Genomic DNA, 72089 nt, shown 5'->3' with positions numbered 1-72089 from the left:
ATTATTGTAAACATGTCGTTAAAATGAAATTAACGTATGTGTAGTTCAACTTAAAGGTTTTAAGTATACTTCCCACTTATTTGTAGAACGAAATTTGAACCGAATGTTAAGAAGGACTTAACGATAATACTCTGAATTGTCTATTTAAAAAGTATGTTTTTGTAAATTTGTATTGTTATTTTTATGTTTTGTATTTGACAATTAATTTTATCAATTGCATTATTATTCCAGCAATTGTATTATTATGTATCAAACAAATTTATATGTCGTAAAATGATTGTAAAACTTGATTTTAATAAAAATTGCAAATTCGAGGTTGTCACCTACAATGTATTTTCAGTCAATAAAGTCGTCACACATTCAAAATATAATCCCAAAGAGACTCCTTTACAAATCAATATTCTATTGTGTCAATTTTTGATTTTAATAAAAAACACACCCAACAAATCGCATTAAAGGGAAACTACATTGTGAAGGTTTCGAATTTTTCGCACAGAAAAAGGCTATAAGTCCACTTCAAGCATTCGTCTTTACCTAACCCCGAACTAAACGCATGATTGACGACAGCTTTGGTAAATTAAATATCAATGAGATGTCTCGACATATCGAGATCTTTGTTGTAGGCAACTGTATCGGTAAACATGGTTCGTGAGACAAAATGTAATAAAATTACAGAACGGACGAATAATGTAAATGACATTTTGTAAAAGTATTACTTGTTCGTGGACATTATCTTGTATAATAGTGCTAAAATTCGCCTATACTTCATGATCGTGTTAAATCAAATAATATAACGCTAACAATATAACTATAACAAGTGGATAATGAAAACAATATATTTCAACAATAAAACAATTTTGGTGTTGAATTTCAATTCGGTTCAAACGCATGTGATGAAGGAAATCCACAGGTTGACCACAAATGATAATCTTATATGTCGCGATTCGGAATTAAAACCCAGCGCATAATTGAGTAGCGTTGACAGGACAAACTAGTACATGTAGATGCCTTATTGCATTTTAACGTATGACTCACAATTTGGGTTGAAAGTTAGGTTATATATTTCAAAGTACGCCGACAGCCACATTTTTTATATACATAAATTTTATGCCTACATACATAACGTTTATGCCTACATGTATATAGTTTATGCCTATATAAATAAAGTTGATGCCTACATACATATTGTTTATGCCTACAGGCATACAGTTTATGCCTACAGGCATATAGTTTATTTCTACAGACATGTGGTTTTTGCCTACATAAATATAGTTTATGCCTACAGCATAGTGTTTATGCCTGCATTCATATAGTTTATGCCTACATACATATAGTTTATGTCTACATACATATAGTTTATGCCTACAGACATATAGTTTATGCCTACAGACATATAGTTTATGTCTACATACATATAGTTTATGCCTACAGACATATAGTTTATGTCTACATACATATAGTTTATGCCTACAGACATATAGTTTATGCCTACAGGCATATAGTTTATGCATACAGGCAAATAGTTTATGCCTACAGACATATACTTAAAGCATACAGACATATATGTAGGTCAACACGAATATCTGATCAGCTCAAACTATTTTAGTCACACCCGAGTTTAGTGGAATATTTTTCACTGTTGCTTACGTCTATTCTGAGCATAACTAAATTTTCACTTGTTATGGATTTTCTTACAAAACAAAAAAGCGATCTTTTATTTCACTGACACTATATATTTTCATATGACTACGATCAATATATATATAAATATGTTTGCTGCTCTACAACAATATACTTTTAACATGACGGACTAAGACAAGAAACAAATCAAATGAGGATCAGATTCGTTACGTAACCAATTCCAGCACATTGAATCCGTAAGTAAGCAGTCAATCTGCCGTGGTTGCGAATGGCCGTAATGAAAAGCAAGTGCTGTCACGCAATCTTGATCACAATTAGATTCTGATGGAAGGCGAATATAAAGAGGCAAACACATATGTTTATGCATTGAAATGTCACGAATAGTTCTGAGCAAGATAGGTTTGAAATTGTTCGATTCTGCTGTTTAAAGACAAACCGTGCAACGATCATACACGCTTGTTTAAAATAATAGGTATTTAAAACGCTCTTTTTGAATAGTAGATCTATCACAAATCAATATGCACTGTTCATAATCATGATTTTATTCCAAAATAAGAGTGTATTATATTCCGTTAAAATCAGTGAAGAGTTAAATGGGATTTAAAGCGAAACAAGAGGCTCGTCCAATATGTTATGCCAACTGAGTTATCCTTCAATTTCATCGTCGCTTTGTAAACCACGCTTTTAAGGATGTTTGATTGCTTTAGGCATTTTGTTTTAAAATAAACATAATTTTGTATAGTTTATGCCTACAGACATATAGTTTATACCTACAGACATATAGTTTATGCCTACATGCATGTACGTGTAGTTTATGCCTACATGCATATACTTTATGCCAACAAGCATATAATTTATGCCTATAGACCTATAGTTTATACCCACTGGCAAATTGTTTATGCCTACAGACATATGGTTTATGCCTACATGCAAATAGTTTATGCCTTCAGGCATATAGTTTATGTCTACTATCATATAGTTTATCCCTGCATACATATAGTCTATGCCTTCATGTATAAACTTTATGCCTACATGCATATAGTTTATGCCTACAAGCATATAATTTATGTCTACAGACATATATTTTTATGTCTACATAAATAAAGTGTATGACTGCAGACATATAATTTATGCCTACAGGCAAATAGTTTATTCCTACAGACATAGTTTAAGCCTATAGGCATATATTTTGGTCAACACGAATATCTGATCAGCTCAATCTTTTTTAGTCACACACATGTAGCACAACCAGTCAACAACGGCACAAATTTAGTTATGCATACATTTGAACATATGTAAACATTTTAGGGAAGACTAGTTTAAGAACGATGCAAACGGCACCTTGAATGTTGTGTTGACTGTCAGTTCTGGTTCATCTAAGTGTACGAGTGTTATTTTGCCCCTGCCACATTTCTGCAAAATTGACACCATGCTCCTCGGGATCCGAGTTTTCGTGGGTTTGTGGAATATTTCTCTCTGCTGCTTACGTCTATTTTGAGCATAACTAAATTTTAACTTGTCATAGATTTTCTAACAAAACAAAAAAACGAGATCTTTTATTTCACTGAGACTATATATTTTCATATTCCCACGATCAATATATCACTAAATATTTTTGCTGCTCTACAACAAAGTACTTTTAACATGACGGACTAAGACAAGATACAAATCAAATGTGAGGATCAGATTTGTTATGTAACCAATTCCAGCGCATTGAATCCGTAAGTAAGCAGTCAATCTGCCGTGGCTGCGAAAGGCCGTAATGAAATGCATGTGCTGACATTCAATCTTGATCTCAATTAGATTCTGATGGAAGGCGAATATAAAGAAGCAAAGACATACGTTTATGCATTGAAATGTCACGAATTGTTCTGAGCAAGATTTGGTTCTCATTTTTTTGTCAGATTTGAAATTGCTCGATGCCGCTTTTTAAAGAAATTTGTGCAACGATCATACACGTTAGTCTTAAATAATAGGTATTTATAACGCTCGTTATGAATAGTAGATCAATCACAAATCAATATGCAATGTTCATGATCATGATTGTTATTTCAAAATAAGAGGGTGCTATGTTCCGTCAAAATCAGTGAGTTGTCTTATTTCCGGAAATATGATTGTCAATTTTTTATTTATCAGAAATATTAATAAACATGAAGGGGTCACCGTGAATTATGTTTAGATACTCAAGCTGTTTTCAATATAATATTTTTTTATTCATCACAATTTTTGCAATTTATGCAACGTAGGTGTTGTTAAACATGTAAAAACACAAATATTGAACATGGCACCTGATGAGATTACGCCAAAATAGTATTCATAATATTACATTAAACTAATTAAAAAAGAACACGTATGCGCATAATGAATGTTCAGGTATATAACGAGTTGACAAATATTTGTTTGTTCATTTGTTGTCATCGACGTTTTTTGACATCAAGTTAGAGATAAAAAAAGCCCCTATAATTTTAATATAGTTCAATGAAGCACAATAGCATGAAATGTAGATAAAGAAATCGAAAGGTTATCGTAAATCATTTTTTTGCAAGAAAATAATTAATAGTTAATATCATCTTACATAATGTTCAAACAAAATACAATCTCATAGTGGATGAGAATAAATGAAATTGTGTTTATCATTAATTTGATATATTTTAAAATTTTAACAAGAAAAATGAATTAATACTAATGCCCTATACATCGTTTAACGAATACCGTAGTTGTCGAGTAATGTCTCTTGAATATTTTACAATTATACACTACTTAGACGTTATCACATGTGAGCACGTCTTTATCTCATCAAGGATCTCCAAATTAATAGCATGTCATTTACATATGATGTGCATGTTCTAAACACACACACACTACCAAAATACATGTTTACCGACGCCCTATCCTTACCATACTAGATCAAACAAATTAAACACTGCCATGACACGAAAAACGGCTCATTTCGTTGAAACAGTAGATATCAAACTGACCCTTTATTGTTCTGTAATGTCAAAAAAGACCGTGAACGATTGATGTTTCTAAAATGTAAAAGTCACGTTGATGATATGAATCATTGTATGTTAGCCTGATTGTCTTAACTGTCTTTTGTTATAGCAACAAATGTATCGTTCAATCAGTGCATTAAATGAAAAATAGTATTGAAATGTCTTGAATTGAATTGTCTTCCAGCAATGTTGACATTTCGTTTTGCGTTTGATAGTTCACGTTTTGAGCCTGATTACTTTGTCTCGAACTGCTGATGTTTCACTAAACAGATCTGACCGATGATTGAACTTCAGATCCCCATTGATATTAATGTTATCTGCATCGATAAACATCGATCGATGGTATTGTAAGTAACATGTTTATCTAAAATGCTCATAATTTCATTCGGGTTTAGTCCTTTGAGGAACGCATTATTACTTACATTTCTGTTGATCGCAATTTTTACGAATCACCGGTTATCAAATCGACAGAAAAGTTTATAGTTGAATCGTGAATTATCAAAATGGATTTCCTTTTGCAGGCAAATGGCTTGATTAAACCAATATGTCTTTGGGCGTTTTATGACAAATGGTTAATGTGCAGCTTGATTGTCATTACCTCTAGGGATAATTTCTAAACAAAATCAAGAATTTGCTCACCGTGGGAATTATAAATACTCACCAACCCAAACGTTGATTCTTAATAATTATGTCTTTGTTGTTTACTCTCCAATTCAAACTTAGAATCTCTTACATCCGGAAAAAAATGTTCATTGCATGTGTTTTCTTGACTTATCCCTTGACAGAAAATTTTGGAATTATCAGTATCAGGGGAAACAGTCGAAAATAGTTATTTAAATCATTACATTTCTGCACAATAGCCCGGACCCGTTCTCCGAATATAAAGATTTTATTTGCGCGAGTCATGTTTGTTTGTTTTCTCCTAGCAGCAAGAGTGTAAAAAAGTGTCCTTTACCCTGAACTAAATTGACAAAACTACAGAAACATATTGAAATAACATATGGTAGTTCACTTCATTGATATACATATATTTTGCCATATTATGATTTGATAATTGGTAAGCAGTTTTCATTTAGTCGAATTCCTTCAAACGAATCTTGCTACAAAATACCAGACAACATACATTATTTGAAATAATGTATTAACAACACACAAATATGTAGAGATATACTTTAGTGAAGCTTGAGAGCATTAAGATACTGTTATAATATCAGGTGATTTAAGTTGCTCAACTATGTTAATCTTTTGTTCAGTCGTATTCTTTTAAACACTTCTATGTTCTTGAGAACAACATACACATGAGCGAAACAATGTGTTAACGATACAAACTAGCTCATTGAAACTATGAAAAGGTTGTTAGCCTATTAAGCCAATTAATTACAGGATTTTTATAAGCGGTACCTTCGTGACAACGATTCCGCCATCCATAACGATACAGCCGCCCAGCAGGCCCACTCAACTTTTATGGCACAGAGCACTTTTACTTCCCTGCGTCAAAAGAAGATGTGGTTTTTCATCTACACATGTTTGTAATAAGCATACCATTGTTTAACATGAGACACGACTGTAAGCACATGATTTCCTCAATGTTAAAGCAGCATTATTAATATTCAGTAGTTATAAGAATAATATTTTTTTGAAATAAACACTTCAGCAAAAAGTGTTTTCGAGCCTCTCAACCACAAACCTTCTAAATTTGCATGACGCTTAATAAAATCATTCTCGTACATTCATAAATCAGCCAGCAAATAAAAATAATTATGTTATTGAATAAACTGGCTGGAAACATTGCCTTAGATAATCAAAGTTGAATGCATCGTACTGACGTAAGGGCCATCCGTCATTCATTTGTGAAATTAATTGTCCAATGTTTAGTTGTGTTCAATCATTATTAAAAGTCTTTTTACGGGATGTTTTGTATGGGTATTAACAAATAATTATGATTGTACGACAACGTCTTGCCTAGTTATCGTTGGGGAAACGAATGGTCCGATATATCAACTTTTTCCGACTGAACAACCGACGGACGGATACGCAACCAAATATACTCCGCTTCTTCGAAGGAGGGGGACATATGAGTGCATAATTAAAAAAGTTAAACTTCGGAAGCTCCTGCATCACAGAACTCTTATCCTCAAAAAGATATATTTTTGATTAACTCACACCCATATTCTTAAATTTAATATTGTTTTACATGTACGTTCACAAACTTATAAACAAATGGAAACTCCAAACAGTTAATAAAAGCTAAATGTATGAAACAGAATAATACAGAATGACAAAATGTTTTTTTTAATTTAAAAGTAAAAGAATGTAAGCCTAAAGGCTGAAAGGCTAAAAATATAAACATTATCATTTCCTACTTTAGCATATATAAAAGTCATGAAGATATTTAGGTCATATGTTAAACACAGGTGAAACAATAAAACACAAAAGCTTTGCATGTAGAGTTGCACATGATCTGATATTCATACAAAATATGTATAACGCACTATGGTCAATAATACTAATTACAGCAAAATTTAGAGATAAAATAAAACATTAGCAAAATGTAGAGGTGAAACAAAGCATTAGCAAAATGTAGAGGTGAAACAAAGCATTAACGCAATATTTTGCTATTCAGGCGAATAGCCGTGTTCAAGTTACCTTCAAAGAGACACGTATTGTCAGCCCGACAACGCCTGAGGGAACAGAGTGGATATCAATTTAAAGTTTAATGGTGTTTTCGGCAAATGTAACGACATCGAAGCTTTTTCACTAGAATCCGAAAAACCGAGACACGTCTTTGGTCTTAGTCAATTTTGATGACACGTATTAAATTGGGAATGTTTCTACACAATCTGAATAAAATAAAGAGATAGATGTTTACTATCAGCATACTAAAACATCTGAAGAAGAAACTATAACATGACGTTGTGAAGTATATATTTTCATTTTGAAGAATTCCATATATACTTCTATACTTCTATACTTTTGTGCAAGGGTTACATTACATTCTTTGAATACCAACGAATTATAGAAATGATGCCATCATAAATGTGTATACTTGAAAATAGTATTTTTGTGAATGGCAACGGAACTTTAAAGTTTACACTTGTGAAAAACATCCTCTACCTCAACGAAAAAAGCCGTTATGGCGTCACTAAATGATTTACTTTCTAGACAAATATGAAACTCATTTCTCTTGGAAATATAATTTTCTGTGAAAAAAATGTTCAATTAGTTTTTTTTGCGACATTTGTAAGATTAATGTATCGGTGGCAACAACTGTGAGAGTGACATTACTAACAATCTTTGAGTATGAAGAAATAGTAGTTGGACAAATCATTCATCTGACCTACTTCCTTTATCAATGTCATAATCATAATATCACTACACCACTATATTACATTACTTCTTGAATATTATAAGCACAATACGAATAGCTCAAGTCCTTTATATTTTGTTTCGATGCTGTGGCAACTCTTGGATGATTCTGGCTTATATAAATATAAGACAGACGACGCTTTCTAGATTAGGGCTCATTATACATTTCAAACGGACACATTTATAGCAGTTACCGCCAAACAAAATCAATAAACATTTTACCGGTATCCATTATGAAGGATATTATTTGGTAAAAGAAAAAAAACGGAAAATCAACACGAAAAAATAAAAATAATAAGTAAAAATATGTATGGGGTGACCTAACATATATCATCCGCTTACTATTTAAACAGTTATAAATGAACTTAGAATTCAGATGTTATGCGAATAACTGGTATGACAAATCCTGCACTGACCATTCCATCGGTTTATATTTTTTTTGTTTTGTATGTATTCTCTGATAGTGTTAAGGCAATAAGTCACTACAGGAGGATAACACCAATTGCTTACCTGATTATGAATCTTGAGTTTAAGCTTTCATTTATGTATGCTTCATCTACAACGTACATTATTGATTGAATTAAAATGATAAATCCGAACGATGTCAAACATGAGAGGCCCTAAACATGTCATTCAGTTGTATATAAAAAAATAAACATATACATATAAATGGACGAATAAATGCTGATGATTACTAGCGAACGAGTTAACAACTTGACGTTTTTATTTGAAACATTTCTCTTGACCTCGATTATCTATTTGCGAATTTAGCGTACTGCCATCCCCATCGCTGTTGTATTTTGCAACGCACGTGAACAGCTGCCGGAACTCGATAGGAGACGAACGACATCTAGCTCTACATCCTGCATTCAATATATGTCAGACATTTAATTTAAAATATTATTTTTTAAAGTATTAAAGATAATACAACTTTTTATCTGAACAACACCTTAACAAATAACAAACATGATATTTGGTCCTGTCTCATTTCAGATGGCAAAAGATTGGTGTTTTATTTTGAACAATCATCAAGTACTAAACACTTTAACTGTAAATAGGATCTTTTTATCTGAAGTGTTACTGAATTTTCGCATAAAACATCAAAATCATGCGCAATTTTGATGGATGAAAACATTGTCCACGAATACTTAATTATCTTAAATAAAAATCTTCATCGCATCACCAGAAACGTAAAGGAATTAATGTGCACACTAGATATTAAGTAATAACATTTGCACTAACAATCAATATAAAGACGTAAAAAACAATTCAAACTTAAGAAATGAATGTAAAGTTCCCGATACGATAGGTTTCATTGACCTGACAATCGCTAACAAGCATGGTTATGAACATGGTGGATTACCGTCAGTTATAAAAATGTGAAACCTTTTTCCTGCCGAACAATCTTGTACTATATCATATATAACAAATGAACAAACGATTTGTATTTCAAACACACAAAGTTAATATTAATAAAAGCATATCACTTAAAAATGTTCACATATCTATTTTCCTAAAGCATAACCTGATATGTATCAAACTTAATGTTGACGAAACACAAATTCAACAACATACTAAGTGTTCACGTTTGTTTTGAGAATAAAGGTTATGTATCACCCTTCACGGAGGTGGCGAAATCTCAAAAAACTATAGGAAAGGAAAAGGAAATTTAACTTGTCAGTTGCTGAACTACACTTGTTTGTTAATGTTTATAAATTATAAACGCATGTATTGGTTAATGTAAATTAATGTGGAATAAATCAAAATGAGTATACTTTGCTTGTTTTAGTTATAGTTGAATTTCCAAGGTATATTCATTATAGAAGTTTATTATAAACAATATAAAGACTTTCTCAAACTTTTAATCTTGCAAAGCTAGTGTTATTAAAACATGTGTTACACATTAGTACATCGTAATCTTAACAAATTAAACTAGTCCAATATGTAAAAAACATTAGACTGAGGTTCTGCACCGCTACTGGTAGGCTGAGCTGACCTTGGCTTGTGAACTAGGTGTCTTCCACTTTTGCTGCTGTTCAACCAATGCAGAACACTATCAGAAACATCAGAGTCCTGCAGACTGGACCCTGACAGCACTATCCGCATCTGATGATGTAGATTGGCTTGGCTTAGGTTTGATCTGGTAGGGGTTTTAATCAAATTCATGGAGGAAAACGACCTCTCACAGGCTGCAGTTGAAGGTGAAATTGTAAGAACCAACTCCACAAGCTGCTCATATGAACAAACAGTTTCTCATCTAGCTTCAAAATTTGAGACAGGGCAGCTTGTGATGGCATGCCCTTCATTGCAGACATTCGCACTTTGAATTGCTGCCACTCCTCAGGAATTTTTGCTTGATCTTCAGTGGTGAGCAAGTCCTTATAGTACTCATATAAGGAACTAATTGATTCATTACCATAGACAGACATATCCTGAAGTGACGTAGGCCAAAGCCAGTGATCATAAACTTTAAAGTAGACAATAGGAGCATCGGACAGGTTACTGAACCTGTTTAGTACATCCTGCAAGATATTCTTGATAAAATTAATAACTCGGCAAAAGGCCATTCAGCTTCACACCCTTATACTGTCGTGTGTCTGCATCAAACATGTCATAGAAAGTTTGATGACACTCGTCAGGACTTACACTCATGGCATGAAGCTTCATGTACAAAGCATCGACTGCTTCTTGAACTTCGTACATAAGCCAGTCGAAGGCAAGAACAAGACAACTGACAGCTGTTACATGATTTAGAATGCCCACCATCAAATGAAGGTATTTGACAAACTTGACCTGTGTGATGTCACTTATTTTTTGGCCTGTACCTTTTCATCAGTTTTCTTTGATGTCCCCAGCACTTGCTCCAGGTGAGTAACAGTGGCTTCATAGTCCCTTATAACGGCCTTGGCAGCCCGTTCCTTGCTGGAAACTCATCTATTATACTTTATATCTGAAAACATTATCAGATCTTGGTCTAGAATTTCACCTATAGACTGGAGATGTGAGCGCCTTTATGGAGTAAAAGAGTTAAACTTGTAGATCCGCTTGATAGTTTGTTCAAAATGATCAAGATATGAGAGCTTTTTAGTGGCATCAACAACTCCAAGTTCTAAGCGGTGTGCAACACAGTGTGGGATAACAACTGGGTGGGATACACAATCAGATAATTTTCGAGCCACACCATTTTATGCCCCCCTGTTCACACTTGCACCGTCCATGTTGACACATATGAGTGCAGGTACACTGTTCACTTCAGTGTTGTCCAAATCAATGTTTATTTTCTGAAGTCCTGGTAAACGATTGCTGAATCTGAAAACAATAAAATTTCAAGTAATGGAAATTTTAGAATGCTTAAACTTTACATGATAGATTTGGACACAAGTAAGCAGGTGAAAGAATTTTGTAGCCAAATGAACACCAATTAATTAAAAATGGCGAAAAAAATGACAGAATTTACAATTATCAAGGATTAGAATTATTGACGTGCACACAATTTGCACCTATGGTACAACTGTGTTAAAAGGGTATTTGTTGTACAAACATTTTGATTTCGTAATAAAAGCTTAAATATTGAAATAATATTTTAAAAAGTAATTACTCAAATGAGAATTAAACTGAGCTAGAAATTTGCATATTAAGAATATATAGGTATTTTCGCAATTCAAAATCTGGCTAATTGTGATTATTTACCGTAGAAACAACAGTGTTAAAAATGAAATGACTGTTTTAAAACAGAGCAAACCTGTACTTGAGTCTGATAGCACCGCATAGAATCTGGATTCTTTCATTTTTGCTGTCAACTCAGTATGCAATGTTTGTGAAATAGACTGCACAAAGTCAGTACAGGCCTTTCTCTTGATGTGATCATTTCCCAGATCAATGTCATTTTTCTTTTGTACTTCACATAACATTTCGTAGTCAGTAAATGGCTTACGATGCTTTGCAACTGCATAAGCTGTATTAAACAGAAGCTTAAACCTGTCAGTCTGATCTTCATTAAACTTGTGAATTGTTTTGTCAAGAGCACCCACATACTTGATATTACTTAATTTCAATTTTTCTCGATCACTTTTTAGTTGATAAGACATGCGTTTGGCACTTTTTTCATAAGCAGACAATGTGTACTTACGATTAACAGTCATTCCAGTGTAAAGTCCAGACTTGGTATCGGCCAAAAGGGGGAACTACTTACATATTTTACATGTAGCAATTTGATCATCATCAACTCGTAACCAGTGGACAATCTTTAAGCCAAGTTTCTTGAAAATTTCTGGTGCGTTTATTAAGATCATATGTTTTTTTTTTTATTTTTTTTTTTTGGGGGGGGGGGGGGGTTGGACTGCTCGAAAGCTTCGAGTTTCTGCTCCATTGATGAATATTTAAAAAAAAAACGTTCCATCTTTACCGTTAAAGTCGTCTAAAATAACAAGATAGAACGTGTTTTAATTATCTTAGTTCGATACTTTTATTTCCGTCTGATAGTAAAAATAACGAAACCAGTCCGTACACTGTCTAGCAGTCGGGCCGAATGTTGAAAATGCGGCATGCTCCCGGTCTCTTATAGAATAACGGAGATCATTGCGCATGAGAGTGTCCGTAGTTTAGCTTGATTGCTCCGCAAAAAGCACTGACAATGTAATTGCGTGGCAACATCCGGTTTTTTAAAACTTAATAACGGCTTTAATACAATGAATTTTTTTGTATTCCTCGACCCGAATTAAAAAAAAACTGGTTCTCCACGGACAACTTAATTGAAAAAAAAAATCAAATGCCCAGACAAGCAAATGTATGACTCGGGCAACTCGGACATTTTATTTCGTCACCCCTGCTTCATAGAAATGTTTGGAGATGCCGAAATACTTGGTCAAATACCAATCGATACTAAAAGAATTACATATTGAGGCACATTCTTAATATTCCTTTAAATAAAATGCGATTTTAATTCTGCAAGTCAACAGCTGCCATCTATGCAATACTCTACGATATTATGGTAATAAATTGTCACCACATTACAAGAAAACCATTAGCACGATTTAAGAGCGAAACTGATATAAGGTCATTAACACAATAAAAGCAAAAACGGTCACCAAAGAATTATAAAAACAAGTCACAAAGCGCAGAACTTCAATGTTAAACGTCAACATGAATACAGGTAGACAATAATCATGAATCTGTTTACACATAGGGCATTACAAAGGCATCAATATGAGCATTACATGAAATGCCAAACTTAAGAAATCTGAATTCACGTCACCATAAATACAGCTTGGTAGTGCATGCAGCGCCAATTTTTAAACATATTTTCAACATATTTGACGAAAATATGATTTGTTGTCTGATATCACAAGAAGCGCCCAGGCTTAATAATGTGATAACATTTAAACTGTTATACACAGTGCTGGTGGGTTGTAAAAAATGTGACATAGAGTCTGTAAACTATTAACAGCCGTAAAGACTGGTTAAACTCCAATGTAAATGCAAACCTCACGAACTATATGTTTTCGAATGACTTTTATATTATTTTTTGTAAGTTTGATAGACAAAATAAATGATTGTATATTAAAGTCATTTGGTAATTTTGATTAAAATCATCGTAGTTAACAATGACATAAATATTTTGACTATATTATATTATACAAGGCATACAATTATTAAACATATAATAATATACGGTACTTATTGCATGAGGTTCATGTGGGATATACTTTTGAAAGTTGTTTATTTAAGTTGTTTACCTTGCACTAAAACAAAGAAATATTTGAATATCAGTCTGCAATCTGCAATATAAGTTCATCTTGAAAGAATATTGTTTGGTAAAAGATGTCAGATGCAATAATTTCCATAACTTCTTTTTTTGACTCATGGTCCAAAAATGACATCCGCTATAAAATACTTAATACATATCCAATTTATTCGACAATTACACTAGTTTATGTATAAACGGATGTTATCTACATTTCTCTTTTACAACATATCGTGTAAGGGTTAATATTGTACCACGTAAACACTGTCTCAAAAATGGATTGATCATTACTGTGTTGTTGATCTAGAAACAATTATCCGTATGTAACATACACTAAAACGCTTGATCACGAGATTATCGCAAATGTTTCCTAAGATTTACCACGCGGTTTAATTGCAGAATCACTGTTAAATATAAGAGATGCCCACATACACTGGTAGGATAAAGTATAAAGATAATTCGCAAATACCTGACATATGTTGCATTATAATTAGTACAGATCTATGAGTCTCGATTCAGCTATATCACTTACGTTAGCTGGGGTACATGTTTCCTCTTGGATACCACATGGCGGATTATCCATTTGGGTTCGCCGTCTCGCTATTGTATGAACCGTCCACCGCAGGAACGGTAAGTCGGATTAAAAACACTTATAAATGAACAAATCTTTTGAAAGCGGTATAAGCCAACTATTTCGAGTATACAGACTGGATAGAAATAAGCATAACGTTTCGCTCTGGAAAGATTGCTAATAATACAGATGCTCATAGTTTCTGCTATATTCATAACTGTCGAGACCATCTCCACAGTTTTATTGAAGGAGAAAGGAGGATATGTCATAAAATAGATTTTTTTTCTTAAAAAAATATCGAAAAAGCACTTTCATTATTTAGCATGAGTAACTGTGGTGTTTAAAAAATTATGGTTGTAATTTAGTTTTTGCCTTACAAAGTATAAATCCATAAATATTCGTTAACGGATATATAGCTCGACAATATTAACCCAGCACTCGCCTACTCCGTTAGCATAAAGTAGATGCATGGATTGTTTCCTTAATTTGCATTCGATTTTTTCATGAACGTTTTGCAAAAAGATTATTAACGCCTTTTCAGCGTGCTAAGTGCGGTACTCTGCATCCGTTAAAAATAGCCTTCTTTGCGGAAATAATATATTAATCGAAACAGAACTTAAATACATTAATGCATAATGGTTAATGCCACGTTATTCGGCTTGCTACGCAGGTTTAAAAATCTTGTGGAAAGCATTTCTATGTTTTGGTATAGAAAAGGAATTGTTTTCCGATAAAGGAGAACGTTTGAATGGTTGTGCTGCTCTTAATATAGACGCGTCCGCAAATGTCAATTGAATCATAATATCATCTTGACCTATTATCTAGTCATCACACTTTGACATTACGTGTTCGGCTTGAACGTTTAAAAGCAAGTACATCCTGTTGTGGTTTTCAACCTGGTACTGTTTGTTAGTCTAGATAAATAGACATGCATCCTTAACAACAGACGGACAGGTGTTAAATCTTTCTGTGGCAGATCCCGGACCCTTCCTTTAATTTAAGCCAAAGGCAAATTTACTTTAATTTAATCATTGATACCATTTTATCGCAAAGACCGGCGTTATATGTCATTACTTTTTTCATGGTCATATTTGATAGTTGTCATTTGTAATCAGAAATAAAATAGATATAAATAAATAACTTATTAACTCGGTTTATATTCCTATAATCTAACTACTCACACCCATTTTTATATAAAAAGTTGCTGCCGTAAATGTTAATCATATATACTAACCAATATTATTTTAACCAATCAGCGCCTCTAGAAATCATGTAGTCACCTATAAAACCTTTAAAAAGTAGGTGCATTTTGTTGCGATTCTCCAAATCCTTTATTTGTCATGTGTTCAGAATTAATATTTATAATCTGTCATCAGAATTCAAATGTACACTAATAAATTTGCTATGAATATGACTAACGTACCGTCATAAAATACATCTATTGGCATACGGTTAAAAAAACGGTTCCCAAACAGTTTCAATTAACATATATGACAAAGTAAGTCAACATCGTTATGGTAACTGTCACAGAAACTACAGAAAAAAAGTTTAACCGTATGCGGTCTTAAGTTACATACATCTGCTACCTTACACAGACAATGTAAAAGCAATTTCAAAATCCGCAGTGTTGAAATGTTGCAGTACGTTGTTAAAAAAGTAATAAAGAACTAACAACTCCTTCTGAAGAATTATATAAAGTGTTTAGTGCTTTGTAAAGTGATACAAAACCTTAGTAATTGATACAAATCATAGGAAATGTAAGCGAGAATACAGAAAGAATGGAGAAATTGCATAGTCCGAAGAAGCCTATACATATTCCATATTGAGCTGTGCTCTGCGTCAAGGCAATACGCGTGGTGTCCTATAACAAAACGTGCTCGGGAATCAAAGAAAAGTTGCCTTCAGCGTCGAGTTGGGTAATGCGCAAAATGTAACCCAGTGTAAATGCAGAACAAAAACGGGTATGTATCTGTTTTTCTCAAGTCTAATGTAAGCAAATAGACAATTCAACATAAGTTTAAAATAAGAAAACTAAGACCGGTGCGATGTTCATGTCAAATAACGCATTTCATAGACATAAACAACATATCTGATTATTGTTAAGATTATTTGATCTTGTTGCACTTCAATACATTTTCAAAATATGTGTTGTGTTATGTTTCCCTTAAACTATATTTTAAGCTTCTTTCTTGACAATCTCAACAGAAACTGCTTTTTAAATATCTCCACATTTACTAGATGGGAACAATGTCTTTCTAATGGGAGAATGGGGTCATTTCTGCCTCTCAGATTATTGATAGAACATAATTATTCTAATGATCAGCCTTTTGCGAGAAAATTGTTCTAGGTCATGAACAAACTGCATTTAGTTTTGAATGCATTTTCTTTGAAAACAAATAGTGTGAACATCAGTCAAAGTTTTCGCAGTATTGAAACTTAGTTACGAATCACATGTCAAAGCTTAATAACTTGTTCATCAATAACAAATACTGCATTAATTACGAAAATTATCAAGAAGAAGCAAAGACATACTTTGTTTGACTTTCCCTTTAATCTAGCTTTAGTCCAGTCATCCATCGGTTAAGTTCAGACCCTTGATAAAGCGCTCATTCAAAGCATTATAATACGCAATACATGTATACAAATGATGAAGAAATTGATATAATCGAATACCGTACAGATAGCTGTGAGTGAGACATCTATTCGATCTTATATGATTTAGACATCACCGTGTTCGAAATATTTTAAGGCATTTTCACATTCGCATACGATTCCGAGATGTACACGTTCGTATCCACTTCAGAAATATATACGGTCGTGTACGATTAAGACATGCAAGTACATTTTAGTAACGGATGTATACATTAGAATTTTCAAATCAATTTCAGATTCAAACATATACCTGTTCGTATACGATGTAGAAATCTATGCGGTCAAATACGATTTAGACATCTTTATGTTAGTATGAAATTCAACCTGTTACCACAACAATTATATTATATATTTATTTTGTGTGTGTGTTTGTGAGTGTGTGTGTGTGTGACCTATGAACATAAATGCTTTACTTCGTTAATCACCATTTTATATATGTTGTAACATTTTCCCATCAACCATTTTTTATTACGCAGGCAATGTAGCGACGTTCTTATCGCAAATGAAGCTGAGACCTAGCAATTTACAGAAGATTAATCTGTTCCTCATTCAATAACTGCGATCACATAATTTATAAACGGCAATAACATTGAGACCTCCCTAGATAATACGCGCTGCAACTGTCATTTTCATCGACTTAATATAATTCCTAATAATGTAAGTCAGCTGTTGAGTTGTCAGCAATTTCATTACAAATGCATTATTATGATGTGTCAAGGATCGAGCCATGTGTATCCCTTTATACATTATTCCTTACATAAACACGCTTCTTCGTTACGTGTATAAACTTATAAACCTCAAATGTTGTTTATAGATTATTTTCCAAATATCATTTCAGCGGGACGATAAAACATATGATTTTTGTACGATCGTAATTTATGCATAGATATTTTTTGTGTAAACGTTTACTCCGTAGTGCAGTGTAAATATAATACCTTTGATTGTCGTAACATCGTGACACACTAAAAATAAATAGAAAACGTTATTGAAGCGGCCAGTTTAATGTTAACAGCTGAAGTAATCTGTTAACAACAAGGTCGTACATACAAAAAATATTTTAGATGATCCTGCGGTGTGTTGTGTGTATGCTCTACATATTTTATTTTATGAAACGAACTATGTAATATTATATATCGTACACATAACATCGCACGAGCTTCGATTTAGTCGATAAGAATAATTATTTCTCTCCTTATCTCAATGTTGGAGTTTTATTGTTTGCTTTATTAAATACTGCAACAGTTTTATTTATGCTGTGTGGATGCAGTAGAACGTATCCCAGTAAATACTTTCAATTTTGTCATATTTCATACTTCAAATGCTGTTAATGCAGAGCTATGTTTGGTATGTGGATAAAAGATCAATCTTTCTTACGCCTATTTTGTTTGACAAATTTCTGAAGACACATTGATAGTTTGATATCTTTTCTAGATGGACCATATTTCTTTGTATAAGCCTTAAAACATAGCCCTAATTGTTTTACACGATTTCTGATACTAACGACAGTAGTAGACTTAAAGTATGAGTATCGTATTCGTTTAGCGCGCCACCTTTGGCATTACTATTTTCATTATAATGTCTGCATCTGTATTTTTGTTGTGTTTTGACTTGAGTTTGGGTTTTAGGTAATTCTGAAGTACGTTTAAGGTTTGACTAGCCCTTACAGCTGTTTAAACCCCTTGTTATTTGAATTGACCAATCCAAGGCGTTTATCCCAGATTTAATAATGTGTATAGTATGTTGTCAATAAAAACAGTGGTGGATAAGAACACATATTTCTCTCTTGAAATAACTTATGTATGTTTATTGCGCGCAAAATAAACACATACGCAATTTTTATAAACAATAATGAACTTGAATGGCGGCAACTCTATGTAGCGGTCCTCTATTATTTTTTTCTGTATCGTATTCCGGATTTAAAAAATAATTTGATGTGTTACTTAATTTGCATGTAGTCGCTCTGATTGCATGATCGTCATTTTGACCTCAGATTGGCCGTGCATAAAAATAATCCAAGAAAGGCCAACGTAAAGCTGCTCCGAATTAGTAATGTGATAACATATATTTGGTAAACATCATGACGCCCGACATTTATTTCAGATTACGTATATCGTTAATATCACAAGAACCAAATCGAAAAGGACATTCGCAAATAAAACAGGATGGCAAATTTGGGCAAAGGTAATTTTAAGGCAACAAATCGCATTTTCACAAGACAGAAATAGCATGTCAACAGAGTAAGATTTGTTACTTATAAAGTTGCATGATACAATAAACTGATACTTTTGATATTGGAAACAAGGAACACGCCGATCAATAAAACCTTAATAAATAAAATACCTTTGACATACATTTATTTAAGGCTAAAATGACACTACTACTACAATTGTATATACGTTGATAGCGACGCACATTTTTCGTTGCCTGTTTTATCGGGAATAATACTCACTAAAGAAAAATACTCTTTCTAATGTAAGTGTTTGGGTGTTAATCAAGTCAAACACACATATATGTGTGGTATAACATATTACCATATAGGTAATGCTCCTTAAACAAATGCGACTTTTTAAAAGTTAGCAACGCCATGCAAATTTGTATAATGTTATTCATTTCTGTTAGTCTAGTTTCAAAATGAACGGCGAACATTCTTTATTTATCTACAGTTTAAGCAAGACAAAGCTTACAAGAGCCTGCACGTTTGCGCATACAAACGTACCAATTTAGTTTGGTTGACGACAGCACGAGAATTTAAGAAGTGGTATTTATCAGCTCAACGGAACTGAAAGAGACTTCCAATCTGGTATTTTTAATCAAGTCCTGAATCTGACATAGGCAAAGCAACGCAACGTTTGTATCAATTTAGTACGTTCAAAAGGAATTATCTTTGCTTTATGATTCTCAATGGAGAGGGAGGGGGGGGGGGTATGCACACTAGGGGATAAGATATTTATATTGCAATTTAAGAATTGCCAGCATAAGGTGATAATATTTGTAAGTAAGGCCACAACGTTGGTGTTTTATAAGAAAATATATTGTTCATTTTCTGTGACTTCATGGTTAACAAATGAGCGTTTAAATCTTTTTCTTATGCCTCTTTTGACACGATTTGACACACGCGTCAATTTCAAATAATACTATCAAGTCTTTTAACATACTTGCTTTTACTGTTTATTCGTATTCCAGAATAATATGGTGTGTATATATCTGTCCAATTAATTGAACTTACAGTTTTGTTTGTGATCTACTCGTACTGCGGAGTGCGATGTAATTAAACATGTGTCTGACAATGAACGCTTATCACGGTGACATCCAGAATTGTTACAGACAGTAACTAGTCGTAATGTTGTTTAGCGGTTCATTCATTACATGAAAGACACATATCTAACTAATGTAAATAAACAAACAAACAAGTAATATAACAGGTCTGCTTCCGCATGTCCACATTAAACATTTTTCTGCGCACAAACTATTCTTCAATGATACCGACTGCAAATGTATAACGGATTAAGTCGACAATAAATTCAATAGAACACAGAAACTGTTGCATCGTCGATGAGTGTTTCACGGGGCGCCTTTTTAGCACATTTTAAAATGGAAATGACAATTAAAACATACCCGTGTTATTCAAATTAATATATAGTTTAAGGAGGTTCCAGAATGTCTGTGTCGATTCCGCATCATAATTGACAGTTACTTATCGGTTACGTTAAAGGGATCTTTTCACGCTTTGGTAAATTGACAAAATTGAAAAAAGTTGTTTCAGATTCGCAAATTTTCGTTTTAGTTATGATATTTGTGAGGAAACAGTAATACTGAACATTTACCATGTTCTAATATAGCCATTATATGCATCTTTTGACGATTATAAAACCTAAAAATTATAAAGCGTTGCAACGCGAAACGATTGAATAATTTGGAGAGTTCTGTTTTTGTCGTTAAATTTTGTGAAACTACGAAGATTGCTTATATAGGGTATAAAATACGTTAAGTATGTGTACTCGGCGGAATGGCTCAGTAGGCTAAAGCGTTTTTACTTCAGGACTCTGGCAGGACTCCAGGGCTCACTGGTTCGAAACCTGCTCCGGGCAATGTTCTTTTCCTTTTTTAAATTTTATTCTTGATTTTTTACTGGAGCTTTTACGATCCAATGTTTACATTTATCAATATAAAGCATTTAATGAATAAGTTAAAAAATGCCAAAATCTGTGAAAAGGCCCCTTTAAGTTGCTTTGAAGTTAGCAAATCTTAATTGCAATCTAAACCAATGTGCGAATTAATACCGGATTATACAATTCGAAAACGGATTTGGTTTTACATGATATAATGTAATGTTTTTACAACATTGTTTAAAATCTTACTCACGTATATCAATTTAAATTTTGTTATAAATAAGTCGCTGACGAGAATATTAAAATTTATTTTAGGAGGTTTGATTGCATGCATCATATGACCATGCACAACAAAGCCCTGCAATATAACTGTTTAGAATCATAACATCAAAGTCTATAAAGGTTTTTCTTTTATCAAACAAGAGATAGAGTTAAAATTTGTTTTGTGCCATCGTGCTACAGGAAGTTATAATTATGTTGCCTGTTGTTTGCATCTCGCAATTGTGTGGTTGAATGGTAATCAAATTGTACTATTTCTCTTTATTTGCCTATTAATTTTCCTTAATTATATTATTCTAGATGCTATGATGTTAGTTTTATTGACACCTATATGTTTGTTTAAAGTCTCGGCCGAGTTTGAGGTTTAGGGCTCGATAAAGCTTTGCTTTAATCCAAACGTCTTTTCACTAATCATTTCAGGTTGGTGGCCCTAGTACTATAATAGCCGTTTTTGTTTTTGCTTGTTTTATACGATTTGAGCTGCGTCTTGTGGTTCTGTGCGTCAGAATGTCCGACAGACTATTAATAATAACCCTAACAGGAAATTGTTAAGATTAACTAGGATACTAATGGTAATTTCATTGAAGATATAGATGATGTTGTTGTTGATGTCGAGGGGAAGATTTAACTATATTTTGAGAATAGATAATACTAAATTTACGGATAACTATTATCAAGATTTTGATGTTCACGCACGTTTCCTCTGCGGTGTTCAATTTGTAAAATGTAATCAAAATAACTATATTAAATGCGTTAAGGCCACATACAATTTTTTTAATGTCGAAATATATACATTCGCTGTTTGCTTTAGCAACGTCTTATCCCAATTAAAACTTGTACGAATGCTAACACTTCACCGTTCAAAAATATTAAAATTACGCCGTCATACAACTAATTAATATTGACCAAACAGAAGTGCTTACATGCATGAAAGGAAACGTGCCTTAATTCCCTCCGGAATTTAAAGGATAGTCGGCTGACATAGTAATGTGCTTTTCAGACATGCATTTAGCAGGTGATAGATTGGTCACCATCGAAAGTGACTTGTCCAAGATTGCGTCTAAACGGACATTTGACCATATATTTTTGTTAATGGCCCAAACGTGTGACACACGTTGATAAAATGTAAATAAAGCTGAGGTAACATATAACTGTGGTATTGATTGCGCATGCTCATACGTTCATATAACACACGAACGATGTTTAAACACTGTACTTAATTATGAAAGTGATCTGTAAAACTGATGTTGAATGTGCTAGTCGGTAACGTAAGTTTGGGATATTTGAATACCTTATATTGTACATATTGAGGAAATATGAGTTCACGAAAATCTGCAAAAATATGTAATCTGAGCCCTAATGTACACATATACATATAACGATTACCGTTGTGTTGCTGTACTTAACCTGAAACAAGATTACAATTAATAAATAAATGTAAAATTATGTCTGCTTTGGTAAAAGCAGGATTGAGATGAAATTAATATTCACAATGTTTTTCGGCAATAAATACTTTGGTGCATTATTAGCAGTTCGTTTAACTCTCTTCTTAAGCTTAAATTGACATATGATCCCAAAATCACCAGGCTAAACCTTAAAATGCATATCGTCTACCACCGTTTCTCGCAGTTTTGTAATATCAGTGTTACAAGACTAAGTGGGCGGAAGGATAACTAGGCGAGTGGTCAATCGTAATTTTATGCTATCCATCACACCGGTTTAAGCCCCCAATGCTTCGAATTGATCGACCCAGGGCGATTACTCCAGCTTTAATCATTTAACGAATGTTCGATGTGTTTCCTGTCAAGTATTATCTAAGCTGACTTCTACAAGAGTAACTGTCTTTATTATGTTTCTGGAGTTTCAGTTTTAAATTATTTAGTACTGATCCTGTTTTGTTTGGAAACGGACGGACAGAATACATTCAATTTATTAACATTTACCATTTTGGGACTTGATATACTATCTTGAATGAATAAATTAAGTCAGAAAACACAACAAAACTAATCTGATTATTAAAGTATTTATTGCATATATCAGGCTTTATTGTACAATAGCAATTACATATTTAATGATACATTTTTTTCCTAATGGTAGCCTTTAAAATTCTAAAGTTATGTGTAGTATTTCATATCAAATAGATTATTTTTACAACTAAATGTCAAAATATATACACGTTTTCAAACATAGAAAGATTGTGTAGTTATCCCAATTTTTTTGTATAAAAGCAAAAATAAATGGCAAAATAGCTGTTTTAATACTATTTCGGAAAAATAACCAAGTGGGCCACAGTTCTGGTACGCTCACCTGAGACCTAAATAATAGGTATTGATCTGATCAACTTGCGTGAGATTTGTGTCATAAAGCTGACTTTTTACCAAGCCGTTATTTAACCACTACGACACATATATTATGTGTGAAGTGAAATTATTAGAATAGCTGTTCTGCCAAAGTTTGATAATTAGGAAATGAAGAAGGCTTCTGTGTGAATGACAATTTGACGGCCATGTTTTTCAACGGACCGGAAACCTTTTCGAACTCAGTCCAAATGTTCTGGCCAGGTTAAATGAAGAGTGTACTAAAAATGTGACTTCTTAAGAGTAAACAAGGTTTTCTTACAGCCATACAAGGAAACCTTCTCCGACCCCTGGCGACAATGTTTTTCAACGCACCGAAACCATATTTTATAACTCAAGATCGCATGCGAACAAAGGTGTTTACACATTTTCACAAATATGGCCTCTACATTGTTAATGACGCAAAATTCACCACCAACGAAGGACAAAAGGCAATCCCAAAAGCTCACCATGAGCACAAAGTATGCTCATGTGAGGTAAACTTCGAAAGGTTTTCACAAAGAAAGCCAACATTTGACTACAACCGAGATGTTAACATTTTGTACTGTGAATTAAAGCAGTTTAAAGAAAGTAATTTAACTCCGATTGACATGAATCGACACATAACCATATGTTAATTTGACATTTATCAAATATTTAGTAATAATCTATAACGCATAATAACCACTATAGCCATGCTATGCAATTAGCCATATTAGTGTTAATGTACATCAGTTGTTAAAAAAACACTCGTCATTCGTATTTAGGATGGTGTCCGTCTGTTGGTCCTAGTGCGCGTCTGTCCAATATTCTTTGTCCAATATACAACTGTCGGTTCTGAAGTAGGATCATAATTCTAAGATCAGCGTTAGATTTAGATGTCAAAATAAACAATGCGATGGGGTTTTCGTGTCAGGTCAAGAAATTAACTGGAATTAAACTGTTCATAATCACTCGAAAATGTAACACACGGATAATTTAGCTGCATGGCACGGTAAGGGCGACACTTAAATGTTAAGGCAAATTGAAACGAGTGTGATATTTCGTGTTTGGTCAAAAAAGCTTCTTTAACCTCACATGGTCAATGCAATACACAGTTTATGACTTAAAAAAAATATTGTTCAAGTATGAAAATTTACGTTTCGAAGATAAAAGTGCGGACAGCAAACGCGCAAATGTCTGCGCTCATCGATGTGCAAGTCTTTGAAGCAGCATTGTCTGTTTATGCCTATCACATCTGGTAAACTAATAATCAAATCATGTCTACATTAATAAAAGAAACACAGAACACATAGACAACAAATATCACCTTGTGAACACGTACGTATTTATGGTCTGCAACAGTCGCATAACAAATACACACAAGCCTCACACACGGCTTTGTATTTATTTTTTATGTCAGTCAAATTCGAGTAGAGGTTAACACATTAAATTAATATTATACACTTTATTATTTGATACTTTTTCTGATTATTATTGTCAAAATAAATGAAAACCAAACCATTATTTAAAATTGCGTATCAAAATCACACAAAGTCACACTTGCTGAAATAAAATAAGATAATATAATAAATAAGACTCACTAAAATAATATAACTAAGAATTATGATAATAACAATACTTACAATCAGTACTACAACATAAACACTTAACTTTTTTCAATGTTTTGATACAAATAATTATAGGATTTATTTCCAAATACATCGGGGCAGAAATGCCCATGAGTACACAAAAGTATACAAAAGATGTTCTACACATATCAAAGTCAAGGTCATAATAAAACATGCATATTGTTACACAATGTTATGAAGTACAATATATTCTCTATGAAAATACAAAGGCATATGAACAAGTGAAATGTTTTACAATCCAATAATAAAGCATTTGTTATATAATACGTAGTACAGTATAATACATGTACTGAGGAAAATATAACATAATGTAGATATTTATTCAGGAAAAGAGGCAATATGCCCATCATTCCGCATGTAACACATGACACATTAGATATATGCTGATGCATCAGCATGTAGTTTTGATTGTGAAAATACAATAAAAGATAAATAGATAAGTAAACGTTTGGAAGCAATCGGAGGAAAAAGTATTAACAAATAAATAAATAATATAACGTGTATTTGTCTTAGGCCAGGGTGATTGGGTCATTTCGGAGAAAAATGTAATTTCTATTCTAATGAAATGTAACTAGAGTTTATATATTAAAAAGTGTAGATTTAGATATGAACGTTATATTTAGTATATATTTGAGACACAAAGGTGAGTTAACAAAAAATGGATATTAGATCTAGGTAGCCTTTTTTTGGTGTGGGGGGGGATGAAATTGTATATTCCTTGTTAGAAAGCCAAAAATATAGAAAAACTCACGTAGGCGTGCTAAAGTGTTTGATTTCAGGTACATGTACATATCAGGTGCATTTATCAGTAAAAGTTATTTACGTATATATTCACATACATGTTTAACAGTTTACAAAATAACATTTGTTACACACACACACGCACGCACGCACGCACGCAGCCGCACGCACGCACGCACAGCACAGCAGCACAAACACACACACACACACACACACACACACACACACCACACACACACACACACCACACACACACACACACCACACACACACACACACACACACCACACACACATAAATATATGTATACAAATATTTGGTATCATATAACATTTTTACAACCTTGGTAATGTAATTGGTGCATGTGTATTTTGCAATTGATGTTGGTGTTGTGTAGCCTTTCATATTCAAGCTCATAACGATTTTACTATCAAATATATTAACGCGTGCTTCCGTTACACAATCGATTTAAAAGTGGAGCAATGTGTCTGGAAATAATCGGATTAACTACCGTCGTGAATACAGTTAAATGGATTTTATCATGGTAAGTCAACGTTGTAAGTGTGGTACTGTTTTACAAGCTTGACAGCCTAACCCGAAATCAAAACGTTAGGTTGAGGCGCATGTGTAAAGTTGACCAACTTTTATTTAATAAGTGTGTAATTCTGCTCATGACTCATGTTAGTCGAGTAACCTAATTCAAGCAATTAGGTTACTACACATGATAGAACTCTATCTATTGAGTGGCTTGATATGTGATGGCCAATTCATCATGCTAAATTTTTTTTTTTAAGATTTAAAAGTTACACATTTGGACAATTAGAGCACACATTTATCGAATGTTATGTGGTAAACAAATGCATTGTATTTGCGTTCACAAAATAAGTAAACCTTACAATTTTTGCACATTTTGTAAGTTTTAGTAACAACATAGAATAAAATAGCATGGTATATGATGGACAACTGTTATAAACTTAGATACATACATGTACATGTACATAAAAATGAGCAATATACATATACTGGCTTACATGTTAATAAAATATGACGTTTATATATATATATATATATATATATATATATATATATATATATATATATATATATATATATATATATATATATAAATATATAAATATATAATATATATATATATATATATATATATATATATATATATATATATATATATATATATTTCCTTAATGATAATAAACATTACATTTTGTTTATAACCTTATATCTGAACAAACCCAATGTTATCAGTAACTAGATTAACATAATAATCAATGCAATATGAGTATAACAAACGACATCATTATCTATAACAAACGACATTATTATCTTAGTTTTAGTTCAGTAACTTAATACGTACGCTTACAGGCACAACGGACTGTTAATTACTAAACATTAACAAACAATTGTTTGTTTGTTTAATTGGATTGTGTGAATTTATCAACTCATACGTCAGCTTATTAACCAGTACTAAGTGCACATACGTATTACACTATCTAACTACTGCCCTACTTGAACAGAGGTAGGGGGGACGCCTATTGACATTACCAATCACCGACAAACGGTAATGTTCACAATATTGTATAATTACACACGCTTTTGTAAATATCGGACTTAAAACGTTAAATTAGGACATACATTCTGTGTAAAAAATATTCATAATAACGCACTCAGTTTTACCCATAAGTGATCAAATAATTATTTCTTACTATTAAATGTATCAATGTGAGTGATAATTAAGTTATATGAACAAAAAAGCGATTACAAATAACCTTAACTAAATTAAAATTTCAACAATCAAATTTTGACTAAATAAAAAGCACATACATTCGAAATAAAAACAATCGAAGTTTTATTTTGATCACATAGTTTTCTTTTTACCAGGTATCACGTGTCATGAAGCAAACACACACTTCTGACAACGACGTAGTAAATCTGTTATATGACGGACTTATACTGTTATGTTTTACAAAAATACAGTTTCTGTGGCAAACAAGTATAGTTTTCCCCTTTTCATCACGCACATACACATTCATGGCTTAAATTGTTTTGTTTAAATTCATTGAACTAAAATGAATGTGTAGATGCTTTGCTGGTATGACTTAGTGCACGTTTCATTACCAATACATAAACCGATTGACCGAAGTTTATCACATTTACGATCACGGATATTAAAATATTACCCCAGCAAGCATTTAAACATTACGCATTAATGTCAGTATCAACCATAAACAAACACACCTGTGAAAGTCTAACTTAACATGAAAACAACAACAACTTAAAGTTTCGAGTGTCAATCAATTTGCATTAATCATGAAGTTATTTGTCATAAAAACCCAATTCTTAACTGTAATTATCGCAAATTGAAATAAAAAAGGCCTCTTAATTAACTTAAGTTTTAAAGTTCATTTTGAATACATTTCCAGAGCTCCAGATAAGGTTTGGTGAAATTCTTAAATTACTACCAGATTTTCAAAAAGAATTCTTAACTCTGAAATTTTATTCTTAACGTTACTACTAAGTTTTGGAAAACAATTCTTATTTTTTCTGAATGACCTAAAAATAAATAATAATGATTATTTTCATGCAAAAAAAATCAAAATAAACATACTAGCAACTTTATTTATACGAGTTCAACAGTGTCTTTTCAGTATTATACAATTTTATTTTTCCAATACCTTCATATGCCCAAACTGTGTTTAGATTGCATGCCTTAGATGAATTTTTACATATTTCACATTTAAAACGGGTCTCCCCTTCAATCTTTTCAACGATTAGCCACGGGACTTGTCCCTTCCACTCGTTCAATGTTTTCTTGTGTGTTTAAGTTTGGACCCGTCGTGTCGCGTTTTTGTTTAGCTTTTCCGACTGTGTCGGCAACTGAACATACAACATCGTATAAGATATTTTCTATAATGTCTTTCTAAACATTTAACTTCGGCTCACTTTGCGTACAATATGTTAAAAGCGTGTTTTGGACGCTTTGCAGTTTTTTTAGGACGCTTTCTGGGCGCCGCCATTGTTTTTTGACAGATAGACTGTATACGCCGCTTTTATTGAAAAAAATGCGCTTTGTTAAACAAACCCGATAACCATTCTATATAAGCACCGCAAAGATCTTTAATACGCGAAAAGAACTCAATAAAAATCGATACGAACCGATGTAAAAATAATATTCGTAACTTGATTTTGTAATTCTTAATGGTACGACAAGATTTTAAAATAAATACGTAACGGACTTGAAAATAATTCGTAATTACGAAAATACGACCCTTATCTGGAGCTCTGATTTCTTCTTATGACACAAAATGTGCTATTAAGTAAGTCGTCCGCCTGAATCTTTCATCACGTTTGAATTAAAAGTATAAAAGGGATAAACTAATCACATCGTAAAACAATACATCATTATTGTTGAAGATCAATTGAGAAATTTCCTCACAAAAACAGCAATACTATGCTTTTAAAAATTTACAGATACAATAGTATACCATTAACTACGTATTTTACGAACCGTATGTTACGTAAAACAATGCGATCGTCATTCTATATTCGCCGAGCTGTAGACATTTAATGCAGGTATTTATTTAGGTGTGTGGCTTTTTGAACAGGACAGTCGTGCAGCATTTATGGCTCTATTAAGAAATTGCAATGTTGATTTCTCTCCAGCGGTATTCCGCCATTTTACCAAATATTTGTAAACGAATGTACAATGATCTCTTCTACATTCTGGGGCTTCATATAACTGGTTCATTTGAAACTCTTTCAAACCAATTTCAATGCCCAGCATCCAGAATTCATTACAAACAGATTTAGCAACGTTTAATAGATCACTGTCTTGCACTGGTCTATTTAAATTATCATCTTTCTTGTCTGTTTGTTCTAATTCATGTTTGAACCAATATTGCAAAGCCTCTGCTCGTTCCACTGTATGGCGTTTAGGACATGATTTGCAGTTTAATTCATTTTCATACATGAATTCTTTCACTCGCAGCATGCCCTTATTGGGTAAAAACTCTTGCATGGATGGACACTGAATGTACTCCTCAAATGCAGCAGCAGCCCCAGGATTCTCTTCTGAGTGGCCAACAAAATTTAGCAAACTAATTTGGAGAGTGTGCCTTACGTCTTCACATAATGTAACGTCAAAATCTGCCACGCTTTTCCTTGAAAAAGAAGATATTCTTGCATAAATGATGTGGTCCTTGTACCAGATTGTCAAAGTGTATGCTGGACGCAGGTCAAACACAGCAAGCCCATTGTACAACTGGTTTTTGTTGTCTTCTTGGCTGATAGGCCAAGTGCGAATACACACAGCAACAAGTCTGTGGAAGAACGACGGAGGCATAAATTTTTCACAAAAAACAAAGCATAAGATTTGTGTTTTTTTGTGGGATTCGGGCGGTGAAGTGAAATTGGATATCGGAGGTGGTGGTTTCTTTAGTCGACATGGAACAATATGGAAGTCAAGATATTTGGTATGTCCATGCACAACTGGTTCCGTTTTATCTTCTTCTGTTTGGTGATCGGCAGCCGTACATTCGGCTTCTTTGACTTCCTCTAATTTTAGTGGCTTTGCCATCACATCAAGATGCTCCATATACTTAATGACATCCTCTCTGTTGTCACTTATAGTTTTATCACTGTTGTCCATTATTTCAGTGAAAACCTCATGTTTAAGAATAGCAAGGTCCATATAATCATTCCATTCATTAAAATTCTTTGGGTTTTTATGCATTATATGCGTTATAAAGCACTTGAATGCTTGAATTATCCACTGCGGAGCAAGAACAATCAGATTCTTGAGTTTATCTGTGTTGAAATATAGTATGTTCCCATGCCTGTGCTGAATCTCCAAAAACAATTTTAGTTCATCCCCACCCAGTGGGTGTGCATTTGATTCATTTGCGTGTTCTATGTCTTCCATTTTAAGAAGCTGTTTTCGTTCATCTCTCAAAGTATCCAATGTTTGTTCCAATGGAATCCATCGAAGGGGACTCTTTTCACCCCAATATTTTTGCTTCTGAGCCAAGCGAAGAATCTCCTTTCGTAACTGATTAAAAACTGGATCGCCATGAGACAAATTATTCACCAAGAATTTCCGGGGATGAATATGCTGTAATATTGGCGAACCCTCTGCAAAAGCCCTCCGCAGTGCCTCCTCGAAATACATATCAGTTTTCATTTCTTTTTCGTCGTGTTTTCCCGTCATTTCATCTTTACGTGTGCCAACTAAAATAATACTTGGCATCAAATTTCCTACTGATGACTGATGACCGCTATACATGTGGATTGCATTAAGCCAAAACTTAAAAACATCCAAGTATGTGCAATCCTTCATCAACCAGATTCCACTTGCCTCATCGTCTTCCTTTACAGGATCATCTAAACTTTTTGTCATGTCCATCAACACTAAATATATTGACCTTTTATTTAAGAAAAACTGATGAGTAGAATAGTAGAGTGTTTGACCTGCAAAATCCCAAACAGAAACAGTTGTATTTGTTTTTGATTTTAAAGAAACTTGTTCAATCTCTTGTTGTCTCATCGGTTGTACTTCAACAATTGGTAATACGGTTCGTACAATTTCCTGTTTAATGTGTTCTTTAACACTTTTCGTAATCGTTTCCAACGATCGTGTATCACTTTGAGTAACAGGAATGTTACTAGCAACATGTTTATCATTCATAGGCTCAATAGGCTCAGAGTCATCGGGAACATTCATATCTCGCGGAATAGTTATTTCATTGAATCCCTTTTTAAATCTAGATTGGTATTTAGTCAATTTATGTTCGTCATCTAAGCACCAATCTCCATTTTCCATAAGCTGGCATCTGTGCAAGTCAATGCCTTCGGTGCTTTGCGGTTCTATGTTTTTGTCTCTAAAGTCCTTAATCAGATTGTTAACCAGAGAAGTTTTTCCGACACCAAACATACCCAAAACCATCAGTCGAATGTTTCTTATTTCCTCTTCCCCATCTTTAAGAGCTTTCGAATAAATCTCAATGGCCTTTTCATCCATGTTTTTAACATCATTGGGAACTTCTGTTGCATCACCAATATCCTCATTGTAAACCTCCTTCATCACATGTTTGGCTATAGAAGGCTTATTCCACAGCACAATAATAGTTTTAATGATCTGCTTGGTCTGACCTAACGAAAAGTGCACACTTGATCCAAGATTAGTAACAAAACTTCTTAAATTCTCTGTCAAAATATTATAGCTTCTCTCCTGGACCGATCCATGAGATATTTTTGAAATTATGTCTTGTAAGTCTTTTTTAATCTTATCATCCTTAATGCTGCCTACAATTATCTGCAAATCACGAGCAACCTCAATGGCTGTGAGTTCAGTTCCAGCACCGCCTTCTCCAACACTTGGTTTGCTTCCTTCAAGGTCGTTCATTTTATATCTTATGCAACAAAATCTGAAAAATAGTAAGCATTTTCTTAGAACTGATATCCCCCGTAAAATAAATTTTGTTTATGGATGGGTGCGCATCCCTTGATATACGGCATAATCCTAAAAACAAAATAAGTGTAGGGTAATTGTTTTATGCATTCCTATTCTCCTCATTGATATCTATACACCCATGATGTTTCAAATCGAAATCTTGTAGCGTATATGAGATAAAGCCATGAAAAGTTACATAACAAATGAAACAAGAGCACCGCCTAGCGGGTGCAGACCGCTCATCTATTTTTCTTTATAAAAGAAAAGCATGATAGTTAGCAAGTGTTTCAAGTATGAAAGCAATAGCTTTGATACTTTAGGAATATAGTGGACCTAAACACAAATTTTAACCAAATTTTCAATTTTCTAAGTATAACAAGGGCACATAATTCTGTCAAAATGCCAGTCAGAGTTATATAACTTTGCCTGCCCAGTCCCATCATGATAGTTAGTAAGTGTACCAAGTTTGAATGCAATAGCTTTGATACTTTATGAGAAAAGTGGACCTAAACACAAAACTTAACCGGACGCCGACGCAGACGTCAAGGTGATGACAATAGCTCATTAAAAAAATAAATAGATGAGCTAAAAAGGGCATTACATGTTATTTAAGATTGTGTGGGGTTATGATTCTGGTTGATGGCACTTCTTCCCATTGATTTCTACACGCCCATGAAGTTTCGTGTTGAAATATTGTATCGTATCTGAGATATAGCCCTTATAAGTTTCAGCATACACACACAACAAAAGGCAATAACTCTTATTTAAGAAAGTAAAAGGTTATGGTTCTTAAGCATGGTAATTCTCCTTATTGATAGCAATACACCCATTACATTTCATTTTGAAGTATTTTATGGTATCTGAGAAATAGCCCTGAATTGTTACATCGTGCAGAAAACAAAGGGCAAATACTCTTATTTAAGAAAAAGTAGGGTTATGGTTCTTTTACATGACACTTCTCCTCATTGGTATCTCTTCACCCATGAAGTTTCATGTTGATATCTTATATATTTTCAAAGACATAGCCATATAAGTATTATAACAGACGGACTGACAGACGGAGTGCCTGGCAGTCGGATGGCCTGACGGATGGATAACGCCTAAGGAGGAGGATAAAAAGAAGAAAAAAATGCGTTGTTCTGCAAATAATTACTAAAAAACACTCGCTCTTCAGATACTAGTGATATAAAAAAGTAACTGCGACATTTGTAATGTTTCAAATATCTTTAAGTACTGTATAATTATTTTGTTATGTGGTGTAAAATATTGGGGTTTGTTTGCGTTTATAATTAAATGGACACTGTAGACATTAATCGCAACACACCGTGTTTGCACATGCATCTGTTTTAAATAGTGTAGCGAGAAAATATGTGATTGTCTATGGGTTTATCATAGTCCGAGAGTTTCGACACCTCAGTTTAAGCCGTTTAAATGTTCGTTTGTCACCTTCGGGATAAGATGGTTTGCTGAAAATCATATTATTACTTGCAAATGCTATGGAGTTTAACATTTAAATCCTTTAAATGTGTTTTTGAGTTTTTTGCATTTGCTTGATTGTAAAACTTGATGTATATAATTCAAACATATATAATATATAAAATTCAAATATATATATTAGTATATTATATATATATTAGTTAAAATCCCTGTATTAAAGTCATTTATTCAATTTACACCACTATTGCGTTGTTTAAAATGTTATTTCTTGAACCCTTGGCAAAAAAAAGAATAACTGTAAAGCAATGAAGAGTGAGCTCTAATATGCCGTTTGCCATGCTATTTGCTTGTTATATGTTGCAAATGTTTTTTATTCAAATGCCAATTTAAGAAGTGACTAAAGTTTTTTGCTCTTTGTTTGATGCAATTTGGTTTAGCGAAATTATATTTGCCGTTTTCTAATTGATAATAATAATAATATTATTTTCTATCAGCTGAATGACAGATGGTATTCATGGTATTTAATGTCCATTGATATTTGATAGCTAATAACTTAAAAAAAAGAATCACTTTGTAGTTTGAGAAATGCACATCTGCTAGGAAAATTACCTTTGCAACGAGCATGGATCACCGGCCATCCATACTTAAGAATAATTTGAGCACTAAAGTTACACAAAAGAGATTGAAGTAGAGATTCGACATGTTGAATTGATAAACGAAACCATCATATTATTATTGGGCATAAGTCTCACACATGTTGCAGTCATTAAAGTGAAAATACTTACTTATTTAACACATTTACAGTGTTGATTTCTTGAATGCAGTTTCGTTTTCACAATCGACAGGGAAGTAAACATAGTATGTTATCAAGGCTACACCACACTAAACATTATATCTAACAACAGCATTGCGAAATAAAATGTAACACTGACTTAAAAAAGATTAGAAAGAAAATAGATTTATTCCCATCATTAACAAGGATACTGGCTTTCTATAAGATCATCTATGTTTCTATGTTGACATTAAAAGAGGGGTCCTATATTTTATATATTTGGCCTACGGTAATGCCGAGTTATTTAAGTAGGATTGAAAAGGGGTTATGAAGCACTGAAATCACCATATCTCAAAACAATAACATTAATTTATTAGGTCTATGCAAGTGATTTTCTATCTTTTTTGTTGAAATCAAACGCTTTCTTCTTATATACTCGCGACATGATCGTCAACATAAGAGTTTAAGACCTATCCTGGTTTCGTTATGGGTCGGAGACGTATTAACGCCCACTGATAATCTTCCGCAATATCACTTTTAGGACGAGAAGCCACTTAATCAGATTTTGTTTTAGACGTATTAGCACCCACTGATAATCTTCTGTAATATCACTTTTAGGACGAGAAGCCACTGATTTTGTACATCTGTCCTATAGAAATGTATATCAACACTCTTTCTCTCGAGGTATCATGAACATTCTCATAAAAGTCTGACTTAGTTGCAATACATTTTATTTTCGAAATTCCATGTATAGAAAACGCAACATTATTAAGAGCATTGGTCGACGGTTTTAGCATTTCACGTAAATACAAGCTGTCACTTCGTACTAAAACAAGTATCGTGTTACCAGTGTTTGTAAACCATGAATGAGTGTATCGTGTTGAACTCACAAATACACGTTGCAAACAAGAATGTCCTTTGTGTAAATAGATTGGCCTGACTACTATTCATTTAACTGTACGAAGATATACCAATCTATCTTCAATTTAATGTTTTTATGTATATTTTCACCATCTATTTCTATCAACAAAAAAGGCCTACTTCTACCTACATTTCGAATTTATTTTCGAATTTCGAATTTATATCTAGCATACACCTCATAAACATGTATACAATTTCATTTTTTGTTGTAAAAAAAACTAGTTGCTGTAAAATATTTATCATTATTTTTTGTTGTTAAACATTAGGCATTTCAATTTTAAACTTGAACATGCGTACTCTTTGCGCTTGTGCATTTTTATGTGTTTTAACGCTAATAGTAACTGATTTTCTAGCTTAATAATTGATTTACTGAACAAACTTGATTTGAAACAAATATTTTATCAACGAGTTAGATCAAACATTTGTTAAACGTACAGTATTACTTTAATTTATCAAGTTGTATTCATACTTTGTCTTTCTTTTGTTCTTGAACAATCACAAGGCTTATGATGGAAGGCAGGTGTTTCATGTTTTGAACTGATTTCTAATCACTTGATGACAATCACTTATTGCCAAATAATGATACCTTATGTCGAATGTTTACAGTAAAATAGAGTCGTTTCGGGCTTTAACCGGTAGGTATTTATAATAACTTTTTTATTAAAGAAAAAAAATCAGTGACATATGATACAAAGCTTATTAGTATTATTAAACATATACACGACTTTTGTCTTGTTTATAAAGACGAAGACATAACAAACAATGCTATTTTGAAAATAGTCCAGTAAATTAAAAGAAATATTTCCGTAAAATGCACATCACAAATTGATCATCAACGTCATTATGACTAGAAGTAGAACATGCACAATTAAGTTATATAGTATATAAGTACAGTGTAATATTCCTGTCAAACTAAACGTCGACCACAAAAAGTGTATTTTAAGTCAGTCAACCGGCAATATTATGCAGAAAGATCAACATCTCAGCTTTTTTGCGATGCTATTTCTTGTTTGCATTCGAAAGACCACGACTTTGGTCCCTAATCAAAGAAAATGTTTGTTTGACTAAATGACTTCAAAACTACGAACTGTTACCCCATACCTTTTCTAAAAATGCACAGTATTTTATGCGTTGAAACAGTGTCATATTTGATTTATATAGTTATCTAAATATATAGTCATGTATTTTTCTAATATAATTAATGTGTTTATATTGATTTTGTTCCCAAAACATTGTTTAAAATAAAGTTTCTAATCCTGATGCGTGAAATTTCAAATACGCCATAATTCGTCATGTCAAAATCGAAATATTTCGTTAAAATATTGTTCAAATTTTGATCTCGTGGTATTACGACATTCAAACGATATACAACGTCACTCCATAATGCACATTTAAAAAATGCACATACATTAGAATTTTTTTTTGTGCCAATATGAACGATAAACGTGTTTAAGAATTAAATACACTGTAGACACAATCGTAAGCCATTTTTGTTGGAAGTGTAATCACAGGTTCTCGTGACCTCATAAAGAGAACTGAGTTCCTCGATTTGATGTTTAATCGGATATCCTCATTTACTTTTCGTAAATCATGTGATTTGATTGTGGGCGCAACGGATATGTGTCCTTATTTAATGATGACCTCAAATCGACGAGTAAACTCATGTTTATATTGAGTGCTATATGTACAAACTATTTTCCTAATAAGGCAATAAATCTCAGTAATTTTTTGCAATTATATTGCATTCGTTTGCCTGTAAACTAACTATTTGTTTACTGACCTACAACACAATAGCTTTGACATAAAGTACTGTGTGTGCTTTATAACATCAGGTTGAATAAAAACGTTTATCGGTTAAAGTTAAAGTTGGCATGAGATCTTTTTTGTAAGACTGTGTCCATGTATATGGGTTACATTTAAGAAGATGTTAGGTTAAGATCATAGGAAAGAATAAGCTGAGCTTACAGATCTAGATAGATGAATACAAGGGTAAACTATAGGTTAACACAGCCGAACATGAATGGACCTCTGAAAAGCCTGATCTACAAACGATCTGTTTTTCAACGGCTAATTTTAATATTGACTTAAAATGTTTAATTTATGACGCAAGTTTATTCTGGTTCAAAGTTGTAACTATTCCTTTCTAGAAAAAATATCTCTGAGCGATGTTATCTTTCACCTTTTTTATGATAGGTCGAATTGCAAACTCGAGCTTACGGGTTTTTGAAAAATAGTGCATACTTGTTTTTGTAAGCATTGAACACACACCGTTAAAAAATTTGAATTTTTATTGCTAAAAATTTTGATGATCGTAAGTTATGATAAATTGGAGGAACATTTCGAGACAGGAATCTTTTGTCAAGTAGAGATTGCTGACATCCTCATTTACTTAATTGCACATTATCAATAGGGACTCACCAATCGTTAAAATCATGTAACTATCAAATAGATTCATGAAGTACGGACTGTGACTTTATTCATTGTGTAAATAGTCATTTATGTTTAATAAATATGTGTGTTTTTAATTTATGAACAATTGCGAAATGTACATGGTGCGAATTCGACATCCAACCGCGAACATTGGTGCGGATACGTCGTCCGGTTAAACCCCTTTGTGGTGCGATTTGAAAATAAACCCAAAACCAAAGACGTTAAAAAGTTCGTTTTGATGATAACCATGAGTAATCGTTAAAAGAGGGACACAAAAACGATCAACATTAAGAAATTGAACACTTCGGGGATAGCGGACGTGGGCGAACATAGTTTAACAAGAGCACAGCCTAGCGGGTGCAGACCGCTCATCTATTTTTCTTTTTAAAGGTGAAGGGACATATCTCAGTCTCAAAAAGGAGGGAGGGGTTATTATTTTTTTTTTGGGGGGGGGGGGTGGGTGGGGATTTTTGGGTGGGATTGTTGGACGGTCTTTCAAAAATAAAATAATAAAAATAAAAATTTGTGTTTTTTAACCATGTTTTAAAAAATGGGGGGGGGGGGGTCGGGGAGTCAGAGGGGGTGAGAGGGGGTTATAGTTTGAGGGTGTAGTAATTTATTAGATGATCTTTCAAAAATAAGACAAAATGGAAAAAAATATATTCTTTTTTTTTGTTTGGGGGGGGGGGGATTACGGGGTGGAGCGTGGGGGGATGGTTTGGGTGGAGTCTATTGTGGTATGTCAGGTAAGTGCTGTTTTGTCAAAGTATGAATCAAATCTGATCTTAAATAAAGAAGTTATGGCAATTTTAATAATTTTACAATTTGACATTGAGTCAAGTCATACAAAGGTCAAGGTCAAATTCAACTTGCCAGGTACAGTACCCTCATGATAGAATGAAAGTATTTGAAGTTTGAAAGCAATAGCCTTGATACTTAATAAGTAAAGTGGATCTAAACACAAAATTTAACAAAATATTCAAAGTCACTAAGTCAAAAAAGGGTAATAATTCCGTCAAAATGCCAACCAGAGTAATGCAACTTGTCCTGTACAATCCCCGTATGATAGTTAGCGAGTGTTCCAAGTCTGAAAGCAATAGGTATGATACTTTAGGATTAAAGTGGACCAAAACACAAAACTTGACCAAATTTTCAATTTTTTAATTATAAAAAGGGCACATAATTCCGTCAAAATGCCAGCCAGAGTTACATAACTTTGCCTGCCCAGTCCCCTTATGATAGTTAGTAAGTGTTGCAAGTATGAAAGCAATAGCTTTGATACTTAAAGAATAAAGTGGACCTAAACACAAAACTTAACCAAATTTTCAATTTTCTAATTATAAAAAGGGCACATAATTCTGTCAAAATGCCAGCCAGTGTTATCTGACTTTGCCTGTCCAGTCCCCTTATGATAGTAAGTAAGTGTTCCAAGTTTGAATGCAATAGTTTTTTTTTCAAAAAATACATGAGCTAAAAATAGAAAAAAACGACCGAAGTAACCCATTTAGAGGCTACAGCAGAAGTAAACACAAATCGCGTCCTCAAGTTGCTTGAGGACGATGAAATAGATGAAAATGAGAGTTTTCACATGACGGAAGAAATTGAAAACCTAATGAAACAAGATGAAAAACTGCGCATAAACCAGGAATTCCATTAAACAAAAAAGCAGCTGGAAAAAGTGAAGGCGAAGATTGAATCCCTGAAGGGTAAAGTTGAAGTACTTTCTAACGGTAACACTTACAGTAAAACTAAAAGTAAAAGTAGTAAAAAGAGTGATCATGACGATAAGCTTATAATTGATGACTTGAAAAAAGATAAATTACTTACAAATAAAGTTAAAAAGCAAATATCAACGCTGGGTTTAATAGATGTATCTGATTCGGATGTTGACATTGAATCCATTAATAACTATTCACAACAAAAGTCTGTGTATTCTGAAGATTCTAGCTGTAATTCAGAAGTATCTCAAATTAGTTCAAAATGGTCAGTCAAGGCAGTTAAAAGTAAAAAGTCGGGCATTGAAATTACATCTAATGACAAGGTTAAACTTTCTCAAAGATACCCCACACACATATCTAAGATATGAATTTGTTAGCAAAAACATGACATTTGAAAGTTTGGATTAAAATTTATGTGTAGCAGGATAATTAGAAATAATACCTGACTCTAGAACCAAATCAACTAAACGAAATGGTAGATTGGAATTGCATGATGTATCTTAGTATTACATATGAATTCAAAGGGCTGAAATGATGTTATGCAGCTGTGCTTAGAGAGATTGAACTGCGGAAAAAAATGGAATGGTGAATTTCAATATTTAGTAATTGCTATTTTAAACACATTCCAAATGAAACAGTCAAGCAATAAAAAAAATCAATTTCGTCAACATTAAAAAGCAACAAACCCAATTCTCTGACTCTCAATGAAGAAGAGTCAAATGTGTGGTTTTGTTCGCTTAACCAGAGAAACAAATGTCAACACAAAAATGATCATACAGCAGTGGTAAAAGGGAAAATGCGATACGCCCTACACAGTTGTGTCATATGTTGGCAAAAAGAGGACAAGAAGCTTCAGCATCCTGAATGTTCACAAGAATGTCCCAGTCGACTGATGTGACTAAACATTATTTCAAACAAATTTGAAAAAGACGATGTGATAATCGATAAATTTCTACCAATAGACTGTTTTAAATCAGAATTAGATCATTTAAACTCTAATTTAAATAAAAATATGTGTTCACATTCAAAATCATGCAAAATATTTTCATGTACAAATAATTCATATAATGATATACAGGTGTAGTTAAGAATTCATGAAAAAGTTAAAGCTTCGGAACAATATAATTTAATTGGTTGTGAAATCCCAGTAAATAATAGAATCAATACAGAATTTATAAAGACAATGCTACATGATTATTATGATAAGGCAGTGTGTGAATTGTTATCCCCACGCTTTTTGAAAAGCGTGGGGATATTGTGGTCATCTCCGCCGTCTGTCTGTCCGTCCGTCCTGGCCACTATCTCCTCCTACACTATAAGCACTAGAACCTTGAAATTTACACACATGGTAGCTATGAGCATATGTGCGACCCTGCACTATTTGGAATTTTGATCTAACCCCTGGGTCAAATGTTATGGGGGTTGGGGTGGGGCCGGGTCAGAAGTTTTCACTCATTTTTTTTATGTTATTTTACATTAACTTCTTCATTTCTACACCGATTTACTTCAAATTGATACTGAACATCTCTTATGACAATACGGTCAATCTCAACTAAGCATGGCCCCATTACCAACCCTGGGGCGCCCTCGCCCACATAGACCACGCCCACCCAAAATTGCCTTTTACTATAACTTCTTCATTTCTACACTGATTTACTTCAAATTGATACTGAACCTCTCTTATGACAATACGGTCAATCTCAACTATGTATGGCCCCATTACCAAACCTGGGGCGCCCCCGCCCACATAGACCACGCCAACCCAAAATTTCTTTTTACTATAACTTCTTCATTTATACACCGATTTACTTCAAATTGATACTGGATCTTTTATGACAATACCGTCAATCTCAACTATGCATGGCCCCATTACCAACCCTGGGGCGCCCTCGCCCACCCAAAATTGCCTTTAACTATAAATTCTTCATTTCTACACCGATTTACTTCAAATTGGTACTGAACATATCTTATGACAATACGGTCAATCTCAACTATGCATGGCCCCATTATCAACCCTGGGGCGCCCCTGGGTCAAACATGCGGCGTGGGGATACGCGTCGGCCTCTGCCACGCCATTTCTAGTTAAAGTATGGTTTTCCTATTGGTGCAGTAGAATATAATGATACATTAGAAACCATACTTCCAGTGTGGAGGTATTACAATTATAGAGGAGCTCATGAATATCCAGAAGCTATGTTAAATTATTTGTTGAAAGAAAAGAGTTACAATGCTGTGTTAGGTCCTTGTAATCTAATCCTTTTACTAGTAAGTGTTAAAAATCTTTCCGTTAAACTCTGTGCCAAAAAAATGTCTCAGCTAGGAGAACTATTTTAGACTTCAGTTTTCCAAAGGGTCCTGCCTTAAATTACTTTATTTACAAGGCAGAATATCTAGGGTAATCTATAAATTTAGTGTTTCCAAAAATAGATGACATGTGTGAATTTATTAAAGCAAAGGGTAATGGTTGTTAGTTGTTTAAAAAGGATCTTAAACGGGCTTATAGACAGATAAACATTTGTCCCGGTGATTATAATTTAGTGGCATTCATATACAAAAAGCACATATTGTGTGATATTTTTTTATCCATGGGACTAAGGTCAGCAGCCTACATTTGTCATAGAGTAGCGAATGCTGTGGCATATATATAACTTAAACTTGGTGTAATTGTTCTAAATTATTTAGATGATTTTGTTGGTGCTTAAGAAGTACAATATGCTGAGTTTGCTTATTTATGTTTAGAAAATCTTTTACAAAAGCGTGGTTTGGAAGAATCCACAGATAAATCTGTAAAACCAACTACAAGAATGATTTTCTTAGTTGTTATGTTCGATACTATTAAAATGACTATGGAACTATCACCAGATAGGTTGATTGAAATAATGTTATTAGTGGAGGATTGGGTAAGTTAGGAAGTTGCTTCTTTGAAAGAGATTCAACAATTACTAAGCAAGCTGAACTTTGTTGGAGCGTGTGTTAAAGCGAGCCGTATATTTATCAACAAACTATTGAACTGGTTTAGGGAGGTGTATGCTTTGAACCGTGAACATAATTGTCATGCAATACGAAATGAAGTGAAGTTGGATTTAAAATGGTGGAAAACTTTTTTGCCGTTATACAATGGTATTTCAGTAATTTCGGTAGAAGAATGGTCTTCTCCATATGAAACCTTCTCATGTGATTCTTGCTTAAGTGGTTGTGAAGGGTTCTTACAAGGACGTTATTTTCATGCAACTTTCCCCACATTCATACAATAATTAGAATTACATATAAGTGCATTAGAAATGTTGACCATTGCAGTTTTTGTACATCTATGGCATATGACATTTAAAAGTAAAAAAAGAGAGTAGTACAATGTGATAACAAGGCTGTGTGCATTGCTTTAAATTTAGGAAAAGCAAAGTGTACATTTATGCAAAAATGTTTGAGAGAAATTAATTTTTTGCAGCTTTAAATCAGTTTGAAAGTCAGGCGGTACACATATATGGTGTTGATAACAGGATAGCATATTATTTGTCTAGGTGGAATTTTAATGAAAGTCATAGATAGACATTTGAAGACATAACAAAAGAAGTAACTTTGTATAATCGTATTGTACAACAACAAGATTTTACATTTATTCATCCTTGGTAGTGTATAATGTTGATTCAGACAGACAGATGTCTCAACTTGGTGAGGACTTGAGGGCAACGAATAGCCGAGCTTATGCTGAGGGATCTAAAACAAATTTGAAGATCCAGTGGGAATCATTTCTTTTGTTTTGCTTTCATTTTGAGTTAGTTTTTCTTCCTGAATTAACCCTTTCTTTACAAGTGTATGTACATTTTCTTAGTAGATCCTTTAAATCAGTTGATTCAATTCATAATTATTTAAGTGGAGTTCGTATCATGCATCAATTCCTTGGGTTTTCTTTAGATAAAGTAAACCATTTCAATGAGTTCATACTGAATCTAACATTTAAAGGAGTTTCTAGAATGCAATGTCATCAAGTTAAACAAGCTTTACCCATATCGACAGAACTTTTGCTAAAAATGTATGCAATACTAAATAATTCTGACATAAACTCATCAGTTTTCTGGTGTTTATTTGTTTTCGCATTTTTATATTAGCTAGAAAATCTAATTAAGTTCCAACAGCTTTACAATACCTAAAAGATCCTAAATTCTTATTGAGGGGTGATGTTTCTATTGAACAGCATGAGTTATTGGTTAAAATGAAATGAACTAAAACTATCCAATTTTGACAACGTGTATTAAGCAGTCCCTTAGTAGTTGTTAAAAATTCACCATTGTGTCCCGTGGCAGGCAGCCTTTAAGGATATGATAAGTAAAATTCCTGCTGGACCTGGATCTCCTCTATTTGAATCGAAGTTAGGGAAAACTAGTCACATATGACATTTACTTAAACAGCGTTAAATTTTATCAAAATGTGATGTAGATCCAAATTCTTATTGTACTCACTCTTTTAGAAGGGGCTTTGCTTTCTTTGCATTCAGATTAAATGGATCCGCTGATAAAATTCAGCTTTTAGGTGACTGGTCTTCAGACGCTTATAAGAAATATTTTCATATGTCTTTAGAAGACAAAGTGGAGATTGCTAATTTCATATCGGAACATATATAATAACGTGTTGAATAGTGTATATATGTAAAAAAATTCACAGAAATTAGAATAGACTGATTTATTGTGCAGTGATATAAAGGCAGTAGGTAAGAAAATGCATGTTGTCGTTATGTGTTTATATATGATCAGTTCTATATATTGTCTGTCATTGTTGCTTTAGTTTGCACGCTTTATATTATTTCAGTAAATGAATGGACACGCTTATTATGTCGCTATTATTTGATTGTGTTGCATTTCTTGTATTTTTTGTTTCTGTGTGTTTGGCATTTTGTAGGCTTTTGCATGAATATTCTACAAATTATTACATGTGACTTATAATTGTCATAAATTAAATTGTATGTATGATCAAATTATCTATTTGATTTCAGTGTTCGACACTAACGGGAGTCCGGGAGTCCGAGACTTGTTGAAATGAGACTCGGACTCCTTGTTTTTGTGTTGAGGAAGTCCGTCGGACTCCTTTAAAATCATCTGTAAATTAAAAAAAAATCCCTTCGTTTATTTATCCGTTTTGCAAAATCAGAATGTCTGCATAAAGAAATTTTTACTCAGAATAGTCATTGTGGATCACTGTCTATAAAAACTTTCAGTTTCATTTGTTTATTGTCACATTTAAAGGGTCTTTTCACAGATTTTGGCATGTTTTGAAGTTTGTCATTAAATGCTTTATATTGATAAATGTTATCATTGGATCTAATAAGCTCCAGTAAAAAATTAGGAATAAAATTAAAAAAAAGAAAAAAGTAACCCTCAGCAGGGCTCGAACCACTGACCCCTGGAGTCCTGGAGAAAAAACTAATTAGACCGCTCGGCCATCCTGCCACGTATGTATGACAGACGTATTTTATACTTTATATAATCTTCGTAGTTTCACAAAATATAACGACAACAACAGAACTATCCAATTTTTTAATCGTTTCGCGTTGCAACGCTTTATATTTGTTTAGGTTTTTAAATCGTATTATGGCTATATTAGAACATGGTAAATGTTCAGTATTACTGTTTCCTCACAAATATCATAACTAAAACGAAAATTTGCTAATCTGTGACAACTTTTTTTAATTTCGTCAATTTACCAAAACGTGAAAAGGCCCCTTTAAATTGTAATAATTTAATATTCATCCCCTACATACCGCAGAAGAAAGTTGTTAATTCCAAGTCATGTTGTTTGTTTTTTTGAGAGCTGTAAGAGTTCTTCTTAACAAGGAAGATTATAAACAGCTGGTCTATTGTTAGTGAGAAGTGTTCAATCAAAACTTAGTGATGTCGGAAGCATATAGAAAACCAGAACAATATTATTTGTACTATGCACTTAAATAAGTATTTTCTGTTTTCCTATGAAAACCCCTGTCTGGTCAACAAGTTTTTTGTCAGAAGATGCATTTTTATACTTATTATTGTATTATTATGATGAAAGTACTTTGTCAATTTTAAAGTGTATGTAAGCAAAAAAAAGAAATTCCATTTAAGAGTTTTAATCAAACGACTTGTAAAGCAACGGACCCCAGTCTATTAACAAAATCGTTCAATAAAAACCCTGTTCACATTGCTCTGTCATCGCTTACATGTACTTAGCAAGTGTCTATATTAGATCAAATGAGCACAATTGCATACAGTGAGCTTTTGTGATTACATTTTGCTCATTGTTAATCATCGTTTCTGCATTGTCCGTTGTCACAATGCTCATTGTTAACACTCTAGAGAATATATTTATTTCCAATATTCACGAAACATTGCTAGAAATCGGTCTAAATGACTATCGGGTAAATTACAAAACTGCGTTCAAAAACAAGGCTGCTTTGTTAAATTAAATAAAATGTTTCTGAACTTTTCAGAAGTTACATGTTTACCTCTTGAAACTTGATCAGAAACGCTTTTTCTAATGGTATATCTGCTCAGTTTGAAAACGGTTCAGGTCTACTGAAAAATATGAGTGCCAGTGGGCTAAGACATTTTCCTTATGTGGGTGTTATGAAACTTTGAAACTTCTAGACTTGTGAACAATCTAGAAATCAAATAGTTTGTAAAATCATTATGACACTTTCATAACAATTGTGTCATGATATTTCAACTTAATTCGAAATTGCTTCAGTCCATTTCAAAAGACGACTTAAGGTGAAAGTAGTTTATGAAGAGATTATATAGAAGACATTCTTGTTGATTGTTCGGCTCATCCGAAGTTTAAAAAAAGTTTTAAATAATCCCCTGGGTTGACCCTGAGGGTTTCTTGCTTTATATGTTTGGAGCAAACACTTTAAAAATGTTTTCTCCAAAACCGCAAGGCCAAGAGGTTTGATTTTTGGCATGTATCATTTTATTCTGGTCCTCTACCAATTTTGTTTTAATATCGTCCCTTGGGTTAAAACTGGCCAAACCCAATGATGAAGAAATGTATGAAGACGTACATATATACTAACGTTTTCTCTCAAAACTTTTGGGCAGGGAATTAGTTTTTGCTTAACAATTACATCGTATTCTGGTCCTCTAACAACTATGTTAAAATCATCCCTCTTGGGTTATAATTGACCCTGCGTTACTTGTTTAATTATATATATTTAGTGACAACTTTGAAAGTCTTCATTTCTGAAACAGCAGTGCCAAGAAGTTTGTTATTTCGCATGTTTAGTTTAATAGTAGTACTCTGCTACAGTTGTTCAAATAAGGCCCCTTAGGTAAAAACTTGCCACAGCCCGGGACTGAAATTATTGATGAAGACTTGTGTAGTTAATAACTTTCGCCAAACAGTGTCTAATCACTATGAACAATCATCACAATACCAGTAATTGTTTACACAATGCACGTCTTACGGTTCCAATGCACCGAGGATGGGAACGACTGTGAATCAGTTTTGCGTAAATAAGCCCATGCCACTAGCAATCGATAATGTCAGGGGCTTTGTTGCAGTTTGTTGGCTTTGTTTTTTTATGTTAAAAATTTTGGGGAAAATGTATAAAGCAATTGGCTGTAGCGACCAATCCCGAAGATCAACAAGAAAGGATATATATAAATGCATTATAAAAAATAATATTCTTTAAACTTACATTAATTAACTCAAATATTAATGGCATTTGTTAAATAATCTTGCAATCTAAAATTACAAATGACAACACATATTGAACAGCAGTCACTTAGAACTTCGATCTGAAACCAAACATGAAAGACGATTTATCAATTTATGGTTAACATGTGTTATTACCCCCCTCCCCCCCCCCCCCCAAAAAAAAATACTGTATAAAAAGCGAACTTCATGAAGTATGATCGGACTCCTAAATTTCAGAAGTCCAAAGAACTCCTTACTCAGAATAGTGAGTGTCGAACACTGGATTTACATGTCTTCTTGTTCGAATTGGAAATTCAATAATGATTTTATTTGAATTTATTTCGCTGTGTTACACGGACACTCAAATTTAACTATTATTGAATTTATTATTTATTGTACTTATTACTTGATATAATTTCTCACTGAGGAAAGAAATTATGTTAAATGGCATATGTTTAGGCCTAACGACAAAATTATCTTGATGCTGATTGCTATTCGCTGATAAGTAATCGCTCATAACTACTTAAAATATAATCACTTACCAGTTTAGGAAAAAATTATGAGGAAGATTGTTTTGTTCCAATCACCATGGCCCACCGGCCTTCCATACTTTTCAACAACTGAACACTTCAGTTACAAAATAGTGGTGGTTAGACGCGTAGAATGGATTAACTAAAACCGTCATATACTCATTGAGAATTACCCTTTCACAAGTGTAGTCATCTAATTATAAATACTTACTTAGTTTTAAGAATTTTATATGTTTATAAGGTCAATGCAGTTTCGTTTTCACAAGCGGAAGCGATGAAAGAATGTCGTTATGAAGGCTACAACACACTAAACATAAATAACTGAAGTATGTTCAAGATTTGTGAATGTTTATTAAAAAACAGACTCTTATTTATTTATTACAATTTCACAATTTTAATGTATTTTTTATCAGACCATCTTTGAGTCTACGTTGCCAGTAAAGGTGCCACATAGTTTTGACAATTAACCACTGGTTCAGCCGATTTATTTAAGTAGGTTTGAACATGGGTTAAGAGAGTTCAAAATGGTGTACGGTCGTTTCTCCCCCTGGTCTTTCTCCCCCTTGGACGTTTTTCCCCCTAGTTTTTTATCCTCCTAATACCCATGTCTTTTCTCCTCCTAGTATACACCCTACTTATGACCTTCAGCAGTTCAGACGACGTGATCTTCTGTTCAGAATAGTCGTTCCATGTGTTCCATATCTTGGAGTCCATGAAATACATTAACTATTATCAGTGTAACTGATTTCTGAAAATAGAAAAAAATAAAAATACATTAATATTAAATTATTTAGTTGAATTCTGAAGAAACAAAATTATCACTGAAACTGTTGTCTTCACCTTAGGGAAAAAACATTTACTGATTTCTAAAAAAAAATTATCATTGGAACTGCTGTCTGTCACCTATAAATATAATACATTAATTAAAAAAACACACTAATTTCTGAAAAAAAAGTTATCGCTTGAACTTCTGCCTGTCATCTCAGAGAGATCTTCATTAAATTTTAAATAACTGCTAAAAAAATATCGAAACTGGCGTTTGTCATCTGAAAAAAAGAACATTAATTTTAGAGAACTTTGAAAAAAAGATTGGAACTACTACCTGTACATTAAGTTTACAGTTTATATCGGAAAATAAAATACAATTGTTGTAGGAACTGCTGTCTGTCACCTAAAAGGAAAATTCATTAACTTTACATAACTTCTGAATAAATAAAGCAAATAAATATAAATTAAAGCATTATTTGGTGATGACATATCTGATTATTGTTAATATTATTTTGTTTTGTTGCGCTGCAATACATTTACAAAATATGTGTTGTGTTCTGTTGTCCTTAAAAAATATCGTAAGCTACTCTCTTGTCAATCTCTACAGACACTGCTATTTTAATATGCCCACCTTTACTAGATGGGAACAATATCTTTGTAATGTGAGAATGGGGGTGATTTCTGCCTCTAAGATTATTGATAGCACCTATTCTAATGATCATACTTTTGCGAGAAAATTGTGTTTATTTATTTTATTTATTTGAAAACACATAGTGTGAAGTTTTCGCAGTATTGAAATTTAGCTACGAATCACATGTCAAAGCTTAATAACTTGTTCACCAATAACACATACTGCATTTATTCCGCAAATTATCAAGAAGACACAAACAGATATGACTTCCTCTTTCATCTTGCTTATGACCAGTCATCCATCGACCCTTGATAAAGAACCCATTTAAAGCATTATAATACGAAATACATGTATACCAAAGATTAAGAAATTGATATGTTCGATAACCGCTCAAATAGCTGAACGTTCGCCTACGAGTGAGACATCTATTCGATCGTATATAATTAAGACATCACCTTGTTCGAAATATCTTTTGGTATTTTCACATTCGTATACGATACCGAAAAGTACACGTTCGTATTCGATTCAGAAATATGTACGGTCGTGTACGATAAAGTACATCTTAGTAACGGATTTATACATTAGCATTTTCTTGTACCTGTTCATATACGATTTAGAAATCTATGCGGTCGCATACGATTAAAGGGACCGTCAACCGCGATTGGCGAAAAAAAAAGTTCTAAAATACCGTATTTTTTTATTTTAACTATTTTTACAATTATTAGTTTATGTTGATTAAAATATCACGACTGGTATATTACATTACTTGATTTTTTTGTTATTTTTTCATATTTTCAGTATATTCGGTAATAAATTGTACTGGGTACAGGTACCAGGAAACTACCAGTTAACTATAAATAACGCAAGTAGATTAATCATCATCGTCACGTGGTAAACCCATGAATGCAAATCGTGCATGCGTAGTGAATTGTATTCATTTTATACATAAAATGATCAATTTACTTTTTATCCCCACGCTTTTTGAAAAAAAGGTGGGGATATTGTGGTTATCTCCGCCGTCCGTCCGTCCGTCCGTCCTGGCCACTATCTCCTCCTACACTAAAAGCACTAGAACCTTGAAACTTACACACATGGTAGCTATGAGCATATGTGCGACCCTGCACTATTTGGAATTCTGATCTGACCCCTGGGTCAAAAGTTATAGCAGTTGGGGTGGGGCCGCGTCAGAAATTATCACTCATTTTTTTAGGTTATTTTACATTTACTTCTTTATTTCTACACCGATTCACTTCAAATTGATACTGGACCTCTCTTATGACAATACGGTCAATCTCAACCATGCATGGCCCCATTCCCAACCCTGGGGCGCCCCGCCCACATAGGCCACACCCACCAAAAATTTCCATTTACTATAATTTTTTCATTTCTACACCGATTCACTTCAAATTGATATCGAACTTCTCTTATGACAATACAGTCAATCTCAACTATGCATGGCCCCATTACCAACCCTGGGGCGCCCCGCCCACATAGACCACACCCACCCAAAATTGCCTTTTACTATAATTTCTTCATTTCTACACCGATTCACTTCAAATTGATACTGAACATCTCTTATGACAATACGGTCAATCTCAACTATGCATGGCCCCATTACCAACCCTGGGGCGCCCCGCCCACATAGACCACACCCACCCAAAATTGCCTTTTACTAATACTTCTTCATTTCTACACCGATTCACTTCAAATTGATACTGAACATCTCTTATGACAATACGGTCAATCTCAACTATGCATGGCCCCATTACCAACCCTGGGGCGCTCCGCCCACATAGGCCACACCCACCCAAAATTGCCTTTTACTATAATTTCTTCATTTCTACACCGATTCACTTCTAATTGATACTGAACTTCTCTTATGACAATACAGTCAATCTCAACTATGCATGGCCCCATTACCAACCCTGGGGCGCCCCGCCCACATAGACCACGCCCACCCAAAATTGCCTTTTACTATAACGTCTTCATTTCTACACTGATTCACTTCTAATTGATACTGAACGTCTCTTGTGACAATACGGTCAATCTCAACTATGCATGGCCCCATTACCAACCCTGGGGCGCCCCTAGGTCAAACATGCGGCGTGGGGATACGCGTCGGCCTCTGCCGCGCCATTTCTAGTTTATAGTGTGAATATCGTTATGTCACCTATTTTCGCGATGTACTTTCGATTTCACATCGCGAAATTGTATTACCGAATATACTGAAAATATGAACTTTGTTCAAGTAATGTAATATACCAGTCGAGATATTTTAATTAATATAAATAAATAATTGTAAAAAGATACGGTATTTTTTAACTTTTCTTTTTTCGTCAATCGGGGTTGACGGTCCCTTTAAGCCATATTGATGTTAGTATGAAATTCAACCTGTTACCATAAAAATTATTATGATATATTTTTTTGTGTGCGTGTGTATGTGTGACATATAAACAAAAATGCTTTATTTCGTTTATCACCATGATATACAAGGCGTAACATTTTCCTATCGAATCATTTTTTATCACACAGACAATGTAGCGACGTTCTTATCGCAAATGAAGCTGAGACCTAGCGATTTACAGAAGATTTATCTGTTCCTCATTCAATAACTGCGATCACATAATTTATAAACGGCAATAACATTGAGACCATCCAAGATAATACGCTCTGCAACTGGCAATTTGATCGACTTAATATAGTTCCTACGAATGCAAGTCAGTTATTGAGTTGTTATCAATTTCATTGCAAATGCATTATTATGGTGTGTCAAGGAGCCATGTGTATCCCTTATTACATTATTCCTTACATAAAGATGCGTTTTCGTCACGTGTATAAACTTATAAACCTCAAATGTTGCTTATAGATTATTTTCCAAATATCATTACAGCGGTACGATAAAACATATTACCGATTTTTCTGTGATCGTAATTTATTTATATATATATATATATATATATATATATATATATATATATATATATATATATATATATATATATATATATATTGTAAACGTCTACTCCGTAATGCAGTAAAAATATGATAACTTTGATTGTCGTAAAATCGTTACACACTAAAAATAAATAGACGACATTATTGTAGCGGCCCGTCTAACCTTAACAGCTTTAGTAATTTGTTAACAGCACTAGCGTATACTAAAAATTCTTTTAGATGATCCTACGGTGTATTGTGTTTATGCTCTAGATATTCTGTTTTATTTTATGAAATGTACTGTGTAATATTATTTATCGTAAACATTACATCGCACGTGTTTTCCCTCCTGATCTAGTTGTTTGAGTTGTATTGTTTGCTATATTAAAACTCCACCAGTTTTGATCTGACCCTTGGGTAAAAAGTTATGGGTAAATAAATGGGTACAATAAAACTCATTTTACTAACAAAATGCGACGCACATGATAACAACTTTTGACCCAGGGGTCATGACAAAATTTCAAATAGTGCACCGTCGCACATATGCTAATAGCTACCATGTGTGTAAGTTTGAAGGTTCTAGTGCTAAGAGTGTAGGAGATAGTACCCGACCACGCCCACCCAAAATTTTGTTTTAACATCTTCATTTATTCACCAATTGACTTCAAATTAATACTGAACATCTCTAAATTATGACAACACGGTCTATCTCGACCATCCATGTCCACATTACCCACCCCAGGGCCATTGATTAAGGTAAAGATAGCTTGGTTCCCGTCCTCTTTTAAATTTATTGAGAGGTCCACGCGTACTACTTCCCCGTACCAACAATTTTTTTTGCGTACTCAAAATTTTCGTACCCATTTTTTTCCTACCCATTTTTGTTCGTACCGAAATGTTTTTTCGTACCCAATTTCTTTTCGTACCTACATTTTTTGTACTCACATTTTTTTCGTACCTAACTTTTTTTTAGTATCCAACTTTTTTCGTACCCAATTTTTTTATCGTACTAAATTTTTGTGTGTACCCAAATATTTTTTCGTACCGAAATGTTTTATTCGTACCCATTTTCTTTCGTAACCAAATTTTTTTTCGTACACATTTTTTTTTCTTTCCCAAATTTTTGTTCGTACCCATATTTTTCGTAAGCCAATTTTTTTTGGCATATTTTTTTCGTAACCTATTTTTTCGTACCCAATTTTTTTTTCGTGCCCAATTTTTTATTTCGTACCCATTTTTTCTGTTTTAACATAACCTCTTCATTTATTCACCCATTGACTTCAAGTTAATACTGAACATCTCTTATGCCAACACGGTCTATCTCGACCAACCATGTCCACATTACCCACCCCGGGGCCCCACCAACATAGGCCTTGCCCACCCAAAATTGCCTTTTAATATAACAACTATTCGGCGTGGGGATACGCGTCGGCCTCTGCCGCTCCATTTTTCTAGTTTGTTCTGTGTGGATGCAGTAGAACATAACCCGGTTTATATTTTCAAAATTGTCATATTTCATTCTTCAAATGCTGTTAGCAGCAGAGCTTTTTATTGTTATGTGGATTTACGTTCGTTTTTTCTTACACCTATTTTGTTTGACAAATTTCTTTTCTAGATGGACCAGATTTTTTTGTATAAACCTTAAAACATTTCCCATAATTGTTTTACACGATTTCCGATATTAACGACAGTAGTAAACTTAAAGTATGTGCTAATCTTATTCGATTAGCGCTTCAACGTGTGGCTTTGGCATTACTATTTTCGTTTTTATGTATGCATCTGTACCTTTGTTGTGATTTGATTTGACTTTGGTTTTTAAGTAATTGTGGAGTACGTTTTAAGTTTGACTAACCGTCACACCTGTTTCTTGCCTGAAATAGTTTCTGTATTTTAATTACGTGCAAGATTAACACACAGAAATTTGTATAAAATAATGAACTTTAAAGGTGGCAACTCAACGTAGCGGTCCTCTGTTACTTTTCCTGCATCGTACTCCGGATTTCAAAATAATTCGATTTGTTACTCAATTTGGATGTATTGCGTGATCGTCATTTTGACCTCAGATTGAACGTGCACAAAAATGATCAAAGAAAGGCTAACAGGAAGCTGCTCCAAGATATTGTCGTAATTGAATACTTTTTAGGATGTGATAACATACATTTGGTATATATTTATTTATTCAGAACGCCTGATATTTATGTCATATTATTTGTATCGCTAATATTACACGAACCAAATCGATAAAGACATTCGAAAATAAAACAGAATGACAAATTATGGTAAGGGAAAATGAGTCAGGCAACAAATCGCATTTTTGCAAGACACAAATAGCATTTCAACAGAGGAAGAGTCCTAACTTATTAAGTTGAATGTTGCAATAAACTTTCACGTTTATGTTATATTGTTAAAGAGGTAATGTTAATGACGCAAACCACTTACGAAGGACAATAGGCAATCTCAAAAGCTCACCATGAGCACAACGTTTGCTCATGTGAGTTAAAACTTCGAAAGGTTTTCACAAAGAAAGCCAACAGTTGACTACAACCGAGATGTTTACGTTTTATGCTGTGAATTAAAGCAGTTTAAAGAAAGGAATTTATCTCGGCTTGTCAAAAATCGACAAATAACCATATGCTAATTTGACATTAAGCAAACATTTAGTCATAATATATATAGCATCATAACCACTATAGTCATGCTATTTAATTACACATATTGGTGTTAATGTACATCAATTGTTTATTTAAAAACACACAGTCATTCGTATTTAGGATGGTGTCCGTCTGTTAATCCTAGTGCGCGTCTGTCCAAAATTCTTTGTCCAACATACAACTGTCGGTTCGGAAGTAGGATCATAATGCTTAGACCAGCGTTAGATTTAGATGACAAAATAAACAATTCGATTGGGTTTTCGTGTCAGGTCAAGAAATTAACTGGAATTCAACTGTTCATAATCACTCAAAAATGTAACATACGGGTAATTTAGCTGCTTGCCACGGTAAGGGCGACACTTAAATGTTAAGGCAAATTGAAACGAGTGTGCTATTTCGTGTTTGGTCAAAAAAGCTTCTCTAACCTCACAATGTTAAGGCAATGCAGCGTACCGGTTTATGACTTTTAAAAAAGTGTTTTATTATGAAAATTCAAGTTTTGAAGATAACAGTGCGGACAGCAAACGCGCAAATTATGTCTGCGCACATCGATGTGCACGTCTTTGAAGTAGCATTGTCTGTTTATGACTATCACATCTGGTAAACTAATAATCAAATCATTTAAACATTAAAAGAGACACAGAACACATAATGTAACACAACAATTATCACCTTGTGTAGGTATTTTGTGGTCTGCAACAGCCGCATAACACATACGCACAGGCCTCAAACGGGGCTTTCTATTTATTGTTTTATGTCAGTGAAATTAGGGTAGAGGTTTACACATAATAAATTATTAAGATTAAATCAATACGCAATTGGAACGTATTTAAATCAATATTATACACTTAATTATTTGGTGCTTTTTCTGATTATTATTGGCAAACTAAATGAAAACCAATTCCGTTATTTATTTGCGTATCAAAATCACACTAAGTCACACTTGCTGAAATAAAATAAGATAAAATAAATAAGACTCATTAAATAATATCACTAAGAATTATTATAATAACAATACTTATAATCAGTCTTACAGCATAAACATTTAACTTTTTCTTAACTTTATCATTTATGATATAAATAATTGTTAAAATCATGAAATTATATTTTTTTTACAAACATCTCCCTTACATCAAGTACATAGTATATTCAATTAGGAACGAATAAAATATCTACATACACATTTTCAAGTTGTTTTCTTTAAACAATTATTCATTTAAAGTATTTTTCGTAAACGCATGGGAACCCACACTTGCTTGTTTCAACATATAGTGGTTGTCGCACAGATTGTTCACTGACAGACAGTTCGTGTATGCGTTAAAAAAGCAATCATGAAACATTATATATATTTTATACAGCATAACAAATTATCACTTAAACAATTGTGTAACTATGATTTATATCATATATATATACATATATATTTCATTAATGATAATTAACATTATATTTTGATATTTACCTTATATCTGAAACAAACACAATGTTCTCAGTAAGTAGATTAACATAATTATCAATGCAATACGAGTATAACAAACGACATGATTATCTTAGTTTTAGTTCAGTAACATAATAAATACGCTTACAGACACACCGGACAGTTAATGACTAAATATTTACAAACAACATACTATTGTGTGTTTGTTTAATTGGATTGTGTGAATTAACCAACTCATAGATCAGCTTATTAACCAGTACTAAGAGCACATACGTATTACACTATCTAACAACTGCCCTAATTGGGCAGAGGCAGGGAGGGGGACGCCTATGGAAATTGCCAATCCCCCGCAAACGGTATGTTCGCAATATTGTATAATTGCACACACTTGTGTAAATATAGGACTTTAAACGTTAAATTAGGACATACATTCTGTGTAAGTTATTCATAATGACGCACTCAGTTTTACCACTAAGCGATCAAATAATTATTTCTTACTATTAAATGTATCAATGTTAGTGGTAATTAAGTTATATGAACATAAAAGCGATTACAAATAACATTAACTAAAATTAAATTGTCAACAATCGAATTTGACTAAATAAAACACTAAATTCGAAATGAAAACAATCGAAGTTTTCTTTTGATCACATCATTTTCTTTTGAATAGGTATCACGTGTCAAGAAGCAAACACACACTCTGACAACGACGTAGTAAATCTGTTATATGATGGACTCATCTGACCGACACTTGTACTTTTATATTTAAAATAATACAGTATTTGTAGCAGACAAGTTTTCTCCTTTTCATCGCGCACATACACATTTATGGCTTAAACTGTTTCAGTTAAACTCATTGAACTAAAATGAATCTGTAGATGTTTTGCCGGTATGACTTAGTGCACGTTTCATTTCCAATAACTAAACCGACTGACCGAATTTTATCACATTTACGACCACGGACATGAAAATGTTACCCCCAGCAAGCATTTAAACATTATGCATTAATGTCGGTATCAACCATTAACAAACACACGTGCGGAAGTCTAACGTAACATGAAAACGGAAACAACTTTATGATTCGAGTGTCAACCTAAATAAAATTAATTACAATCAATTTGCATTAATCATGAAGTTATTTTTATAAAAAAAACATAGTGCTTAAATGTAATTATCGAAAATTGATATAAAAAAGGCCTCTTTCTTTAAAAGTTTTAAAGTTTAAAATACATTTATTCTTATGAAAAAAATAATTAAAAAGTTATTGCGCACACGCACACCTGTGCTAATAAGTAAGTCGTCCGTCTGAATATTTCATAACTTTGAAGATAAAGTATTCACGGGATAAACTAATCACATCATTCAACAAGACATTATTTTTGTTGAAGATCAATTGAGAAATTTCGTCACAAAAACAGAAATACTATGCTTGAAAAAATACATTTACAATAGTATACTATTAACTACGTATTTCACGAACCGTAAGTTACGTAAAACAATGCAATCGTCATTTCTATATTCACTGAGCTGTAGACATTTAATGCAGGTATTTATTTAGGCGTGTGGCTTTTTGAACAGGACAGTCGTGCAGCATTCATGGCTCTATTAAGAAATTGCAGTGTTGATTTCTCTCCAGCGGTATTCCGCCATTTTACCAAATACTTGTAAACGAATGTACAATGATCTCTTCTGCATTCTGGGGCATCATATAACTGGTTCATTTGAAACTCTTTCAAACCAAGTTCAATTCCCAGCATCCAGAATTCATCATTAACGGATTTAGCAACGTTCAATAGATCACTGTCTTGCACTGGTCTATTTAAAGTATCATCATTCTTGTCTGCTTGTTCTAATTCGTTTTTGAACCAATATTGCAAAGCCTCTGCTCTTTCCACTGTATGGCGTTTAGGACATGATTTGCAGTTTAATTCATTTTCATACATGAAATCTTTCACTAGCAGCATGCCCTTATTGTGTAAAAACTCTTGCATGGAAGGACACTGAATGTACTCATCAAATGCAGCAGCAGCCCCAGGATTTTCTACTGAGTGGCCAACAAAATTTCGCAAACTAAATCGGAGAGTGTGTCTTACGTCTTCACATAATGTAACTTCAAAGTCTGCCACGTTTTTCCTTGAACAAGAAGATATTCTTGCATAAATGATGTGGTCCTTGTACCAGATTGTCAAAGTGTATGCTGGACGAAGGTCAAACACAGCAAGCCCATTGTACAACTGGTTTTTGTTGTCTTCTTGGCTGATAGGCCATTTGCGAATACACACAGCAACAAGTCTGTGGAAGAACGACGGAGGCATAAATTTTTCACAAAAAACAAAGCATAAGACTTGCGTTTTTCTGTTGGTTTCGGGGGGTGAAGTGAATCGGGATATCGGAGGCGGTGGTTTCTTTAGTCGACAAGGAACAATATGAAAGTCAAGATATTTGGTATATTTTGTATTTCCATGTACAACTGCAACCGATTTATCTTCATCAATTTGGTGATCAGTAGCCTTGGTTCTTGCTTCTTTGACTTCTTCTAATTTTAGTGGCTTTGCCATAACATCTAGATGCTCCATATAATTAATGACATCAACTCTGTTGTCACCTATAGTTTTATCGCTTTTGTCCATTATTTCACTGAAAACCTCAGGTTTAAGAATAGCAAGATCTATATAATCTTTCCAAGAATCCAAATTGATTGGGTTCTTATGCATTATATGCGTTATAAAGCACTTGAATGCTTGAATGATCCACTGCGGAGCAAGAACAATTAATTTCTTAAGTTTATCAGTGTTAAAATATAGTATGTTCCCATGCCTGTGCTGAATGTCCAAAAACAAGGCTAGTTCATCCCCACCCAGTGGGACTACATTTGATTGATTTGCTTTTTCTACGTCTTCCATTTTAAGAAGCTGTTTTCCTTCATCTCGCAATTTATCCAATGATTGCTCCAAAGGAATCCATTTGAGAGGACTCTTTTCACCCCAATATTCTTGAGTCTCAGCTAAGCCAAGGATTTCGGTTCGTAATTGCTTAAAAACTGGATCTTCCGGAGACAAATTATTAACCAAGAATTTTCGGGGATGAATGTGCTTTAATATTGGCGAATCCTCCTCAAAAGCCCTGCGAAGTGCGTTCTCGAAATACGTATCGTTTTTTATTTCTTTTTCATCGTTGTTTCCCACCATTTCATCTTTACGAGTGCCAACTAAAATAATACTTGGCTTCAGGTTTTCTTCCGATGACCTAAAATCGCTGTACAAGTGGATTGCATTTAGCCAGAACTTGAAGACTTCCAAATACGTGCAGTCCTTCATCAAACCACACCAGATTCCACTTGCCTCATCGTCTTCTCTCACATTATCATCTAAACTTTTTGTCATATCCATCAAAACTAAATATACAGACCTTTTATTTAAGAAAAACTGATGAGTAGAATAGTAGAGCGTCTGGCCAGCAAAATCCCAAACAGACACAGTTGTTCTTGTTTCAGAAGAAATTTGTTTAACGTCCTGTTCTCTTATGTTTTCGTTTTGTTTCTCAAAAACTGGTAATACGTTTTTAACAATGTCCTCTTCTATTTGTTCTTTAACTATTTTCGCAATCGTTTCCAACGACCGCGTATCGCTTTGGTTAACAGGAATGTTACTAGCAACATGTGCGCCTTGCACAGGCTTTATATCAAAATCATCCCGAACACTCTTTTGTAACGATGGAGATATTGCTATTTCCTTGAACCCCTTATTGAATCTAGATTGGTATTTGGTCAATTTATGTTCTTTATCTAAGCACCAATCACCATTTTCCATAAGCTGACATTTGTGCAAGTCAATGCCTTCCGTGCTAAGCGGTGTTATGTTTTTGTCTCTAAAGTCCTTAATCAGATTGTTTACAAGAGATGTTTTACCCACACCAAACATACCCAAAACCATCAGTCGAATGTTCCTTATTTCCTCTATCCCATCTTTAAGAGCTTTAGAATAAATCTCAATTCTTTTTCCATCCATGTTTTTAACATCATTGGGCACTTGTGTTTCATCCCCAATATCCTCATTGTAAACCTCTCTTATCACATGCCTGGCAATAAAGGGTTTATTCCACAGTACAGTAATGGTTTGAATGATCTGCCTGGTCTGACCTAACGACAAGTGCACACTAGATCCAAGATTGGTTACAAAACTCCTTAAATTCTCTGTCAAAATATTAAAGCTTCTCTCCTGGACTGATCCATGAGCTATTTTTGAAATTATGTCTTGTAAGTCTGTTTTAACCTTCTCATCATTAATGTTGTCTTTAACTATCTGCAAACTACGAGCAACCTCAATGGCTGTGGGTTCAGTTCCATCATCACCACCTCCTAAAATTGATTGGGTTTCTTCAGGGTCGATCATTTTAGACCTTATGTAACGAAACCTGGAAAACAAAAAGAACCAAAAACTTGCGTTATTCTGAAAATCATCAAATCACAAATCACTGTTCTTCAACTAAAGTGATATATATATAAAAGTATGTTAAACGTTTCATGTGCACAACTTAACTACTGTATGAAGTAATATTTCGGCGGAGTCAACTATTGACTTGTGTAAGTGTTTATAATTAAATAAGCACAGTGGACGAATCCGCAACTAAAAAGTAATTGCAAATGCAACTGTGTTAACTTAAAAGGCGAGAAAATATGCGATTGTATTTGCTTTTGTGCCAGTCCGAGTTTCAACACTTCATTTTCAAGCCGCTTTAATCTTCGTCTGTCATCTTCGAGATAAAAATGGTTTGCTCAAATAAATAATATTACTTGCAAATGATACGGTGTATAAAATTTAAAAAATATAATAAAATATCAGATAAGTGTGAATGTGTGCATTTGCTTAATTGTGAACATTCATGTATAACATTCAAAAACGTTTACCAGCGATTTGGTATACAGTGGATTACAATTGGAAAAGCACTATATTCTCTAATTGTTGTTGGGATAGCGACTTTATAACAAGAGCACCGCCTAGCGGGGCAGACCGCTCATCTCATCTATATCTAAAGGTAAATGGACCTATCTCTATACTTCAATTAAAAAGGGGGGTGGGGTGAGGGTTGAGATGGGTGTATAATGTGTGGTGTGGTCATTTATTACATTATCTTTCAAAAATAAGAAAAATAAGAGCTTTCAGAACACAGCGCGCTTGACTTTTCAAGTGCTTGACAGTATAACATAATCCATCATGGGGAAATTGTTCATATTCAACAATGTCAAGGTAATATAGTCACATTCTAACTGGAAGAGGACCATAATTGAAACATATTGAACGCTTATGTGTTAAAGAAGTGGTACAGTATAGATTCTGAGTTCAGGTATATTATCCACAACCTATTGAATATTTGTAAAGACATAAAACAAATAAATAAGATTATATTTCAAGTTTGATAGCAATAGCTTGGATGTGGTAGTTGGACGGTCTTTCAAAAATAAAATAATAAAAATTAATATTTGTTTTTTTACCATGTTTCAAAAAAAAATCTTTTTGTGTTGTGGGGGGGGGGGGAGAGACGGGGAATAATGTGGGTGTGTGGTCATTTATTAGATGATATTTCTAAAATAAGAAAAAAAAGGATAATTAATTTTTTTTTTGGGTGGTTCTGGGGCGTGGGGGATGCTTTGGGTGGAGTCCATTGTGGTATTCCGGGTAAGTGTTCTTTTGTCAAAGTATGAATCAACTCTGATCCTAAACTAGAGCTTTGTCACAGACGTGACGTATACCCCCACATGATGCATTGACACAGACTATTTTGCATGCTGTCTTCACAAAACAAGAGAAGCTAATTTATGGCGATTTTTAAGAATTATTATTCCATTATCATTTATGGCCATTTTGACCTTTGAACCCTTGCATTCTTTCGCATGAAACGCCGCCCCATTGATTGTGAACAACATTAATGTACAGAGTCATTATTAAATCTCACAATGAATGACATAGTTATGGCCCGGACCAGATCATTTATGGCCATTTTTGACGTTTGAACTCAAAGTGTGACATTGACCTTGGAGATATCGGCATAATTCTTTCGTACAACACACCGTCCAATGATGGTGAACAATGTGCCAAATGATTTAAAATCGCACCTGGTAACAACATAGTCATGGCCCGGACAAGCTCATTTATGGTCATTTTTTACCTTTGAACTCAAAGTGTGACCTTGACCTTGGAGATATCGACGTAATTCTTTCGCGCGACACACCGTCCAATGATGGTGAACAAATGTGCCAAATGATTTTAAAATCTCACAATGAACAACATAGTTATGGCCCGGACTAGTTGCAATAATTCAAATCTCAGCTTTATAGCCCACTGGGCTGCTGAGAGTTGCAATGCGCTCTCTCTTGTCCGTGGGTGCAAAATGTTATCAACAATGCAAGGGTTAAGGAACACTGAAACTGCAAGAACTTATTAAAGTTTACCTGTCTAAACCACAAACTCATCCAAATGGTACCATTAAAGCAAGAAATAATTGTTTTATATTGACTTAGTTTTTCTTTCGAACGCTGTATCCGCCATATTGGAAAATTGACCCAATATTGGTTAGGTCGCAGTACACCAATATTTTGCACGTCGGGTTATGTGTTGGAGCCTATTAAAGTCGATAACGATGTGGTATTCGATACAGAATACACTGATTCAAATTTAAACATAAACATGTCAGCGAGAAAAGTGTGTTGAAACATCGTCATGTTTTTATAGGGTGCATGCAAAGGATAACATCCGTAGGTTGCCATTCAGGTAAATTTAACATGTTTATGAAGTTTATTCATAACTTTCCTCAATTTGTCTCGAACGACGTCTGTTTAGTTATGCGCCCAAAATCTGTGCGCAGATTTGCTCTTGTCTTCATGAACGAGTGAATATGGACTCCCAGAGCCGCCATAGCAAAAATTATCAAAGGTTCTGGGAGTCCGTTTATATGGACTATGGCCCGGACAAGCTCATTTATGGCCATTTTTGACCTTTAAACTCAAAGTGTGACCTTGACCTTGGAGATATCGACACAATTCTTTCACATGACACACTGTCCAATGATGGTGAACAAATGTGTCAAATGATTTTAAAATCTCACAATTAACGACATAGTTATGGCCTGGACAAGCTCATTTATGGCCAATTTTGACCTTTGAACTCAATGTGTGACCTTGACCTTGGAGATATTGACATAATTCTTTCGCGCGACACACCGTCCAATAATGGTGAACAAATGTGCAAAATGATTTTAACGTCTCACAATAAATGACAAAGTTATTTCCCGGACAAGCTAATTGATTAATGGCCATTTTTTACCTTTGAACTGAAAGTGTTACCTTGACGTTGCAGATATCGACGTAATTCTTTCGCATGACACACCCTTCAATTATGGTGAACAAATGTGCCAAATGATTTTAAAATCTCATAATGAACACAGTTATGGCCCGGACAAGCTCATTTATGGCAATTTTTGACCTTTGAACTTAAAGTTTGACCTTGACCTTGGAGATATGGACGTACTTCTTTCGCATTAAAAACCGTCCAATGATGGTGAACAAATGTGCAAAATGATTTTAAAATTTCACAATAAACGACATAGTTATGACCCTGACAAGCTCATTTATGTCCATTTTAGACCTTTGAACCCAAAGTGTGACCTTGACCTTGGAGATATCGAAGTTATTCTTTCGCATGAAACACCGTCTAATGACGGTAAACAAATGTGCCGAATGATTTTAAAGTCTCACAATAAATGACAAAGTAATGACCCGGACAAGCTCATTTATGGGAAACTCCAAGTGTGACCTTGACCTTGGAGATATCGACATACTTGAAGTATTCTTTCGCATGACACACAGTCCAATGATGGTGAACAAATATACCAAGTCATTTTAAAATCTTAATATAAATGACATATTTATGGTCCGTACAAACTTTCGGTTTAATACGCACTAAGTGACCCCCTGACTTAGTTTTTGACCCAGCATGACCCATATTCAAACTTGGCCTAGACATCATCTATATACAACTTTTGACCAAGTTTGGTGAAGATCGGATGAAATTTTGGGACAGACCGATCGACAGACTGACAGGTGACTCCTATATAGCCCCAATAACCAATGGTTATAGGGGTATAACAAGAATATCAGTGCAACTGATGGATGCTCCCCGATGATGCGCTTTGTCAATCTATGTGTTAATTGTGTGGAAACTAATTATTATTCAAGGGGCCATAACTCCTTGAAAACTCACTGGAGTGGAACAATATGACATATTTGACACTTGTTTGTAGTTTCATTTGATCGTTCGTCAAAAAGTTGTAACTCTGTAGCTCTGGTATCTTCAATACCATTGAGTAATTAAATTGTAATTGAATTGAATGCGTTTTAATTCCCTTTTATTATTGTTTAATTTGAGTAACAATGCTATGACGTTAATTTTAATTTACACTTAAATGAATTATGAATATTGCTTGGCCAAGTGTGAGTTTGAGCGCTCTATAACCGGTTTAAACCCCCAATGCTTTGCATTGACCGTTCCAAGGCGGGGACCCCAGCTTTATTCATATTTTGTGCTTATGTTGGTTTGTATTGTGCTGTATTGTGCTGTTTTGTACTGTTTGGGCAATCGGTCACTTGCCTTAAATAAAGGACCAACTAATTGTTTATAAAGGGAAATCTAATACTGCTCCAGCAGCTGGAGTTTCACTTCTTTATATTTATGTATGCTCACCATGAAGGATACTGCATAGTTTCATAAACTTTGGATAATAAGTTCCTGTGATCTATCACTGAAACATCAAATTCTTTAGATTGTCATATTGTCATTAAAAAAAAAATCTATTATTATTCTCGGTGACCTTGACCCCAGTGACCTCAAACCTCATCGAAAGGTAGAGGTCCATGCAAGGTACCCACATGCCAAATATGTAAGAGATCGGTAAAATATTGAACGCGCTATGACAAACTGTAACAAAAGTGTGACGGAAGGAAGGAAGAAAGTAAGGACAAACTGGCAACTATATGCCCCCCCCCCCCCAAAATTTTGGGAGAGCATTATAAATGTGTTTTATTGATTATGTTCCCAAAACATTGTTTAAATTCTAGTTTCAAATTATGATGCGGGAAATTTCACATACACCATAATTTGTCATGTAAAAATCGAATTTTTTCGTTAAAGTGTTGTCGGCTCAACATCTGACCTCGTGTCATTATGCACATTACAAAAATGTACATATATCATAAAACAAACTTTTAGACACAATTGTTAGCCATTGTTTTTTGACAGTTTAATCGCAGGTTCTCGTGACGGGGGTCTTCTCATTTTCTATTAGTTAATCATGTGATATGTATAATGATGTGGGGGCAACGGACATGTGTTCTCATTTAGTACAAACTATTTTCTGAAATAGCCAAAAGTACATTTTTGCAGATAATTAAATTGCATTTGTCTGCATGTAAAATAACTATTTGTTTACTGACGTACGTCATTATAGTTTTGATACGAAGTACTGTGTGTGCTTTTTAACACCAGATTATATAAAACATTCATCGGTAAGGTCAGGTTGGTATGACATCTTTTCTTTATAGACCAGTTGACGAGTGACGTCACGCGCACCTGCAAATATTAGACTCCGCCCACTGGTTGGCAAAAAGAGGTGAAATTCATATAAGCGCATATAAAGAAGGTTGAAATAATCGTCGTTTTTATTGATAATCATGCACTATATCAAATATAATTTTACTAACTATGTCTGAATAAAACATAAGCGTGCAAGGAAATGCATTTTTGGAACGATTATAATATATTGTTGTTATTATTTGTTTTTACTATAAACGAACTCGGGAGTGGTACACAATATACGAGCGCGGTATGCGGTTACCATAAAAATCTCTACTTGGCACATCTTCACGACCATTTTTATAAATTTTTTTATCTGATATTGAAATTCTTTCAGAATAAATCAAATTTAATGAACGAACAAAAATAAGGATGTAAACAAACAGCAAATAGATCGACTTTATGTACGCAACATATAGTAACTGATTTGAACATTTATGCCTGTAAAAACTTGCCTTGTTACACATTAAATAAATTCTCTTGATAAATGTAATTGTTTTTAATTAATTATATACACCAATTTTGACACTCTTTGTTTCAGCGTTTTTAACCCGGTGTTTTATTGCACCTTTGTTCATCATAAAGCGATTATCTCGTTATGATCGGATACTGTCCAAACAATTACAAACAACACATGGTGTCATAAATCCAGGGACCTATTCTTGGGCCCCTGCATAAACCACACGTGGCATACAAGTGTCTGGTCATTAAACACAATTTATGATACCTTCATGTCATCTCTTGGCATCAAGCGATCATCTAAGAAAAATTGTAAAGCTAAAATACGAAACAGTTGCTTTAATAAAATATTTTAACATATTAAAAAAAAGAAGATATTTGTCCGAAATGGATTAACAGGAATTAGTGTATGTATATATTAGCCTGTTTAATCATAATAATAGAGTGTTAATAACTATAAATTAAAAATATTGTGCAATTTCATTGCTACACAATTAACGTATTTAACGAGTACCGGCAAATGTAAACTCGGCTATTACGTGTTAAGATTGTACGTTTCTGTAGTGTACGAAATGACATCATGAAAACAAGCAAACAACAAAAGGGTAAAAAATACTTGCGTAAAATATATTAATATATAGATCTATTTATCATAAAATGCTAGATTGTTATCACTCCTTATCACCAGTAAAGAGAGTGCACGCAAAGACAGTTAAATTTGCTTAATATGCAGTTCTTGTTTTTCATATGTATGCTAAACTCTATGATATTGTCATTCGATGGAAACGAAACGGTAATTCATTCAATGGAAAATAAAATTACTACAATGTTTATAAATTGTAATGTATTCCGCTTTTAGGGCTTCGTTTTATAATTGATTAAATGCCCCTCTTACACTTTCGCTCGCGTATGAACAATAACAATATCTACACCACTTATAATTATAATCAAATTAATGTATGTGTTATTATCTTTGAAATATAATTTACCAAAATCTTACAATCACAAAGAATAGGAAAGAATATTTATTGTTTTGTTTTGTTGGATTGCCAGTTTTTAGTCTTCCGACCACGTTTACTCTGATGTTAATAACTAATTCGTATTTTTTATACAGAGGAAATTATATTTATGAAAATACATTTATTGGTACTAAATATTATATTTTTGCACTATTATTTAAGAGTTTAAGTGTTTATTTCGGATTTTTGTATCGTTTTATTGACTAAACAAACGACATGTATACATGTTTTACGTTACTGTAACCAGTGTTTTTTGCCAACCAGCCAGTGCGCTTGCGCGGAAAATCCCGATTGTTAACAATAACATTCAACTGGTCTATAAGACTGGTCCAGGTCTATGGGTTCCATTTAAGAAGATGTACCGGGTAAAGTTTAGATCATATTAAAGGGATCTTTTCACGTTTTGGTAAATTGACAAAATTGAAAAAAGTTGTTTCAGATTCGCAAATTTTCGTTTTAGTTATGATATTTGTGAGGAAACAGAAATACTGAACATTTACTATGGTCTAATATAGCCATTATATGCATCCTTTGACGATTTAAAAACCTGAAAATTATAAAGCGTTGCAACGCGAAACGATTGAATAATTTGGAGAGTTCTGTTGTTGTCGTTTAATTTTGTGAAACGACGAAGATTGCTTATATAAAGTATAAAATACGCCACTCCAGGGCTCGCGCTAGGGGGCGATGTGAGCGACATAGTCGCTTTCCCTACGCCAAATGTCGCCTAAAATGTAAGAAATCGTAGATAAAAAGCGACTTCCAGTCGCTCTTTCATCGGAATTTGTTTACATCCGGTTTTCTCGATGTCAAGGTATGATTACATTTTCCAATACACACTGTAACTGCCCGAAGCGTGTCGCAATCGAGCGACATGTAATTTGAGGTAGACCCCGCCCCCGATTCTCCCAACCTCCAAACTTATCCAATCGGCGAACGTCAAGTCAGTGTTCAACTCGAATGCAGTCACGTGCGTGTGGGGTGATAATTGAAGTTTACTGACGTCTTTCAAGTGTTATTGATTTGATATTGATTAGGGATAATCCACGGGGGTGATGTTGCCATATTAATTGATCAATTAATGTGATAACGATGAATTATGCCCAAAGGGCATGGTTTGTTATCAGATCACTAATAAGCCTTTTGTTGCAGACGATAGTCACATGCTGTGAAAGATTATCTCTGAGGTCACGCGGCTCAGGTCACGCTTGGTTAGGCACTATCACACTCGAATGAAATCAAACTCAGCACTATTGATTTTTTTAAACTTCTTGAAATCTTTGGCTATGATTTTTTTTTTGCAAAAATATTGATTTTTTTAATTCAAAGTACCTTTTAAAATTTGAAAATTAATCTATTTTTTAATGCGAATATGCGGTCAATTTTTAGTCCAAAATTACGGCATGGAAAATCATATTTGTGTTTGGATTTTATTTCTAAACTTTAAAACACTGTCTGTCCTCAATCATGATGAATTTTAACATGAATAGGGACAGACAGTTGTTATTTCAACAAATAATGAGCTTGTTTGGAAGGAGGATTTATCACTCACCAAGTAAAATGTAATTCTTATATTGTCATATATTTTCGCGACCTTACAAAACTGTCAACGTTGTTTACATTAGTTGAAATAACGTGTTGTAAAATAAATATATCCTATAATTAGCAATAACTATGTTTCATTTTAATCTTCAGACTGGATGTTACTTCATGGTGACATTGATCATTGTTTAGACTTTAAATTTGTCAATATAGATTTTTGTTTTCATTAATATTATTATTGTTGACAAACATTGACAAACATTGGCTCAAAGTTATTCAAAGCAACGAATTTAAGTGTTGATAATCACAACGTTTTTTTTACCACAAATTAACAAAGCTGCTTAGCATACAGGGATTTTTCAGCACTGTCTGCGCCTCCGGAAAAATGGAGGCACTCCCAAAGCAAACGGACTCGATCCCAAACCGAAATTATAATAAACATTCCCAATTTTTTTTAAGAATGAATTGTCTTATAATTTGTGTGACTAACCAGTGTTTGTTTTGGTCAAAAATATCTGCTATAAGGTTTTGACTGTTCAGTTCTTATCTCAGAGTTGTAACTGTAACTGAAAAACAAAACTGCAGTACTTGAATTAACGTTGAACATGCCCAATATTGCATCTGTTTATATAAAGAGACAAAATAACAAATAAAACAAATTAATTTGTTAAACCACTGAATTATGTAAGCATGATTAATTCACAATTTTTTCCCAAATGAGCCGTTTCCTCGAAGCAAAATTCCCAAAATGACCAATTTTGTCGATACAAAATTCCCAATTTGGTCAAACTCCTTTTCCCAAAATAGGCAGAAAAAACCCCTGGCATATGTCATATTTCAAACATAAATATTTATGTTGGCTACTGCTTCAATTATCATCTTTGAAATACTTAAGTCTTTATTACACTATGTATGTTTACATCAAAATGGATTGAATAAAGAGCTAGTAAAATTATGGTTATTTATCTGTTGTGTCGATTATTACTATCACATATATGTATGTTGTAACCCCTTACAAGCAAACCCTTTGTCCGAGTCTCTCCACTTCTCCCTAAAGTCTCCTCACTTCTCCCTAAATCAGTGTCTAGGGAGAAGTCACTTCTCCCTAAAATTTGAACCCAGCGTGAGCCCTGCACTCGTACATACTTGGCAGGATCCGAGCGGTCTAATTGGTTTTTACTCCAGGACTCCGGGGGTCACTGGTTCGAGCCCTGCTGCGGGCTAATTTTTTTTCTTTTTTTAATGTTATTCTTGATTTTTTACTGGACACCTAAATTTGACGATGTTCTATTTGTATTGATTAAATGGATGATGATTGTCTTGGAATCATTTCAAAGTTACAGTAATACAAGCCGAGTTTAAAATTATTATTTTGTGCTATTAAACATTTCATTATTTCTTTCATTATTTGCTAAATATTGCTTCATGTAACCGTTACATCGTCGACTTTGGGTCACACTGGGATATATGAATGTTTTATATTGATCACGACGAGCTGTTAAATGCTCAAGTGAATACAAATATTTGTTCTGATCTGTTCTGATAATTAATCGCTCATAACTACATAACATAGAATCACTTACCAGTTTGAGAAGAACTGATTAGGACACTAGCTTCATTCCAATTACTATGGCCCGCCGGCCGTCCATACTTTAGATTAACTGTACACTTGCAATTACAAATTAGTGGTGGTTCGACGCGTAAAATGGATGAACTAATTCGTCATATTGTCATTGAGAATTATCCTTTCACAATTATAGTCATCTAAGTAAAATTACTAACTTAGTTATGACAATTTTATATGTTTATAAGGTCAATGCAGTTTCGTTTTCACAAGCGGAAGCGATGAAAGAATGTTGTTATGAAGGCTACAACACACTAAACATAAATTATCACAGCTGAATTGCCAAGGGTTAAGAGCGGACTAAATCACCTTATTTAGAACTATACATTTCTGTCAATGTAAGTGATTTCTATCTTTTATTGTAAAAGTCGAACGCTTTTGTAAAATATATTTGTGAAATGTTAGCGAAACAATCCTGGGCTGATTTTGGGTCGGAGACATACGAACATCCACTATAATATTCCGGCCTGTTACTACTAACATGCCACTTACGCATAGTATGTACATCTGTCCCGCGATATTGTGTGCATTATTTCTCAAGGCATCATACTGTGGAAGGGACTTTTCACAACCTGTTTCTATCGACAACAAAATATTTACTTTCTTTCACAATTCGATTTTATTTTTAATATACTAGGATACACCTTAAACACATATATATTTTCAACTGTATTAATTATTACGACAAGTTGCTTGTCAACTATTGAGCTATCATCATTATATTGTTTTGCTGTTAAACATAAGTCGTTTTATTTTATAATGTGCGCGCGACTACCTTTTAAGATTGTGAAAATAGCAATTCGGTTTTACTGAATTAATCGAGCCAGGTTTGCGTTTGGACAATTTATTATCTGTATGTGTTTCATTGCTTATTACAACTGAATTTATAACGAAACTAATTGAATAAAGTAACAAACTTGAATAAAAAAATATATAAACGATTAAAATAAGCACACATATTTGTATACTAATTTATGTCTAAGATTTCTCCAGTTTTTAAATCTATGTTAAATGACACATACAATGCTTTGTATGGAGCACTGGGTGTTTATACTTTTTATTGATTTTGGATAGTTAATGACAGTAATTAATTGTAAAATGACTATTTCGAAATGTCAAATGCTTCAGTTTATTATTGTTGGTTATTGGCAATTACTAGTAGGCAAATGGCATTTCGACAATAGTATTTACAAATAGATTCGACAAAAGCAAAAATAGAAAAATACGTATTTCTTTATTTGGTATTTGAAAGTTTCATTTTAGCAAAAAAAAATAGTCGCCATTGACACAAAACGTATTAGTTATCGTTAATCCTTACAAGACTCGCGTCTTGTCTTCTCTATTGTAGACGAAGACATAAATGCATACTTATATTGTGCACATAGTTAAGACCAGTTAATTGTTA

At 33.6% G+C, this 72089-nt stretch overlaps 1 protein-coding gene across 5 annotated transcripts; it reads right to left on the bottom strand.

Moving 5' to 3' along the window:
• Positions 1-29115: 29115 nt before the first annotated feature.
• On the bottom strand, positions 29116-70918 carry LOC127868905 (uncharacterized). Of its 5 annotated transcripts, XM_052411053.1 has the most exons (3): positions 70644-70918; positions 60556-60830; positions 29116-32227 (listed from the first exon to the last, which is right to left on the bottom strand). In XM_052411053.1, exons 2-3 carry the CDS (start codon positions 60806-60808, stop codon positions 29658-29660), a joined length of 2823 nt encoding a protein of 940 aa, XP_052267013.1. In that variant the 5' UTR covers positions 60809-60830; positions 70644-70918; the 3' UTR covers positions 29116-29657. The 5 variants fall into 5 exon arrangements, with proteins under 5 accessions (XP_052267013.1, XP_052267017.1, XP_052267015.1 ...); XM_052411057.1 differs by lacking the exons at positions 60556-60830; positions 70644-70918 and adding an exon at positions 48207-48308 and having other exon boundaries at positions 29116-32502; XM_052411055.1 differs by lacking the exons at positions 60556-60830; positions 70644-70918 and adding an exon at positions 48008-48200 and having other exon boundaries at positions 29116-32502.
• Positions 70919-72089: the final 1171 nt, after the last annotated feature.

Source organism: Dreissena polymorpha, chromosome 2 (genome assembly GCF_020536995.1).
Source record: "Dreissena polymorpha isolate Duluth1 chromosome 2, UMN_Dpol_1.0, whole genome shotgun sequence".
In the NCBI taxonomy this organism is placed as follows: Eukaryota; Metazoa; Mollusca; class Bivalvia; order Myida; family Dreissenidae; genus Dreissena; species Dreissena polymorpha.
The sequence above is the reverse complement of the archived record's forward strand: the minus strand, read 5'-3'. Positions and strand labels throughout refer to the sequence as shown.

Excerpts from the sequence above, each read along its gene's own strand:
- LOC127868905 (XM_052411052.1), bottom strand. The coding sequence starts at position 60,808 with ATGATCGACCCTGAAGAAACCCAATCAATTTTAGGAGGTGGTGATGAT.